At 43.2% G+C, this 62,052-nt stretch overlaps 1 protein-coding gene and 1 pseudogene across 1 annotated transcript; one reads left to right on the top strand and one right to left on the bottom strand.

The window, feature by feature from the left end:
• Positions 1-11,711: 11,711 nt before the first annotated feature.
• LOC122644935 lies at positions 11,712-40,588 on the bottom strand (annotated as a pseudogene).
• On the top strand, positions 33,110-34,852 carry LOC122644934. The gene is made up of 3 exons (XM_043838295.1): positions 33,110-33,276; positions 33,318-34,642; positions 34,761-34,852. Exons 1-3 carry the CDS (start codon positions 33,110-33,112, stop codon positions 34,850-34,852), a joined length of 1,584 nt encoding a protein of 527 aa, XP_043694230.1.
• Positions 40,589-62,052: the final 21,464 nt, after the last annotated feature.

The raw sequence follows: 62,052 nt of genomic DNA, 5'->3' as shown, positions 1-62,052 counted from the left end.
TCTGGCACTCCTCTGTCCATGCAAAGTCTTTAGGACTTCAGAGGTTCTTTAATGTCTTGAAGAACGGCAGACACTTATCTCCTGACCACGACACAAACCTTGAGAGAGCAGCGATCCTTCCATTTAACCTTTGTACTTCTCTGACTGTCCGAGGTGGTGCCATCTCTTGGATGGCCTTGATCTTGGATGGGTTGGCTTCGATTCCCCGCATAGAGACTATGAACCCCAGGAATTTTCCTGATGTTACTCCGAAGGCACACTTTGCAGGGTTGAGTTTCATCTGGTTCCTTCTCAGCACCGTGAACACTTCTTCTAGGTCAGCCAAATGTTGGTGGGCTTGGACGCTTTTCACTAGCATGTCATCCACGTACACTTCCATGTTGCGCCTGATCTGTTTCTCAAACATCCTATTGACCATCCTTTGGTAGGTGGCCCCTGCATTCTTCAGCCCGAACGGCATGACGCTATAGCAATAGTTCTCCTTGTCCGTTCGGAAGGCAGTGTAAGACTCATTATCCTCATGCATAAGAATTTGGTTGTAACCTGAGTAGGCATTCATGAAACTCAGCATCTCATGTCCTGCGGTGGCATCATCAATAAGTCGATCCTGGGTAGTGGGTACTCGTCCTTTAGGCATGCTTTGTTCAAGTCGGTGTAGTCGACGCACATTTGCCACTTCCCATTAGGGTCTATGTGCAGTCTGTGCTCTGCTATGGACGTAGGTATGCCGGGCATGTCTGCAGTCGACCATGCGAAGACATCCATGTTGGCTTGGAGGAGGTGCCCCAACTCTTCTTTCTACTCATTGCTCAACAATGAGCCAACCTGCACGACCTTAGAGCGGTCGTCCTTGCTGAGTGGCCATGGGATCAGGTCCTCTACTGGCCTTCCTCTCTTCTCTGTTAGCTTGTCTCTCTGGTCACTAACTAGGTTCTCCATGCATAGTGTCATCCCTCGTGTGTTTCCATGGTTCTTCTTCAAGAAGGTGGCATAGTATTCTCTGGCCTTCTTCTGATCACCTCAGACTTCACCCACTCCATTGTCTGTGGGGAACTTCATCTCCAGGTGGAGTCGAGATACGACACCTCTAAGGGCTATCAGAGATGGTCGCCCTAGGAGGCCGTTGAATGACACCACGGACTTGACGACCATGAAGTTCACCATAATGGTTACTTGTCGAGGATGTTCTCCAAAGGTGACAGGTAGCTCTATGGTGCCTCTGATGGAGACTGTAGCACTCGAGAACCCATGGAGATAGGTGGGCTCCAGCTTGAGTCGGTCATCGCCAAATCCGAATTGGCGGTAGGCTTCCAGTGAGAGCACGTCTACGAACGCCCCAGTATCTATCAGCACCCTGTGCACTGGCCGATTGGCTACCTCCACCTGTACTACTAGGGCATCTTTATGTGGAAAGCTTACACCTTCCAAGTCTACCTCCGAGAAGGAGATCACCGTCTCGGTCCTTGCCATCTTGTTTGGCATCTCTATTAGTCCCACGAATCGGGCATGGGCTTTGGCTTTCCTGGTTGATTCTTTCCCACAGACGGCGCCAATCTATTACGTCGAGAAATCTTCTGGGTCCCTTCGAGTGCCGCTTGGTTCAGGTACATCTCTCCTCTCTCTTGTGCGGTCTCTCTCCCTATCTCGATCCGTTCTCCTTCTCTTACAAGGTTCTCTATCTCCCTCTTCAGTTGGTAGCAATCCTCTGTGTCATGCCCATTGTCCTTGTGGAAGAGATAGTACTTGTTGGGGTTACGCTTCTCAGGTCCTACCAGCATGGGTTGTGGCCATCGAATTAGGTCACGGTCTTGGATCTGCATCAGGATTTGGGACCTGGTAGTGTTTAGGGGTGTGAACTCTAGACTGCTTGCTCGTTCACTCCTTTCTGGGCGACGGTCTCCCCTTCCTGAGGTGCGGTCACCCTTGTCTTGTCGACGCTCGGTCTTTGACCTCTTGCTCTCCTTATGATCGTCCATCACCGACCTCTTGTTGTCTTGGGGCTTGGCTTCAATCACCTTCTTCCGTGCTTGCACTATCTCTGCCATATTGGCGAATTGGTTGCATCGCTCTAGGAGTTCCTTCATAGTCTTAGTTTCATGGAGTGCTAGGTCTTTGATCAATTCAAGGTCCTTAATACCCCCAGCCAAGGCTGCATGTTGGGTTTGATCATCTAGGTCTCGAACCTCCAGTGATTCCTTGGTGAACCTGCTGACATACTCCCTGAGGGATTCCCCAGGGTTTTGTATAACGTTTAGTAGGTTGACCGTGGTCTTCTTCTACTTGACGATGTTTTGGAAGCGGGTCACAAATTGCTCGCATAACTCTGCGAACGACCCTATCGACCTAGGTTGCAGTCTGGAGAACCCTGAAGTGGTTGCGCCTTTAAAGGATGCAGGGAATGCTCGACAGGAGACCACGTCCAATCCCCCATATAGGGTCATCATCCCATTGAAGTAGTTGATATGGTCATTGGGGTCCGTGGTTCCACTGTAAAGTTCAAAGGTGGGTAACCTGAACCTGGATGGGAGCGTGGCTGACATGATCTTCTCTGTGAATGGATGTTGTCTAGGGATCGAGTGTGTCTCACCCTTGGTCTGCTTCTTCAACCCTTCCAGCTTCTCATCCAACTCCCAGAGTCTCTTATCCAGCTCCTCGTCTTGCGATGGTCTCTCACACCTGGGTGGTCGCTCACTGTGACCTCGTTCTCTTCCTCTCCTTGAAGTCTCCTCCCGCCTTAAGTGTTGGCGGGATGGTGAAGGGTCACGTCGCAACGAGCCTTGACGTGAACATGAGGGGCTATCATCCCCACCAGAGTGGCTCTGCCTTGGCATATAACTCCCCTCTAGCCGACCTTGGAATACTAATCTCCTGATCGAGTCCTCTGGACTTGGTGCCACAGTCTGGTGTGAGGGTGTTCTCCCACGATCTGACCGCACTGGGAGGTCTGTCGTTCTCCTTGGGAGTTGGGATGGCTCTCTCTGCTGTCAGTGTGCCTCTCAGACCTGTTACCCCGGGGAGGTGACCTCCCGGGGTTCTCCTCCCGCCTACGATGGTGGTTCATCGCTCTCTGCCTTAGGTACTCGCAGAAGAGCCGTTGGTCATCGAGGATCTGACACTACAGGTCATTGATCTGACCCACAGTCGCTGGTGCATTGGGGTCAGGTACTACCTCCACCACCACTTCGTTGTTGGGTTCGACTGCTACAACTTGATCGTCGATTGGGATCCCCCTCTCTAGAGAGACATGGTCTATGGCTCTACGACGTGAACTCTCTGGAGGAGGCAATCCATTCCCCTCCCTCGCAGCATTGTTGGTGGAGGGAGCAGTCTTCTTGCCTCGCGGTGCCATGATTGAATAAGTATGGAAACAAGCTAGTAGAGGTTATGGCTAGCATCGTTCCCACAGACGGCGCCAATCTATTGCGTCAAGAAATCTTCTGGGTCCCTTCGAGTGTCGTTACCTGCAAAAGGACTAAGAGGTGACAAAGGAGAACCGGTGTGGTTTCGGCCTAGGAATCTCCGATGCCAAAGTCAGATCTCTCTGAGCAAACAGATGAGTGCATAAAACTCAAGATAGATGATGAGATAGAATACCTTCTCTTTTATAGCAGGGGGTGGCGATGTGGAGAGTCCCAGTTGATGTGAGATGCCTTTGATAGCTGATAGAGTCCCTGAATAGCAGGGTTTGCTCTTGGTAGGTCATCTTCCAGATAGACGTTGTGTCTTGATGGACTTGGTGTCTTGGATGGGTAGACTGTGGATAGGTTCTGGGTGTTTGAGTCAGTTGTGGGTACGTTGACTGATAGGCGGTGGCCTAGAGTCCTGGGGGTAGTGCACGTCTTGCAGATGGAGGCAACGGTGCTCTGATCTTGTCTACGATGTTTCAGCGCGCGTCTGTCCACGTGCATAGCGGTCCGCGCCAAAAGGGGAGCTCGCCCAAGAGGAGCTTGCCCAAGGGGGAGCTCATCCAAGGGGGAGTTTGCCCAAATGGGGGAGCTCACCCAAGGGGGTGTTCACCCTGCCATGTCTGGTCTTGCCACATGGCAGTCTCCGATTGATTAGCTTTATTTGGGGTTCATCATCCGGAAACCATGGCTGTATAAAATCCCTTTCGTAGCCTCTCACCCAGCATATTGTGTTTTCCCCACTAGGCTCCAGAATGAAGGAAGATTGCAAAAGTGATTCAAGTTCAAGAATGATACGTACAATCTATATATATATGTATCCTATAAAACTACATACTTATCTCTTTTTGTCAAATTTTTAAGTTCCCCAAAATAACCCCCAGCTCCCCTCTCAATCTCTCTAACCCATGCCAATCACCCTGGGTACCCATTAAAATTCTCTTTCAAAACACAACCAAATCCCCTTTCAAACCCTCTTTCCCACGTGAACCGACACATCCCGACTCTTCGCACTACCCCTTTCAAACACAGAAATAAAACCTCACAACTGGCTTCCTCCAACCATCAACTCAACCGTCGCACAATAAAAATCTTGGCTCTTGGCCCCGAGAATGGACACCTCCCATCGGCGCTTTCCATGGCTGTATAAAATTGACTTGCCACCCTCTCACCCAGCAGATTGCATTCTGTTCAAGCTCCAAGAAACAAGGGAAGATTGCTATTTAAGTTTGGTACGTATAGAATTTGGGCATAAGGATTCTTACTGTATTTGATTTGATTTGATTGTTGTTCAGTGACAAATTTCTTTTTGTGATGTTATATTTTATTTATTATGGGATTTGTTCTGTGCTAAACTTGCAAATCAGTTGGATTATGTTTCTGTGCAATAAAACCAAAATAGGAACTAAACATCTGTTTATAGAGAGAGAGACCAGTAAAAGAAGCGATATTCAAACATACCCTTCAAACAGTGACGACAATAAAGAAGTTTATCTGAAGTAAGATGATCGTTAGGAGCATTCGATTTCAAGTCTGTTGGGTTCACATGCAAGGTAGTTGCAGAACCCGTTTCAATTAGAGATTCCGTTATCGGCCAAATAACCGGGAAAGCAATATAAAAAGGGGAATCAAGATTCAAGAACGACTTGGGAGATGGAAATGACCGAGATTGTAAATTGTATTATTCCTTTGCATATTTTAATTTTTTCCTGATTGTATAAGATAATGGGTTGTCCTATTCCTATTTTCTATGGTTATAGATTGGTTCTTATTAAATTGAATTTGTTTTTTTATATGTTTTTGGAATCTGGGTATGCCCATTTCTTTGTAGGATTTTGGTTCTTCGAAACTTTTGCTGTTCAATGAAGTGTAAACCTTTTTTTTGGGGTTTAGCAGAGTAAGTAATCGATTCTCTATCCTGCAAGTATTTCTTGTTTTTTAGTCCACTAAGCAACAAAGCGATCACTAGGAAGTCTGGAATAACAGCAAACATCCAGAACTTTGGGCTCCCTGAAAAAACCAAAACCCCGAAATTTGGGGTCTCATAGCGATCACTACAAACTCTTTCCAAACTCACCGGGATAGAAGCCGTAAAAACTGATGGGTCGTAGTCGTATTATTAGATGTAATGTTGGACCAACTTCTGTAGACGCAGTCCCTGGAGGTGACTGCCCCAAACCAACTCCCCTAGCGTGAGATTGAATTTAGGAGTTTTTGCTGGTTTGTACTGATAGCCAGACCTGATTTCAGATCCCTTCAACTCCTTTGTTTTGTATTCATTCACTACAACTATTTAGTTTTTCCTTGTTAGTTTCTACTTTCTAGCACTAACTTGTAGGCCAGGTTCACTGCCTTTTATTGATTTACCCTTGCCACTTATTTGATCAAAATGCCACCTTCGAATGCTCCTAGGGCTTTCTCACAGTGACAATGTACAAAGACTAGCATCTGCCTTTGATGCATTGATTCGCTATTTGGTGTACGATTGGCAAGTCTTTAATCCTTTTACTTTTGGGTTCATTTTGTTCAAGTTCTAATTTGGATCAAAATCATCTAGGCTTAAAAACTATGTTGGGGTAGTTACCATAAATTCAGCTGCATTCACATATGTATTGGGTAGTGAGTCTTTCTGCTACAGGGTATTCTGTTACGGAAGTAAACTTAAAAAACCTCGTTGTCTATGATTGTGATTGTAACAATTACTTATTTATGAAATAAAATTAGGAGAGAGTTTTTCTTCACCCACTGGGAAGAGATTACTTGGAGAATCGATGGTCATAAGTATTCCTCCTGTAGTGTGAATCCGAAATGCCCTTAGACAGCCCAATAGCCCATCCAACCGTAATAAAGGTGATTGGTGAAGAGATTATTGGTTTACTGTGGATGAAAGAAAACTCAGTCCATAAAATTACTTCTGCCTACCAAAGAGAAATAAAAGGTGGGGAGGGAACCTCGCTGGGGAAATGCTATGGTATAGAACCCAGATAGAACTTACACCAGTATGACATTGAATGAATGCATCTTAATGAAGTATAAAAATATGGAGTAACATTATTCTTTCTAAATTACTTGGACTTCCTCTAATTAGTATTTTCAGATGCTGCAGCTTACTTTGGAAAACCTGCTGTAAGAGCTCAAATATTAGTTTATTCTTGATAGTTTAATCCTTGAGATTTAATTTAGGAGGGAAAATTTTTATAATCCACGAACATGTGCTTGGGTTTTGGAATTGGTCATTCAATCTGTACATTGGGGAGTTTATAAAGATATTAGTTAATAAGTCAATTCTTGGAAATCTTTTCCATGTTGTGGAACTTGTTTAAATCAAAATCTCTATTATAGTGAAGTAGTATGCATGTCCTTGAGTTCATTTTTAGTCACTCTTCGAATATAATGTTGCATTCCACCCCTAGATATTTTGTTTTAGTCTGTCTTCTCTAGAATTTGTTACATGTCTTAGGCTCAACTTGTTCCAATGGCAAATATTTTGTGGGCATTGCTTGAAAGCAAAAGGAAATTGTATTGATTTAAAATTCCAGACATTTTCTATTGAAATGCCATAAAAAAATTTGGCGACTGACTTACATTCTATAATCCTCGATATCATTTCCCGAAAAAAGGTGGTGACTTCTTGGTCCATGGTATAATTGCTACCCATGGAAAACACCAACCCCATCATGTGGATGGATGGATTCTTTTCCTTATTGAACCATGTCTATACATACTTCCTTGTCATGCATCATTGAAGGGGGGGGGGGAAGTGGCAAAGAAAAACAGAATGAATTTTACATAGGAAAATCAAGTTTCTGGTAAAAAATTTCCTGGGAAATAAACGCCAATATTGGCACAGTGCTTTCAACCCTGGAAAATTTACCATTCTATATACTGATCTCTTTCACCTGTATTCCCTGTATGTCAGGGTTCTGTTTTGAGGTAGAGATACAGCATATCATGTTTCTTCTATGGCCTTCGAGTGAAGAAAAATGTTTCTGATTTGGGATGAATTGAGAAAACCACAACCAACAAGTGATCAACCCTCAAAGGTCAATCCCTATTATTGTAGGATAGGTTCTTTTGATGTTGAGAGCTTCGTAAGAAAGGTAAGGATGTGAAAGAGTTGAGTAGATACTACAGGGGTTAAGGAGTTTATTTGTCTTGAAAATTAAGCATGCCATATAATGCAATGATCCACATTGAAATAGTGCTTCCCTGATCCTATAATGGGTGGTTGCTTTAATCGTACGATTTGTGTTCGGAACATTCCTCGTGATATGTTAGACCGTGAAACTAAAGACATATTTGGCAAGGTTTTAGTTTGATATTTTCTTGCATTCTTCTTGGAATGTGACATTAAACTTCATTATTATTGAGTGATATTTTGCAGAGGATAAGTTATGTAATATTTAGTTTCTGAATGAACTAATATAGACTTGTATGGTTTGTATGAAGTTCTATTTTTCATGGCATTTATATTGCTCAAAATTTCCTTGGTTGCATCTCACTACTTCCCCCCCCCCCCTTTGTGTTGCATTTAATGTGTCCCATTTATGTGTCTATATATATGGATAATGGATAATAGAAATATAAACCTCATCTGAATATGATTTACATGGTAGAGAATAAAAGGAAGCATAGTTGATAAGGAGAAGCAAACCTCATACCTGATCATTGTTCACTGTATATTAAATCAACTTTGTAGAAAGTTATATGCATCTGGATTTCTGGAAGCACAATCCACGGGCAATCAGGGACAGCCACGTTGATGGTGCTCACAGATGATAACTCCTTGACTGAGTAACACAAAGATTTTGAGTGAAGGAAGCAATCATTTATCCACGATAAGACAAAGACCCTTTCATCTAGAAGAACAGTCAGATTTAGGTGAGTTTAAAAAAAATTATAGTAATGGAAGATAGGGGGAACAGATGATCCTAACAAGGAGAAAGAACAATATCCTGCTACAGGGATCAATCTTAACATACTCTACAATTTTCCTGTGATGTCTCCCGTAGATTTCAGATCCTTGTATTGTTAAGATATGTAAGACGATAGGGGGGACTCCCCCCCTATCGTGTTACATATCTTAACATGTGTGAATTTGGTGCTTCTTATCTTAATTTCCATGGTTTTATGACTTTATCAGTTTAGACATTAGCAACAACACCTTCAGTGATGTGCTCTTCCGAAATCACTGGCCTAGAAAGTGAAACTTCCTAAGATTATCTTGATTAACCTAAGCATAATGTCCTCAATCATTTGAGAAAAACTTGTCACTCAGTGTAATGTCTTAACAGGAGATAATTGGGTTGAGTATTTTTGTTCAATTCACCTATTTGTGCAAATAATGAAAGGAACTTGAAGATGAATATGGCTCAAAACAGAGAATAACAAAGAACCCAATGGCTCACTTAACTCAGTACCTCTACTCCTTCTCCTATAACTGTTGTCACTCAGTACCTCTACTCCTTCTCCTATAACTGTTGTCTTTCGTTTCGACTGTTACTTATCTTGTTCCTACTTTTTAAAACCATATTTCAAATTCTTAAACCACGTGAAATATCTTTTGGAATGGATTGTCCCAAAAGAGTACAACTCTACCCACTGCCTACTAGACTTTAAGATAGAAGGATAAGTCTATATCCTGCAAGGCATTCATTTCTGATTCTATCCTTCCCAATCTACAGCTTACCTATATACACAACCACAACTCAGCTATCCTCATTCCATAGTATTAGAAAAAATATAGGAATGACAAAGCAAAAGAGGAAAGAGAGAATAGGATTGGAACAACGAAAACTGTGGCAGGAAAAAAAGGGATCAAAAGAAGACCCCCCCAGACCCGTTTCCATCACCCTCCTCTTCATATAACCCCTCTCATATGGCTGCTCTCTGAGAAAGGAGTGAAACGACTCAACCTCTGAGAAAATAGGAATGTACACCTCCTTACAGTTCTGTCCATCACTGTATAAATCCTTTTCCCACCTTCAGCCCCCAACATATTGTGTTTTGTACACCCTCTCATCCGTTGAAGAAGCGATTCAAATATTATGTAGGCTACTGATCTGTAGTGCTTCACATGTATGGTTGAGTTTGGGTCTTGGCTCCCCAATGTTACACCATACCAATGGTATCTGACTCCATAATGTACCCCTTGGAGCAGGCTCCTGACTGTATAGGATTCTTTTTGTGAGTCTGGAAGTTGATTTACAAGCATATTATAGGCAAAGAAGGCTCATTTGTACAATAATGACCCCCATAGGAAAATCCTGGAATAAGGTTGGATCCTTGGAAGGCAAAGTGGCTAACAGAGGTTTCTCATTATGGTCTCCTTTCAGTTCCTCCATATGGTAAGCAAACTTGCTATCGTAATTCATGTTTTGATGCCCGAGCCATCTGCACTCGATTAATTTTGACATATGACAATTGCTGAAACATGCTTCAAGATTCAATTCCTTTATATTAATTATATTAAATATATAATTAGTGTTTATTTTCTGTTTTGCAGCACAAAGATTCTTTGAAGTGTTGCATATCTAAAATATATAGTTTCTTCTTCAAAATTGATAATAGAAATTATTCAAGCAGAACATCAAAAAGAATTGTTGCAGAGAAACTCAAGGAAAGATATGCAGAAAAGAAGAGAGTCATTGATTTAGAAGACAACCAAGATCAGCAAAAGAAGAAGATAGGAATTGAGAAGGAATAGATAGGCGAAGCTAAAAGGCATAGCTAAAAACTCTGTATTTAGAAGTTATTTCAGAATTGATGTAAATGAACATTGTAACTATTATTGAAAGTAGCATTTTAGAGTTAATGAACATTGTAACTATTATTGAAAATAGCATTTTAAATTTATAACTCTAATAAAATGCTAATAATATGAGACTACACACCATGCTTTCTCTCACTCCAACATATGGCCATGCACGTGTGAGTTTACTAGTATCCTATAAAAGTACGTACTCAAAATTTTTGTCAAATTTTTCAGATACCCAAAATGACCCTGATACCCACCCATTCAAAGTCCAAAATACCCCTCCTCCCCTTTCAATCTCACTAACCGGTGTGTCTTCTTTCTAAGAGAAAAAAAAAAAAAAGGTGATCCCAACCATCTCTCTCTCTCGCTCTCTCCCCCCTTCCAAACAGGTGTTTCTCTTTCCAAGAAAAAAAACTACCAAATTCCTTTGATCCCACCCCTGCCCCAATCTCTCTCTCCCCTTCCTAACCGGTGTTCCTTTGTTTTTCAAGAAAAAAACTACTGAATCCCTGTAAGAATCCAAATTCAAATATTCTTCTTCCACGGGATATGATGCATCATCAGGTTAGTACCTTGACTTCTCTACTTCCATATGTATGTCTTATATTTTATTGTTGAGATCAAGTATCTGTTGGGTAATCTCTTACTCCAGTGAGATCTAAATTTCTGCTATTGTTCTGTTCATTAAAGATCGGGTCTTTTTTCCTGTTTCTTGTATCTTCCTTTTCCAAGTAGGAAATCTGAGTTTCTCTTAAATAAGAACTGATATTTGAAATTTGGTTTCAGAGAGAAACATCGGACTAGCACTTAATCTGTGTCTGTTTTCAAAATGTGAACATTCCGCCATTTTGAAAGAGTCCTGTTGCTACTCAACTTGCTGGAACTCTTATATTAGACTTCTATTTTCGGTTACAGTTTCTAGAACCTCAAAACTAACTGCCCTCCATGAAGGAAAGACTTTTGACTTACTTTCTACAATGGAAAAATGGTTGATCCATCTTCAAACGTCCCAATTCCTCTCATTATTCTACCTCTCTGAAAAGGTACATTGCTTCGGTCTTCTGTCTCTCTCCCCATCGTATGTCTACCCCTGCATACTTCCTCTTACGTTTTTTTACTTTTCGTCTCCTCTCTCTCTCTCTCACAACCTACGCTCCCTGATCTTCCTCTCTCTGATGGAACCCCTTCTGGAAACCTTATTTCCCCCCCCCTCTCTCTCTCTCTCTCTCTCTCTCTCTCTCTCTTATGAATTGTCCTACTCTACAATAGTCCCTCTGCAAAAGACAACTCTTCCCTCAGTGTCTTTGGGGCCTTCTCACACATACTCCTTCATTGTATGCACTATTCAGATGCGAACCTTGAAGAACAAGGATTTACACCTAATGGGATCGATCCCTTTTTTTAATTTTCAGATCTCCTATCTTCGTTTAGGGCTTCTGAAGTTCTGCTTGTTACCACACCGCTGCAAACCCTCGCAACATCGCCCTCACGGACTTCAATTTGGAACTTTTTCTTTGGAGTATGGAACCTTTTCCGTGTTAACTGTATTTTCATTCCCTCCAAATTTCTTTGAAAAATTTAACGTGTTCCGATATGTAGAATGGATTATTCTCATTTGTTGTTGTAATTGAATCATTTGGACTCGTTCAAGTCCAATGTAGATAAATTAAGTGAAAAATTGATTATTACGTCCATATTTCCCATCGATTTTAGTGTTTATTTTGAAATATTGATTAATGGCACTTTATGAATTTGATGGGTTTCTCCCCCTCTGTATATTTGCCCGCTCTGGGTAGTGTAAATATAAACTGTATTTTACTCATCCATTTCTTGTGATTTTGAGTTTGGATCGTTTTTGACCATCTTATTTATTTATTAAGGTTGCAACTTCGGGTTTGGTTTTATTTCCTTTGCTCATACGTTTCCCTTAGACACATCCCTATATGAAACATCATTTTGTGACTTCAATTTGGAGCTCTTTCTTTGGATTTTGGAACGTTTTCCTTGCCAATTGTATTTTTAATCTCTCCAAATTTCTTTGCCAAACTTTTACCAATTTTAATATGTAGAATGGATTTTTACCAAAAAAATATATATATATGTAGAATGGATCATCATTTATTTCTACAATTGAATCCTTTGGACACATTCAAGTCCAATGTTGTTAAATTAAGTGAAAAAATTGCACGAATAACACAAAATGATTATTCTGTTTATCTCTCTCATCGATTTTTGAGTGTATTTTGAAATCTTGAGTAATGTGCCTTTTATGAATTTGATGGTTTTCTCCCATTTGTAGTATATATGTGATGATCTGCTCTTGGTAGTGTTAGTATAAATTGTATTTCTCTCATCGACATTCTTATGATTTGGTGTTTGGAGCGTTTTGGATCATGTATTTATTTTTCCAGTTAGAGGAGAACCACGGATCCTTCAAAAGTAGGATATTTTGAGGACAGTGACTTCAATGATGAAGGCGATTAAGGGTCCGACTTTGAGTTTGGTTTCTGGGTCTATTTGTGGAACAGTTGTTGTAACTTGGTACAATGCGCCTCATGTTGAGAGAAGTATTGTGCTTCCTGGGCTGATAAGGACTTTAAACCTGTTGGCTAATTATGGTTTGACCTTTGCTTGAATTAGAGGGTTTATATAGGCATGGAGTAGTTGGTGCAGAAATAGTGAAACACAGGACCAAGAGAGACTTCGTTAATGAATCTGTGGGTGGATTTGTTGCTACAACCATTGATTTGGGTGTCAAAGATAAGGATTTGTGTCCATCTTAAATGGATATTTATCTATTGAGTTTGAGATTATAGGGGTAACCATGTGGGATTTATTACAGTCCAAACTTGAAGTTTCCTATCTGGATTGATGACTAAGAGAAGGTTGAGTAATAGTGCACATGTCCTAATGCCACCGCTAGCATTTCTTTATTCTCTAGCAATTCTTTATGTGTCATCTCCTCCTGCGTGTGCAGGTGTCAATGGTTGTACCTTAGATCATCCCTGCACCTTCGCTTCACATTGGGGACCTTCACCCTGACATCACCGGTGTGCAACTCTTCGCTTGCATCCTTCAGGTTTGCAGAGATTCAATGTCTGGGAGATTGCTTGGTTACGTTTATGCCAACTTCATCACTACCCAAGAAGGTACCCACTAAATTGACAAAACCCTATGCAGAATTTGATCTACTCATACCTTCAGAATTTTTGTTAAAATATCCATATATGATGCTGCTGCATATGCTCTGTTCTAGACATTAGGATTTCAAATGGATGATGTCAAACTTGGGCGTGTTGGATTGGATATTGCCTATTGGTTGTATCTGTAAGAAGTGCTCTCCCTATTGGTGTTTCTTTTTTCTGTCATTTATATTTCTCCACTCTTTTAATTTCAAGAATATGAATCCTAAGAAAGGAATCAAAGCTACAAAACTGATCTATGAATCTTCAAAAGTTACTTTTTTGTACCTCTTGATTGGTATTGCATGAAGGATTCTCAATTAAAGGGATTTCTTTTATGTACTGTAATTTTGAATAATTGTATCCTCTGTTTGATGTGATTGGTTTGACCATAATTTCACGTAATTAAACTCAGTCTACTGTTTTGAATGCCTAGCCAACTAAATTGTATATATACTTGTAAAAGTTTGTGGTTCCTGGGCAGAATACAAATATTATTTCAGGCAACAGGTTTTCTCACTATTCCGAAAATACCAATTCCTATCACTAAACATGGTAAGGATCCTCACTCTCCTCCTTTTAGTTCCTCATTTTCTGTAGATTGAAACATTGGCTGCTCTTTTACTTCCATTGGATTTTGGAACACCATGAATGTTCCAAAGGATGATACTAAAACAGCTCTGGAACAAGTTTCAATGGGAAACAAGACGGTAATAATTTCTATAGTAAACAAATCTTATGTAGAAGGAGAGCCCCGGTACACTTTTTTTCTCATTTGCCCATACAAATTAGGTATACATCTTTTTACTGTATATATTCTTCCCAAAACTTCATTTGCTTCTTTATCGTATATGTTCCTTCATAATTCAGCATTCGAGAGTTTTGCCCGAGCTATTTTATTAATAATTTAGAAATTGAATGTCTATGGTGTCATTTAAAAAGTTAATATCGAATAAGAGCCACTTGTTTAGTTCAATCTAGGTGTTTTCCTTCTTGTGGAGAAAAATGGTGCTTGATGTTGGGAAATTTACCATGATTGTGGGTTCTCATACGATGGATTTTGTCTAATTGGTACAATTGTAAGATTCCTCTCTCTCTCTCTCGTTATCTCTCCCTCCCCAAGTTCCTTCTGTCTCTCAAACTCTACCCCTTTCTCTCTTACTTACCTTACTTCTTTTTTTATTACAATAACTTTATTCCATTTATGGATGTTTATTACTATAGATATTAAAGGATATGATTTGGATTTGTTTTGAGTTTTTGTCTCTCTTTTCCTTGTTCTATTCCTCCTTACTGACACTGTACACGTCTGGTTTTTTTTTTCTCTTCTTCAATATTGCTTAGTCATACTGTATGAGTAATTATTTTCTACTCAATAACTTCTCCCATCATGCCTCATAGCTCCCAACAACTACCAGTTCAAATTACATACAAGTTCCCACTCCCATAACTACAACAAACACACAAATTGAAAAAGTACGAAGAGCAAAGACAAAAGCTTCCATTTCAAGAAATGTGAGTATCAACATAATTAGAGTCATACCAAAACTACTTATGGGAAAACCAGCGGAGGAGAGCATGGCTATCATTGCATATTGATCGTGATAATTTCAGCACCATTTAAACTTTTATGTGTACTACTAATGAGTGATGTTCAAATTGACATCCATGGCTAGGCAGGTTCTATGTGAATAATTGTCCTTGAAGGGTCCAAACAATTTGTCCAACTTGAAGCCCTGCAATGGCTACTGCTATTACGTGGGACCATCCTAGACATCAATATATGCCTCAAGCACTTAGAAGATATCAATATTGCTCCAAGGATGGATAAGAATTAACCAAAATCTAATAAGACAACCTCAAATACCACTTAGAACTATTCCAACAATGTGGCTGGAAGCCAGGAAGTGAAGCCCCTCTTGCTTTGCTTGAGAAATGGTTGTTTGTTGATGTTGCTGCTCAAGGGCATGTGAAAACCTGATTGAGGCTTCACTAGGGGACACTGCAAGTTGTTCTTGTGCTTCTTTTTTCGTGTAGCTCTATCTTGGAATTCTCTCTCTGTTTTCTTTTTTTTTTTTTGTTCCTTTGTCTAAGCTTTGTACATTTAATTATTCTTGTAGTAATTTATCTACCAAGGCCTGTTAGAGTGAAAAGATTCAGGGGTTCTAGCTGCCCTACTTGAAATTTCATTATTCATGTCCTTGGATTTCACAGCTTTGTAGGTGAGGAGAGCCTTTTGTACAATTTTATGGGTGTTGGTCCTTAAAAATTTTCACATTTCTATACATAGGCTCATTCCTTGCTGCCATGCTGAACACTGCAACTCAATAGCGGCTTAGCATGGCCAACTTCTTAACCCTGTGAATTCCACCTCTAAGGCCCTAAACCTAAACCCTACTGTCTCCCGCTCTCCATGATCTCCTTCTCATACCCTGCGAATTCCACCTCTAAACCTAAACCCTCCCGCCTACCTCTCGCCACGATCTCCTTTCTCATACCCTGCGAATACCACCTCTAAACCCTTCTTCCTATCTTCGGCAGGTTCAACTCTCTCTCTCTTTATAGCTATTGTTTTTTCTTAATTAAATGCATTTGTTAGTATTGACGTTTCAGCAAGGAGGTTCTCTACATGTACTGGTCCACTTATTTTTTTAGTATTAATGTTGTTGATGTAATGGACATATCTACCATTCTGCTTGTCTGCACTTTCAAAGATTCCAAACGAATAACTTCTACTAGGGAATAAGAATGCATCGACATGATCATCCAAGGGGACAGATTGGTAATTGATGTTGCCTTTCAGTCAGAATTCGAGATCGCTCGGTCACCAAAAAATTATGGATCGGTTCCCCAACCTCTCCCCCCAATATCTTCAACAGATTGTCTCCCTCATATCAGATGCCACAAAATAGTCTGAAGAAGGGAGGCTAGGATGTGCATCCCATCCTCAACATCCACCCAGCTTTGTGATCCCAAGCTCGGGCAGCAGCGGCAGTGACAGCGATAGCAAAGAGCAAACATGTGGACGGGTTAGCACATCCATTTGTTTCTTCTTTGCAACGAGAAAGACTGAACTGAACTCAAAATGCATTAGCATCTCACAGATGCTTTTATTTTGGATTCTCGTGCTATTTTCTCTTGATCTTTCTGGAAAGTGAATTACAGTTTTTGAAATTATTCGGGGATGTTTTGATGTTTATTTATTATATAGGTATGATGCATTTGTTTGTGGCAACAAAACAGTGGAGAAATTGGCTTCCGGTCTTCTAGAACAGCTTGTACTGCATCTACCAGAAGCAAAAGATGCCCATTCCAAAGGAATGGTTGACAACTTCAAACTTCAGTTGCCTAGAAATCTCAGGGGTTCAGCACGGTTCTCCAAATCTACTCTTTTGAGGTTTGTGAAACACAAATATTGATTGGATTTTCATTTTTTTTCGACTTGGGTTTTTTCTGGCAAGAGTTTCCTGTTAGGTTTATTTATTTAAAATTGACTACTTTCTTTCTTTTCAGGTTCATTCATATTGTTGGTGCACCTGAATTATTAGAAGCCACTAATGCAATTGAAGATGAGATGTCTCAGCTGGAGGAAGCTAGGAGGTTTCATCTTTCTCTGCACATGTTAGAGTCGGTAAATTGTATTTCATTCCATATCATTCATCTCTCAATTAGAGAGTATAAATAAGAGTACATTGTGAGATATTCACTATGGTTTTATATGGAAACAAATCACATGAAATATAGAAAGTGTAAGATAAAATATCCACTGAGGTGCCATTCAATATCACATGCAATACCGATTCTGACTTGCCATTCTTGGACTGATTTGATATCATACGTGGAGATACTGAGCTTCAGATGAGAAGGACAGTTATATCCTTGATACACCCCCTCAAGGTGGAGATTCCGGAACGCGAATCTTCAACTTGTCTCTAAGAAAATGAAACCTGGTCGTGCCTAGTGGTTTGGTGAACGTGTCCGCAAGCTGATCCTTAGTTGAAATGAACCTGTAGCTGCCTTTTTGCCACACAATCCCGCACGAAGTGAAAGTCAATTTCCACATGCTTCGTGCGAGCGTGGAAGACGGGGTTGGCTGAAAGATATGCCGCCCCTATATTGTCGCACCAAAGAATCGGAAGACCAGACAATGGGAAGCCAAGTTCACAAAACAACGACTCTAGCCAAATCAATTCAGCAGAAGCATCGGCCAAAGACTTGTACTCGGCCTCAGTAGATGACCGTGCAACAATCCGCTGCCTGCGAGAGGTCTAGGAGATCAAATTGGGCCCAAGAAAAATATCAAAGCCACCCGTGGATTTGTGATCAGTATTGTCCCCAGCCCAGTCTGCATCCAAAAATGCCTGAAGAGAATGGGTTGTGGACTTCTCAAATAGTAACCCATGGGTGCGTGTACTCTTCAAATAGCGCAAGATGTGCTTCACTAGCTGCCAGTGTTCAACCGTGGGTGAATGCACAAATTGACAAGCCTTGTTCACTGAGAAGGAGACATCGGGCCTAGTTAGGGTAACATATTGCAGCGCCCCAACTATCAACCTATAATCCGTTTTTGACATTGTCTACTCTTGTCGACCTCGTGAGCAGTAAATAGAGCCTACCACAGCTGTGCCAACTCTACCTAGTCAACCGTCACCTCCTGCAACAGATCCGGTTACATCCGGTAATGATCCTTCTGAGCCCATTATTTCAGATCCCAGTATTTCAGGTTCTCCTTCTCTTGATGCTTCCCTTGATCCCAGTATCTCTAAGGCTGTCTCGTATGGGTGTTTGTCTCCTTCTTTTCGTGCCTCTGTATCGACTTTGTCTTCTGTTTCCATTCCTCAGAATTGGCAGGAGGCTCTTAAAGACCCAAAGTGGAAAGCAGCAATAGAGGAAGAAATGCAAGCCTTGAAGAAGAACAATGCATTGGACTTGGTGAGTCTTCCTCCCCAAAAGAAGACTGTCAGTTGTAAATGGGTGTTCGTTGCTAAGCAAAAAGCATATGGATCCGTAGATCGTTACAAGGCTCGGCTAGTGGCTAGAGGATTTACATAGACCTATGGTCTAGTAATCAGGAGACCTTTGCACCGGTGGCAAAAATGAACACCATTCGAGTCATTCTCTCATGTGTCGTCAATCTTGGTTGGGCATTGCAACAACTCGATGTCAAGAATGCTTTTTTACATAGGGAGCTTGAAGAAGAGGTGTATCTTGACATTCCTCCTAGGTTTTTTAGTGAAGCAACTGTTGGCAAGGTGTACAAACTCAAGCGTGCACCATACGGACTAAAACAGTCCCCTCGGGCCTGGTTTGACAGATTTCATAGTGCTATGATCTCATTTGGCTACTCCCAGAGCAATGCTAACCATACTCTTTTTATCAAGCACATGGTTCAAAGATCGCAGTTTTGATTGTCTATGTCGATGACATAGTGGTAATCGGCGACGACACTGAGGAAATAACACGCCTCAAGGCGTATCTTGGTCGAGAATTTGAGATCAAAGACTTGGGACAGTTGCTCTACTTCTTGGGCATTGAAGCGTATTTCTCCCTCAACGAAAATACGTCTTGGATATTCTGACTGAGACTGGCATGTTGGGATGTAGACCAGCCAATACACCAATTGAAGCAAATGTTCGTTTATCTAGTCAAACAGGTGAACCTGTGGACAAAGGACAATACCAACGTCTAGTGGGAAAATTGATCTATCTATCCCACACACGACCTGATATCACCTCTGTTGTTAGCATGGTCAGCCAGTTTATGCAGTTAGATTTTAGGTTTAGGAATGTAAGTAAGAGAATGAGAGGATGTTGGAGAAGGAAGAAGAAGACAAGAGAGAGGATTCGGTTGTAATGTGTTAGAGTTTTAATGACTCTATACTTAACACCTATATTACTTCATTACTAGAAATAAAAATTTTACATACACCTCCCTAGGGAGGTAAAAGGTAAGAAAGGAGAAAATAGAAAAAAAAACATAATGGGGCAACTAGACAAAAGGCTAGTTCCCAAACTACCCTTACAAAACTTCTCACAACTCTAATACTCCCCCCTCAAGCTGGAGAATAAATGTCATGCATTCCCAGCTTGCATAGGAGAGTACCAAACTGAATAGAGGTAAAGAACCTTAATGAAGATATCCGCCAGTTGATCACCAGTCTTCACAAAAGGAGTACAGATGCATCCAGAGTTTATCTTTTCCTTGACAAAGTGTCGATCCACTTCAATGTGCTTGGTCCTGTCATGTTGCATAGGATTGTGAGCAATACTATTAGCCGCCTTGTTATCACAGTAGAGTCTCATAGGGCCTTTAGTGGCAAATCCCAGTTCCTGAACAAGTCTTTTCAACCATACAAGTTCACACACTCCATAAACCATAGCTCTAAATTCTACCTCGACACTGGATCTAGCTACAAGCGGTTATTTTTTGCTTCTCTATGTAACCAAGTTACCTCCCACAAAGGTACAATAGTCGGAGGTAGACCTCCTGTCTGTGATGGATCTAGCCCAATCAACATCAGTAAAACCTTCCACTCTCAGGTGGTTGTGCCTGGCATACAACAGTCCTTTCCCTGGGCATGACTTCAAACATCTAAGCATACGATACACAACATCTAAATGGCCACTCTTGGGGGCATGCATAAATTGGCTTACTACTCCCACTGCATAGGAAATATCTGGGACTGTCATAGAAAGGTAAATAAGCTTCCCAACTAGCCTCTGGTACTTTCCCGCATCAACAAGAGAAGGATGACAATCTTCTCATAGTTTGTGATTCTGCTCAATAAGAGAACATGTTGGTTTGCAACCTAACATCCCTGTCTCTATCAACAAATCAAGCACAAACTTTCGTTGACATATATTGATTCCTCTCTTGGTCCTTCATACTTCAATGCCTAAGAAATACTTCAAGGGACCCAGATCTTTTATGTTAAACTGTTTAGCCAAGTAGATAATTTTAGTTTATCTATCTTAGCCATATCATCTCCAGTGACTACAATATCATCAACATAAACAATGAAGGTTGTGATGGTACCATTGCCGCGCTTGGTAAAGAGAGTGTGGTCAGCTTGACTCTGGGAATATCCATTCTTCAGAATAGCCTGTCAAAAGCGCTCAAACTATGCCTTTGGTGACTGTTTGAGTCCATATAGTGCCTTCTTGAGGAGACATACTCAGCTGAAGGTAGTTTGAAGCCTGGTGGGGGTTGCATGTACACTTCCTCTTCCAAGTCACCATGAAGAAAGGCATTCTTTACATCTAACTGATATAATGGCAAATCTTTGTTGGCAACCAATGATAAAAGAACTCTTATAGAGTTGTGCTTAGCCACCGGAGCAAATAAACCTTGCTTTGTATCTCTCAACAGTACCATCCGATTTATACTTGATTGTATAGACCTATTTGCATCCAACTGGGACATGTCCCTTGGGAAGATCCACCAATTACCAAGTACCATTCTTTTCAAGGGCCAACATCTCCTCAGACATAGCTTGTCTCCACTTTGGGTCAGGCATAGCCTCAATACCATTTCTTGAAATAGAAGCTGTAGAGAGAGCAGCAATAAAGGCAAGACCTGTAGGAGAAAGAGCATCATAGTAAACAAACAATGCTATAGGATTAGTACAAGCTCTTTTCCCCTTTCTAACAGCAATAGGAAGGTCTAAATCAGATGGAGGAGAGGGGATATCACCTGATTGAGGAGAATAAATCTCATGTTATGGATCTGGATCCAAAGAGGACTCTTGGTAGGTCTTCTTTCCTTCATTATGCAAGCCTTCACCTCTCTTGTATTTAATTTTAATGTGGTAATCCTTCTCCTTACCAGAACCACTGTTAACCAAATATGTATTCAAATCCACATCCACAGCTCTGTGCTTTCCAATATTAAGCATAAAGGGAGAGATAGGTAGAGGATAATGAAGAAAATCAGCAACCTGTTCATTTCCACAATTCTCCCCCTGAAGAGGATGCTAAGATGGTGCAAAGAAAGGGACAGACTCAAGGAAAGTGACATCTTTAGAGATTAGGCACCTGCGAGAAGATGGGTGATAACAATTGTAACCTATGGTTGTAGAAGAGTACCCAAGAAAGAGACACTTGAGAGCTTTAGGATCAAGTTTAGTATGATGTGGTTTGTTAACATGCACATAACAAACACAGCCAAAGACTTTAGGAGGAAGAGAGAAAGCAGAAAAACCTGTGGAGATAAGATTTCGAAGGATGATTTGAAAACAAGAAGTTTGGTAGGCATGCGATTAATGAGAAAGGAAGCAGTGAGAAGAGCTGCAGACCAGAAGGCCTTGGGAACATGCATGCCAAACAAGAGACTACTGGTGACTTCCAATAAATGGCAATTTTTCCTCTTAGCAACCCCATTTTGTTGGGGTGTGTCAACACATGCGAGCTGATGGATAATGCCATTATTGGTAAAGAAGGCTTGGAGGCTACCAAACATGTATTCTCCTCTTTTATCAGACCGAACAATTTTGATATGAGTATCAAACTGAGTAAGAATCATCTGATAAAAAGTCTGAAATGCATCACAAACATCACTTTTATATTTCATAAGAACAGTCCAAGTAGCAGGGATAGTACCCTTACCAGATATGGAGGAAAGGGAGCCGTCAACTACCCTAAACTTATCCTTACCAGAGCAAATGGTATAAGAATCATAATAATGGGGCGTACCAGTCATGTGGTCAGTGGCTCCAGAGTCAATGACCCAAGACTGGGCTGCAGTAGAAGCGGAGGTGGAGACCTGCAAAGCTGAGGATGAAGAAGAACTGGCCACTGTGGGTGCAGGAGATATGCTCAGCTGTGACATGATCCTGCGAAACACTTCATCTGCCAATGTGGAGTCATCCTGTAGTCTCTGCCTCAATCATCACAGAGTGTGCTCTAGCTCCCCCTCTATGGCCTCCACGACCTCGTGTGCAATGAGGACGACCATGAAGAGACCAACACCTATCATTGGTGTGTCCAGTTCTCCCACAATGATCACATTTAAACTTGTCTCTCCCAACTCCACTGGCACTAACTGTCTCCACTGCTCTGTCTTCCTCACGGTTAGGCCGTTGGCCTCTACCACCTCCATGGGTGTCTCAGAAGGAACTAGAATTGAGAACTGACCTCTCAAGAGATGATGCTGGTGTGGGTTTCATAGCAACATGCCGAGTCTCCTCACTCTGTAAGTAACTACAGACCTCACTAAGAGATGGAAGGGGAGACCGACCTAAAATCTGGAGCCTGATTAGCTCATAGTCAGGGATCAGACCACCAAGTAAAGTGAAGACACGCTCCTTTTCAAGAGTCCGATACACATTTGCTTCATCCTCTGGGTTGGTCAAATGAAGATCCTTGTAGTGGTCATACTCCTCCAAAAGACTAAGAAAAGCATTGTAGTACACAGAAATGGTCCAGTCACCCTGCCTCATTGAGTTAATTTTTTGATGAAGCTGATAGACCTTGGCAGAGTCACCCACTCTATCAAAAGTCTGGGAGACACTGTCCCAGATTACCTTGGCAGTTTCTTTTCTTATAAACCTTCTCCCAATCTCGGGTGTCATGGAGAAAATTACCCATGTCATGACTGTAGAGTTTTCGGTCTCCCATTTGTCATAGGTAGGAGAACCAGGCTCTGAAGCTTTAATAGTACCAGAAATATACCCAAGTTTCCCTTTGCTCCTAAGGGAAAGCTTCACAAAGTGTGACCAGTCCAAGTAGTTAGTTCCATCAAGTTTCACAAAGGAAATCTGTGTCTGTGTGCTCTCATAAACCAACTGAGAAGCAGTTGGAGTGGGCTATGAATCAACCGAACCAAGTCCAGATGTACCCGAATCAACCATATTGTATGGGAAACAACACTTAACCATAAACCAGATTACCAACAGCAAGTGGGGAGTACACACTCAACCCAAATAGAGGATTCCAATACAAAACAGAAATTCCAGCAAGGAGAAGAAGACAGGTATAAGCTGGTCCTTAACACTTTCCAAAAGGTAATACTAACTTAAACAAGCTCCAATATCTCAAACAAGGTGTCCACTATCATTCTTCTACCAAGAGAGAAGCCCATTGTACACCAAAAAAGTAAGAGCAAGGAATAAAGGTAATCTCGGTTTTACCTGGGCAGAAAAAGGAGCACCACAAAAATGAGCTATGCTCAAATAGGGTTCTCATCCATCAAGGGAAAACACAAGAGCCATAAAGAGGACCCTTGTACGATCCTAGTGAGTTACTCCAAGCCCCCAAACACATGCCGAGAGAAGGAGAAGCAAAACCTGCAACTTATAGCTGGCGGTAACCCTAGCGGAGACTGGGTGAGCTTCAAAACATCATAAGAGCTTCAACACAGCTCAAATAACACTTGCAAACACTTGAATAGATTATATCAAACCTATTTCATGCTTCTTTAACAGCTTTCTTACATAAGAGTCTTCTCCTTGAAATTCTTTGTGAACTAGGATCTCAAAAAGAAGAAAAAGAACAGAAGAGAGGAGCAGAAAACGACTCTCAAACCTAAAGCTTTGATACCAAGTTAGATTTTAGGTTTAGGAATGTAAGTAAGAGAAGGAGAGGATGTTGGAGGAGGAAGAAGAAGAAGAAGAAGAAGAAGACAAGAGAGAGGATTCGGTTGTAATGTGTAGAATTTTAATGCCTCTACACTCAACACCTATATTACTTCATTACTAAAAATAAGAATATTACATACACCTCCCTAGGGAGGTAAAAGGTAAAAAAGGAGAAAATAGAAAAATACATAATGGGGCAACTAGACAAAAGGCTAGTTCCCAAACTACCCTTACATAACTTCTCACAACTCTAACATATGCATGACCCATACTCCTCTCATTGGGAAGTTGTCATTCGGATACTCTGATACTTGAAGGCAGCCCCAGGTAAAGAAGTCCTTTTCTCGCCTCATTCTCATCTTCGAATCGAGGCCTTGGTTGGAGATAACTTGGTCACATGGCGCAGCAAGAAGCAGGCCATGGTTGCTCGATCAAGTGTTGAAGCTGAATTCCGTGACATGTCTCATGGCATCTGCGAGCTGATGTGGATTAAAGGCCTATTACAGGATTTAGCTATCGCTGTACTTTTGCCTATGATGTTATATTGTGACAACAAGTCAACCATTAGTGTTTCCCATAACCCTGTTCTGCATGATTGCACAAAGCATGTGGAGATCAACAGGCACTTTATCAAAGAGAAGTTAGAAGAAAGGCTAATTTGTACTCCCTTCGTAAAATCTGAAGAACAGTTAGCTGATGTGCAGTTAGCTGATGTGTTTACAAAGGGTTAAGTAGTAAACTTTTTAGTCCTCTAGTGTGCAAGTTGGGCATGCTTGATATCTATGCTCCAACTTGAGGGGGAGTGTTGTAATCAAGGTTCGAAAACTCGGGTCTCGGTGCCAACTCGGACCCTTGAAAAACCGAGTCGAGTCGAGATCTCGCCGAGTTGTTGCATTTTATTTTTTCTCGACTCGAAGCCTCATCTGGTGGGTTTTAGACCTAGTTTGGGTCCGAAACTTGGTATTCAGCCTATTTTAGGCCATTTAAACACAATGGCACTATCGATTTTGCAAAAACTAAGTCCAAATAGGAGTTTCAGTTAGTAGGAAAGGAGACGACACTTACTTATGCTAGAAACGAGGACAGACACAGACAAATACACTTATTTATGCCTAATATCATTTAAGTAAATGATATTGCATTTACTTAAGATATTATTCATAAATAAGCAAATACCCCTATTTGAATCCAATAAAAATAGTTAAAAATCAAATTCCAAAAGAAAAAAATCAACCCCCCAAGAACAAAACTGAATTTTCGCGTAGGTGCAATTTTCAAACTTTCTAGCATGAATCGATTTTGACAAGATTGCAGATACGAATTAAGTTTGACGGTACATAACTCTTTCAATATAAATCAGATTTTAGCAATCTTGGACTTGTTGGAAAGCTTTGTTTTGAAAGCTTTCCAACAAGTCCAAGATTGCTAAAATCTGATTTATATTGAAAGAGTTATGTACCGGTCAAACTTAATTCAGTCTTGGAATGCGTCAAAATCGCTCGAATGGAAATAATTTTTTGGACATCAAAACAAATGAATATTTTACCGCACTTTTGGTTTTTAGCAATGTTTTACCATAATAAGAATTATGGAATTTTTAGATTTGAGAAAAACCCCAACATTAGGAAGTTGAAAATTGCACCTACCACCGAAAATCCAGTTTTTGTTCTTGAACTGGGGGGTTGACTTTTTTTCCTTTTGGAATTTGATTTTTTAACTATTTTTATTGGATTCAAATGGGGGTGTATTTTCTTATTTATGAATACTATCTTAAGTAAATGCTTAAATGAAATACAAATACAAAAGCATTTACTTAAATGATATTAGGCATAAATAAGTGTCTGTCTTGGTCCCTGCCATAGATAGGTGTCTGTATACCAAGAATTTCCAGCAAGATCTCGAGATCTGGCACTCATGTAAAGGACCTAGATGGGCATTTTCCTATGTCAAACCGAGAAACTCGGAGAGATCTCGCCGAGATCTCGATATCTCGCCGAGATCTCGCCGAGAAAATGCACTTTTAGAATGCGTATGTGATCTCAACTCGAGATTTTGAAAAACCGAGAAACTCGGCGAGATCTCGCGAGTTCTCAAACCTTGGTTGTAATTTGGGGCTTAAAGGGTAGAATTGTCCATAGAGGTATTTCTGTCCTATAACCTCTCTAGAATGTTCCACTCCTCATTATAAATAAATATCGACTGTGTCTTATATGCATGGTACAAAATTTCGTGATATATCGCGAAATTTCGGTAATTTCGATAGGGCCGAGACGAGATGTGAAAGCGAAACCAAAAAAGACAAAATTTCGACAATATTTCGTAACATTTCGGGACATTTCAGCAATATACCGAAATGTTACAAAACACCTCACGTGACTCATTAAACCATGGTTATAAATACCATATTTCGCCAGCTAACAGTCGAAATATCGACCGAGAGCTGGGGCAGAAGCTGTTTTTGGCCAGCTACACTCGTTTCTTCTCCGAAACTATACCGTTGTGGCATGGTCCACATATGTCCTTCAAACAGAGAGCAATGGACGTCGACTCCAGTGGGCCATGAGTGGGGTTGATCCAGGAAGGCACAACAACTATTATTAGCACTTGTGAGTTGTAACTTGTGAGTCTTGTGAGTCTTGTGAGTCTTGTCTCTTGTAACTTGTAACTTGTAAGTTGTAAGTTGTCATTTCACTGATTTGTGATCTTATGAGTTGTGACTTGTGACTTTGTGTATTGCCTATTAAAGTATTGACTATTAAGCTATTGAGTCATTGACTATTACGGAGTTTATGAGAATATGATTTATGAATTATGTCTAATGAGTTTTAATTAGTTTGTTTAAATTTCTTTTATGACTTTAACTGCCTAATCAATGTGTATTTAACTATTTATATACATTAGGGTCGGCGACAGTATACTGTCAATCAAGGGTGCAAGCCCAAAACACCATTTTGAGTTCATTTTTTTGCAATTTTATGGTTTAAATGTGTTTATTCAGCTTAAATAAGGGTGTCCATAACGTATCAAGCCTAGATATGGCCAAATACCCACCGAGATGGACCCTCGAAATATTGCAGAAAAAATACAATATTTCGGCGAAATTTGACGAAATTTCGGATATTTCGGGTATCTCGGTAGGCCCGAGATACCGATATATCGCAAGATATAGTACTATGCTCATATGACACAAGTCCTATTTTCCCAAATCATCATAAAACCATCAGGCTCTGAACGCAAACCTTGCAACCTTGAAAACAATAACAAGGCCTCCTTGGAGCTACTGTTATGGATGTATCCAGTTATCATCAAGTTGAATGAGATTATATCTTGATCATCCATCTGGTCAAAAGGGGATGAGCAATATCCAGCTTGCGCAATTTGCAGCAACCATCGATTATAGCATTCCAAGCCACAAGAGTCTTGTCCATGCTATCAAATACTTGCTGAATGTCTCCATATTTTCCATACATAAATCAAAGCAACAATCAAATTTATATTCATCCCGATCTGCTCTCTAACGATGAACTGATGACTCCATTTCTGTAAGTCCGAATCCCTTAAACGAGAACAAACTGAGAAAACCAAAATCACGGCAACAACATTTTGCTTAATATTAGCAGAAACCACCTTCCTGAAATATTGGATAGACATTTCAGGTTCATCTGTGCACATAACCTGCAACCATGCTAGTCCAAGATACAACATTCCGTTCATGCATCTGATCATACAACCTCCGAGCCTAACCCATATACCCATTTCTGGCATAAACACCAACCATCATCGTCCATGATACCACTTCTTTAAGATCCATTTGACCAAAAACTCTCTTGGCTAAATCAACATGACCTAGCTCAGAATAGATGTGCATCAAATCAGAGTTGCTAGCAAAAACATCGGACTTGTCACAGAGCTTGAGGAAGTTACAATGGATTATCTGCCCCACATAGGTGGATAAGCACCGAACGCAAGACTCAACAAGAATTGGAACTTGTGAACGTTAGGAACGACATCCTCTCGACACATTTTCATATAGAGGGTAATTGGTTCCTGCAGGACATGCTTTCTCAAGAAGGCCATGATGACCATATTCCATAAAAAAGTGGAGGGTTTGAGATTTGACAAAATTGGAAAGGAGATAGGCAGTATCACCATGATCCTGACTGTGTATTGCAGAAGGGAAAGTTGTTCCCATTATGATCATATGAGCATGGATTTGGGTGCATTGCTTTAGAGTGGTGAAGGTTGCCCATTTCATTAAATTGTGTTTGGAACGCGAGAGCATTCAAAGCTTTCACATCCAGCAAGTCTCCTTGCGATTCCAAGATTTCTACAGGACTACTTTGTGACTTGCTGCATATCGACTTCTAACGGACTGGTTAAAGGAAAATAAAGAGGTTTTGAAGAAGATACTGAATATAGAGATGAAAAACAACATGATACTAAATCCAGGTGTGTTTTCCTTCTACATTTGAGCTATGATTGGATTGAGAGAATTAAATACTCCCGACCTGATCATGTTGCCACCATACTTGAGCCTCAGGGCTCAGGCATTTCAGATCATCAACGACCTCAGTGGCCTCATCCACAAGCAGTGCGAGGGAGGGCATGGTCATATATCTACACCATAAATTGAAAAGTTGAATAAAACCAAAAATTTACGGCCACATATTTCTTGTTTTTTAAAGCCAAAAATATTTGTTACTTCCAAATATCCAAACACCCCCTTAATTAATAATAATAATAATAAATAAAAATAGTTGCAACTAATAGAAATCAGCAATTTCATATTTCTTTCAGCATTGATAGTTCATAATTTCATGTAGACATGTATTTATCTCTCATCCAACAATGGGCCCAACTCACATCCTTCGAAATGAGCACAAGGCATATGCAGCTACCAAAAAAATGTATCCCAATTAACAGGGTCACATACATCTGGTAATCAGGCAACGGGTATTCATGGACACCTCTAACTAAATTTGTTAAATATAATAATGAAAATAAACAACCTCCCTCACACAAATTCTTTTCAAAAATAAATACAGATTAGAGATGATGTATTGTCCCTTTTGCCACGGCAAAGAACAATGAAATTGTAAAAAGCAGATGATTTATAAAGTGCACTTTACATTAGCTCTGTGTCTAGCTAGCTTTTTAGGCTGGGTATTTCTTTCCTACATAGTTTTTATGCAAACTACAGCTCCCCTGTATTTTGATTATTTTAACGCCTTCTATTTAGCAAAATAGAGAAATTATCTTTGTCTTTTTATTGGCATACTCTCACTTCATGATTTTGAGGAAGAAGATGCACAAAACAAACAGAGGTCACTGACAACAGGCTTTAGCCAATGTCCTGCTCTAAGACACTAGTTCATCCCATTTACCAAGACAAAGAGCTTTACCAGTAGACAGGCTAAAATAATCAAAATTACAAAAATCTAAAACATACCCGTCTGACTCATCAGATAGAAAGGCAACCAATATAGGAATGTGTATGCCACAAGCTTTGAGAAGAAAAGACACATTGCAAATGGTATCACTCCTGGTATGAACAAAGCTTCAATGAGCCCAATGGCATTGCTTCTAGTCATTGATCCACCTCGACTGAGAGACTACTCGTTTCAGCTTCAACCACATGTCCTTTTGGCATCTGAGCTTCCTCATCTTTACACCCTGTCTCTACCTTACTAGCTATGTGAGTGCAACCCAAAAGCGGAAGGAAATCCTACATCCTCAGGGTAAGCAGCCAGGAACAAGTAAACCATTATCCCTCCCAAAATGATCAATGCACCAGATAGAATAAATGACCAGCCCCAGCCATACTGCAGGACACTAGCAGCAAGTAAGGACCCACAGATATTCCCAACAGATGTATGAGCATTCCAGATACCCATTATCAAACCCCTCTTTCTCTTTCCAAACCAATTACCAATAACAGCAACAACAGAAGGCCACCCAGTGGCCTGAAACAATCCTCCAGCAATCATCTGCATTACCAGATAAAACCAGAACACATGGATACCCCAAAAGTAACCCATACCAAAAAGCCCAACAAAGATTCCACTCCCAATCATTCCAATAGTCAAGAACAGACGACGTAAGTCCAGTCTATCTCCAAGGTACCCCGCTAGATACATCCCCGGCCCATAGAGTAACAAACAAGAAATGCAACATCAATCTCATCCAATTTCACAGTCCCATCATCTCCATTAAAGGGAGCCCATCCTTTGTCTGATAATCCAGAGCCTTTACCTGTCAACCCTTTCTCCTTGACGAAAACCTCACCAAGAGGCCAAGGATAAGAACTGCCAACCGTGACAGGCTCTGGATCCAAAACACTCTTAACAATACTGGTAGGTTTTCTAGAAGCGTGGTAGCAAGCATATGCTATAAAAGTAAGAAGAAAAACGACATATCTGTATGTATTAAGGTTCCATTCCTTGCCTCTAAGGCGCTTCTAATAAGCCAAATTCCAGGTGGGGGAGCTTGCATTGTATCCATCTTGATAATTAAAACCCCTACGTCTGGTCAGATTCTACTTCTCACCAGATATCCACAAGCAACGAATTGGAAAGACCCGGTCTTGCGGACGAACGACCTTACCAAACAAAAAATTGTTAAGAGCTATCGATCCGCACACCGGGCCAAAATAATGACTCCTTACAGCTTCATCCTTTCAAGAACAAAATCAAAACCAAACCTTCTTCAGATTAACTTTTAGATAATTAACCATTCCAAACGCTACAAAAAATAGGTAGCGGCCTCCACTAAACTCCTAGACGGGCAATGACACAGGCAATAAGAGCAAAAACATAAATCCGATCATCAAACTCGAAACCCGATCTGTTCCAGCAAAAGAAGTTGTTCATATTAATCAAAATTGGCAGATATGAAAGAAAGAAGCCCAGAAATTAAAATTTGACGGAATCATAGAGCAAAAGACTGCGGGATAAATAGCTAACTGGGGGTGGGAGAGGCATACCGGACTCCACGATCTTCGTAATAAGCCAACCTCATTCGCTGCAACGTACGAACATCTGCAAGAGATACAAAGACCCAAACGGATCGAAGTATGACGAAATTCTTTTACGGTTTCATTGGTCCATATTTGAGATGACTTTAGGGTATGCTTGAGAGAGAGAAAAAGAGAAAGGTTACTGGTAGAAGAAGCGTTGAGACCTTAGAGGATGACCGATGATGGCGGAAGTCAAGAAGTCGGAATGAGCGTTCTGGATGGGTATATACGAAATGAGAGGACTATACCATACAGAAAATATCGCTAGAGAGAGAGATGAGTTCTCCACCTTTGAGGAAATGCGAGCCTGACGTGGCAGTTTCGTTGCAGTTGTGAATATTCTCCTTCTGTTAAGAGGGAAGAAGAGGGTACATTTAGCGTAGTTGTCGGCACCCATTAGGTTCTGGAGGATCCAATCAAATCTCATGCTTCACGGCAGGATCTGAATTTTGGGGATTTAAATATGAGCGGGTGGTAGCGGTACGACGATGAAATTCCTTAAACTCACCACTAAACGCGACACTCGAATCTGAGCCATTTATTTTTTGATCTTTTAATCATAACCGTTGAATAAAAAAAGCTTATAACCTATTGACCGTGTGATACAGCATAAAATCACCTCACCAGTCAGAAACTGCCACGTGGCAGAGTCAAGGTCAGTCCAAGAACCAAGTCGAGCTCAGCGGAAGACCGGGCCGACCCAATCCTCGATAAATCTTACTGCTTGGCCGGGCTGGCCAAGCACCACCCAAGTCAGCCGCAGACACCGAGCCGAACTCACAAGGGTAAGACGAGGTCAAGCTCTTAGGCCGATCTCTGAGGCCGAGCCCTCCGTCAAAGCCATCGTAGTGGCTCGCCGAGAACTCAACCCAGCATTGAGTGCACGGCACGACAACAGATCAATGCTGACCCAAAGATCTCCCCATCACGGCTGAGCTGCACGCTCGCTGACCCCATGGTTCGAGCCTACACAGGTCGGCCGCGATTGGAGCATCATAGCGCGGCCGAGCTCACACAACAAATGATGACCGTCAGGTCATACAGGCCGAGGCCGAGCTCCAAAGCCTAGCTCTCCACGAAGGCTACCATAACGCCCCACCGGAGATCACGGCGCCACGTCAGCACCACCCGAGAATCACGGGATAAGAATCGAGTCACGATCTCATCACGATACCGAATCACACTCCCATTAGGACTCTTACCTTAACAAGAGTCCGACCCCGAAAGAAACTCTCCACTCCACTGGAGAGCCTTACCAAACAAGGAATCTTACCATATTAGGACTCCTCCAACCACCTCATCTCCCTCTATAAATACCAAGGTATAGAGCTCTATTGCTCATCTTACTTTCACTAGCTGTTACGCTATCGCATTGGAGACCTAACTTGAGCGTCGGAGATTCCTAGGCCGGAGCCACACCAGCTCTCTTGCGCTCACTCGGTTTTTTGCAGGCTCATCCGTGGGCGAACCGGGCACCAGAGGTTTCCACACGCAACAGATTTGCCGCCGTCTGTGGGAACAACATCAGCAAATCGTCGTCGTTTCTACCAACCTCAAGAGAAGCAACAATGGTGCACACGAGATCAGGTCAACATGGCTCAACTTCCCGTGGGGATGAGCTGCAGCCTGATAGGCAGACGAGACATTCGCCACCTCCTGAGACGTCACGGCAAGGCGCGACTGGAAGACCTCCTCGAGGGGGAGCAGCGCAGCGAAATGCAGGAGCCGCGGCTAATCCGATCCCACCGCCGATGGATGAGAATAGAGGAAGGGGGATAGCCACGGCTGCAGGAGAAGGGCGGCCTCAAGATGAGCATATCCCGGATGGGCTGACCTTGCCACTACCGCAGCCTTTGCCGGACAACTTGGACCCCGAGGCACCGGCAAATAACCGGCAAGTTATGGACTTGCAGCTGCAGATGCTCCACACCAACGAGATGTTGCGCACCTTCATGACTCAGATGGCTCAGGGCGGGCAAATGGGTCAACCCCCGGTCAAGCCTCCGCGGGCACCCGCGCATGTCATAGAAGATCAACAGCAGCAAGGTGGTCGGCCCTCGCTAAGCAGTGTCGTCCCATCCCCAGGGCCAAAGAACTCCCCCTCCACGGCTAAGTGGGAGTAATAAGCGAGATGAGCGAGGACATCGTCGAAGCCCGAGGGCCGCAAAGGACTCGGTGATGGCGAAGGACCGAGGAGGCACCAAGACCGACATGAAGAGCCCCGAGGGCAACGCGTTGCAAGGGAAGGAGAGGATTCTCGTCGCAGCCCCCGGCGACGAAGTCCACTTCGTCGGAGAGATGGACGAAGGAGCCCACATGAGTCTGACTACAGAAATGACGGGCGAGTAAGGAGAAGTGATGCTGGCCGAGCTGAACATAATGGCAGGCCTCATCAGCACGAGCAAGAGGATCAAGTTAGCCGACCTCATCAGGATGAGCTGGCCGACCAGAACGACCAACTTCAGCAAGAAAAAGTGCAAGACCCCATCCGAGCTGAGGAGCAAAATGGCCGAGCTCCAGATTTTGAAATGGAGAAAAAGCTAAGGGAGCTGGCCGAGCAAGTTGAAGGGCTTAAGAAACAAGCAACCCTGGATGCTTACTCACTGGTCGGGCGTCACCCCTATCCCCCTGAGATCATGACAGCACCGCTTCCAGTAGGGTTCAAACCACCTCCTTTTGATCGGTATGATGGGACCATCGACCCGACCGACCACATCAACTACTTCAACACAATGATGACCATGTACGACGGGACCGAGATTGTATCTTGTCGAGTTTTCCCCTCATCCCTAAAAGGTGCGGCAACTTCTTGGTTCTCTTGGCTACCGCCGAACTCTAGCACAAGCTTTGCCCAACTTTGTCGAGCCTTCGTCACGCATTTCCAAAGTAGCATGAAGCATAAGAAGACGACAGTGAACCTCCTCAGCGTGAAGCAGAGGTCGGATAAGTCGATCCGGTCGTACGTCTCCCGGTTCAGCAAAGAATCCCTGGATGTTAGGGACCTATATGAGGCCATAGCTCACACCACGATGAGCAATGGACTTGCACATGAGGACCTGATCAAGGATCTGGCTCAAAAACCGACCAAAAGTATGGTCGAGCTCCTTGACAGGTGTAACGAGTTCTCAAACATGGAAGATGTTCTCCAAGCACGCAAAGGGAATGAGAGCAAAAGTGAGACGAAGAGGTCATCCACTGGCGACCGAAAAGATGAGAAGAGGACCCGTACTGATCGCCGAGCTGAGAGGACTGACCGAGCTCGAAGTCCCGACTACACTCCCTTGAATACGTCGCGGAAGGAGATCCTGATGCAAATTCAAGACGGTGGATACATCCGCCGACCTCGCCCAATGCAAGCCGGCTCGTCTCGAAACCCGAACAAGTATTGCCTGTTCCATAAGGATAATGGTCACGACACTGAAGACTGCTATCAGCTAAAACGAGAAATTGAAGAGCTGATCAAAGTAGGGCATTTGAAGAAGTATATTAAAGGCAACCGGGAGGAAAGGGGCAGTCGTCGAGGCGACGACCGCGACCAGAGGAAAACCGAACCTAGGTCAGATGGTCGTCGAGCTGACCGAGACGAGGGTAAAGCCCGAGTCAACAAAAAAGATGAGGAGGCCGGGCCGAGCACTGACAAAGGAGCTCCCATTTACACCATCCTTGGAGGACCTGGACAAGAATCTACCCGAAGGCCAAGGCAAACGCGCGGTTCGTCGGAGTCACCGAGATGCCCACCAAGAAGCTCAAGCCGGCAGCGACGATCTCCTTCACCGAGGCCGACCTAGAAGGTATAAGTTTGCCTCATGATGATGCTTTGGTGGTACAGGTGGAAATTACGAGGAGACCCGTTCATCGGGTATTGGTCGACACGGACGCGTCGGTAGACCTCATGTTACTCGCTGCGTATCTACAGTTTGACTGCGGAGATGAGGCGCCCAAGCTAGAGGGCACCTCACTTCACGGGTTCTCGGGAGCCGTCGCCACCATCAAAGGCTCAATCGACCTTCTGGTCACGATCGGATAAGCTTCATGTCAAGCGACGATCCAAGTCAAATTCATGATAGTACGGTCGGTTGTGGCTTTCAACGCCATACTCGGTCGCCCATCATTGATCGCTCTCCAAGCCATCATCTCGCCGACGCACTTGAAGATGAAGTTCCCTACTGAGAACGATATCGGCGAGGTCCGAGGCGACCAGAAGAAAGCGCGGGAGTGCTATGCTGCTTTTGTCAAGCAAAACAATGGCAATGTCTGAGGAATGACAATATGCGTCGAGCGCCTCCCTGAGGATCGGTGGGATGAGCACACCGAAAGGAGAGGACGACCTGTGGAAGACCAGACACCCTTCCCCCTTAGCGAGGAAGACCCAACAAAAGTGGTCCAGCTCGGATCATTGCTGAGCGAGGATCAAAGGAATCAGCTCGAAAGCTTCTTAAAGGCGAATGCCGATGTCTTCGCCTGGTCGACCGCCGACATGCCCGGCATACCTTGACATATTGCTGAGCACCGACTCCATGTGGATCCGAGCCGAAAGCCGATCCAGCAGAAGAGAAGGAACTACACCCTTGATCGGCAAGCCGCGAACAAAGAGTAGGTGGAGAAGCTCCGCCGATCAGGGTTCATCCGAGAAAAAAATTTCCCGACCTGGTTGGCTAACGTCATCATGGTCCCTAAGCCGAACAGGAAGTGGAGAACGTGTGTCGACTACACCAACCTCAACAAGGCTTGTCCGAAAGACGAGTACCCGCTACCTAGGATCGACTTCTTGATCGACGCCACGACAGGGCACGAGATGCTGAGCTTCATGGACGCATATTCTGGTTACAACCAAATCATGATGCATGAGGAGGATGAGCCATACACGGCATTCTGAACTGACCAAAAAAATTTTTGTTACAAGGTCATGTCGTTTGGATTGAAAAACGCCGGAGCAACATACCAGCGGCTCGTGAACTATATATTTCGCGAGCAGATCGAAAGAAACATGGAAGTCTACGTGAACGACATGTTAGTAAAGAGCTTGAAGGCCAAGCACCACTTGGCAGACCTGGAAGAAGCCTTTGGCGTGTTGAGGAAGAACCAAATGAAGTTGAACCCCGCCAAGTGTGCATTAAGTGCGACCTCAGGAAAGTTCCTCGGCTTCATGGTCTCTGTCAGAGGCATCGAAGCCAATCCGACAAAAATCAAGGCCATCCAAGAGATGAGCCCTCCAAGGACGATCCGATAAGTACAAAGGCTAAACGGGCAAGTGGCGACATTGGCACGATTCATGTCGAGGTCGAGCGACAAGTGTCTGTCGTTCTTCAAGGCCCTCAAGAACATCCGAAACCCGAAGGACTTCGTCTGATCGGACGAGTGCCAACAAGTTTTTGAAGAGCTGAAGAAATATTGGGAGAACCCACCTCTTCTCAGTCGACCCGAGCCAAAAGAGGAGCTTCAAGTTTACTTAGCCGCTACCCCAGTGGCGACAGTGCGATGTTGGTTAGGGAAGAAGGCCGAGCTCAGAAACCCATATACTACATCAACCATGTTCTTGTCGATGCCGAGACAAGATACTCCAAGTTTGAGAATGTAGCATTCGCTCTTGTCACAGCCGCAAGAAAGTTAAGGCCATACTTTCAAGCTCATCCGATCGCGGTGCTGATCGACCAGCCTCTCAAGAAAATATTATGCAAACCCGACGTATCAGGTCAGTTGATCACCTGGGCGGTCAAGCTGAGTGAGTACGATATAAGCTATAGCTCGAGGACCGCGATAAAAGGACAAGCCATTGCCGACTTTATTGTCGAGTGGATAGCGCCCGACCTCGAAGTCGAGGAAGAAAAAACAGCAGAAGAGGTTGGGCCTAAGGCCGACCCGACCTGGACCATGAATGTCGACGGCTAGAGCAACTCCGGAGGAAGCAGAGCTGGGCTGATCCTGGTGAGCCCCAAGGGGTTTCGGATTCAATATGTTCTAAGGTTCAAATTCCCCGCCTCGAACAATGAGGCCGAGTATGAAGCCCTCCTAGCCGGACTTCGAGTCAGCAAGGCAATTGGCATAAAGCGGTTGAAGGTGCGAGGAGACTCCCAACTCGTGGTCAACCAGGTCAACGGAGACTATGAGGCAAAAGATGAAAGGATGATAGCTTACCTGAGCCGAGCACGAGATCTGATCTCCGAGCTCGAGCACTTTGAGATGACCCAAATACCGAGAATAGAGAATATCGCGGCTGACTCCCTGTCAAAGTTGGCCGAGGCCGACCTCCAATATCTGAGCCGATCAGTGTACATAGAGATCTTGGAGAAGCCATCCATACAAGAAGAAAGCGTAAAGCACATTGAAGAGGACGGGCCGACCTGGATGGACCCCATTGTCAACTACTTGGAGAATGACCAGCTTCCGGAGAACCAAGACGAAGCAAGAAAAGTCAAGATCCGAGCTACCAAGTACACCATGATCGACGGAGTGCTCTACAAAAGAGCAATCTCAGCACCCCTTCTCCGATGCCTCAGACCGAAGGCAGCCGAGTACACCTTGGCCGAGGTGCATGAAGGAATATGTGGGAGTTACATGGGTGGCCGAACTCTGGCATACAAGATACTTCGGCAAGGATTCTATTGGCCAAGAATGCAAGAAGAGGCCATGAGGTATGTGAAGACATGCAAGAAGTGCCAGCTGTTTGCACCGATTCCGAGCCGACCAGCAACAAAGCTGACCACAATGCTGAGCCCAGTCCCTTTCGCTATGTGGGGGATGGATATTCTCGGAAATTTCACACCGGCGTTGGGAAACAAAAAGTACGTGGTGGTGGCGATCGATTACTTCACTAAGTGGGTCGAGGCCGAGCCCCTGTCAACTATCACCGAGAAGAACATGGAGAAGTTCTTCCGAGATAAGGTCATCTACCGGTTTGGACTACCAAAAGTGCTCATCACAGATAATGGCACGTAATTCAACAACCCAACCTTCCGAGAGTTCTGCGAGCACTTCTATATTGACTTCCGACCAGTCTTAGTAGCTCATCCACAAGCAAATAGACAAGTAGAAGTGTCCAATCGAACACTACTCGTCGGCATCAAGAGATGGTTGGATGAGGCCAAAGGAAGATGGGTGGAAGAGCTCCCAAGTGTCCTATGGGCATATAGGACCACTGTAAGAACACCCATCGGGGAGAGCCCTTTTCGGCTAGCATACGGGACCGAGGCCCTCACCCCAGTCGATGTCATGGCATCGTCATACCGAGTGCTCAATTTTGAGGAGAAGACCTATGAAGATGGGCTGAGAGCCAACCTTGATTTCCTCGACGAAGTTCGAGAAAATGCCTTACTTCGAAACACAACATACCAACAGAGGACGACGAAGTACTATGACTCAAGGGTAAAAGATCGGCACTTCCGTCAAGGGGACCTCGTCCTCAAAAAGCTTAGCGCATCCCAGCCAAGGCAGTAAGGAAAGTTAGCACCAAATTGGGAAGGCCCGTACATAGTCTCCAAGCAAATTCGCCCAGGGACGTATCGCTTGCAGACTCCGGGTGGCAAGAAGGTACCGAGACCTTGGAACTCGAAAAATTTGAAGAAATTTTTTTAGTAATTTTCTTAAGTATCCTGCTCGGCAAGGTTTATGACGAGCATATTTGTATTTGGCTTCGGCCCCGACGTTTGATTCAATAAAACAAAGTCTTTTTCCACTACTTGGCGTATTTGCAAGCTACAAAATCAAAGTCATAAGACCGGTCCTCATAGACCTAGCAGACCTTAAAGACCGACCCTCATAGGTCGGCAACCAAGTCGTAAAACCGGTCCTCATCGACCTGGCCGACCTCAAAGATCGACCGTCATTGGTCGGCAACGAAGTCGTAAGACCTGTCCTCATAGACTTGGCCGACCTCAAAGACTGACCCTCATAGGTCACAACCAAGTCGTAAGACCGACCCTCGTAGGTCGGCAATCAAGTCATAAGACCAGCCCGCAAAGACTGGCCGACGTCTGAACCAACAAGAGCAAACTCTCCTTATGGCCTAGTTGAACAAAGTCTAAAACTAAGCTAAGGCATTACGCTCAGCCATGGAGGTTGCTCGGCCACACAGCCACTTATGTGGTAGCCGACCTGAGCTGACCGCTGGGGAAAGCAAGTTAATTAACCAAGGCGAAAGTCATCCTGACCTCAGACATGGCGTGGCCGAACCGACGATCCGGTAAAGCATAGCTAAAAATAGCGAAGTCCATAAGCTCGGCTAATAGAACGGGTCGTCAGCTCGGCCACAACATCAAATGAAACAACATACACAAGGAAAAGAAGGCTAAAATTGTCGAGCTAAAACACTTAGACAAATTTTGAAAAAAAGATATTTTCATTCATTACAAGCCGACTGCTCGGCCAGGTTACAAAAGTGGGCAGTTCGGCCCAGCAAAAAAAAATAATTACATTTCACTCCCCTCGGCCGCGGTCTTAGAAGCGACCTCGGCGACCTCCACGGTAGTGTGCTCGGCAAGGAGGTCTTGGGGCTCAGCGCCAAGGGCGAGGGGGTCGGCCTGCGTGGGTCCTCAGTTGGCAGAGCCTACGTGACCTCGGCGCCCTCCTCATCTCCCAAATCCTCAGCCAAAGTGGTCGCATCATCGTCAAAGCACGAGAAATTGAGATTGGGATAGGCGGCCTTGATCTCGGCCAAGAGTTCAGCCCGGCCTGCCTCAAAACCATCAGCATAAAGTGGTTTCCTGATCTCATGGCATATGTCAGCATACTCCTTGGATAGGAGGTAGTCGTTGATCACCTCGTCCCGAGCCAGAGCCAGGTCCTCCTTAGCCTTCTCCCTCGCCTCGTCGAGCTGAGCCTGCAGAGCCTTAACTTTCTCCTTCTGCCTGGTCACCGAGGCCTTAGAGCTCTTCACCTCAGCCTCGGCGGTAGTGAGCTTCTCTTGAGTCTCCCGACGCCTCTGAATGGCCTCCTGAGCATCCTGGTTGGCCTTTTTACACTGGACGCCCAGGGAGTGGTTCTCGGTCAAGAGCCGCTCAAAACGGAGCATAGTCTCCACTGCCTTGGCGAAGCCCTGCAAGAAAGCATCTGAACAAAGGTCAGGTCGAACTCCACAGGTCGGATCTAGTCACAAGAGCCGAACAGAAAACTCACCATGTTAAAGTCCTGAAACGGAGTGGAGAGGAGGTCGGGGTCGGACAGCGCCTCGAGCTTCTCCCTGTCGGTCGGGAGCCGACCCGCGTCCAACCATTCCTTGGCATGCGCAGTCGATGTCAGAGCTGAGTCCCCTGGGAATAGGCGCCAGGTCGGCCTCAGCGGAATATTGTTGGCCGAGGCCCTCCCCAAGACGTATCGGGAGATGTCGGGAGGTGAGGCCACAGGCGGAAGACCACCACTCGTCAGATTGAGCGAGAGCTTCTAGCGTTTGATGTCCCTCAGCGGACTCCTCTCGCCTTTCTGACCTTTTTCCTTCCTTGGAGACCCCGCTGGGTCCATACTCTTATCAGCCTCAAGGCCAACCACGGCGTCTGACGGGCTCGGCATCGCAGCCTTGCCTTTGGGGGCCTTGGAGGACTCACCCCAGGACTTCTTCTCGACGTTTTTTCTCCTCCTCTCCACAATTGTCTCGGCCCTGAGCCGAGCCGTGTCCATTGGTGGAATGTGGCCGACCACTGCAAGAAAGACAGAACGTTAGAAGCATATCAAAAAAGAAAGAAAACTAAATAAAGGGGTCAGCTCGGGCAACAGAAACTGGCTCAGCTCGGGCTCCTACCAGGGGTCATATGCCACCTTTGGAGGAACCCCTCGTCCTGAAGCTGGAGGACGTTGAAGGGCTGACGCTGGGGGATCAGGTCAGGGGCAATACCCTGTTGACGTAGTTCAAGTGGATCTCCTTCCACGGCTCGGAGAGGGCTGGCTGTTTGGAATGGAAGCAAAGAAAAAACGAGGCTTCCAAAATTTATTGAAGCTCGGCGTGCCGACCAAAAACTTGTGGCCGCCCAGGGCCGCACTCTTCCCAGTTCGGCGGGTGAAATAGTATCACTCCTTCTCTGGCGACTTCTTCAAGAAAAAGAGTCGAGAGAAAAGCGCTACGCTTGCACCTCGACCCATCTCGCAAAACAGGGCGTAGAAGCCATACACGGTCAGCCAGGAGTTCGGCACCAGCTGACCTGGAGATAGGTGGAAGTGGTCCAAGATCTGGTCCACCAAGTCGAGCACGGGGAGCCTAAACGCGTACTTCAAGGGCAGCTCGTACAAAGCCACCTCGCCGGGCCTAGTATAGCAGGCCATCTCCCCTGGGTTGGGAGCTTGGAGCTGGATGTTCTCGGGGATGGCGTAGATCGTCCTGAGGCGGTTGAGGTCGGCATCCGTGATCGTGCTCGGGACGGTGCCGACACTCCCTTCTTCGGGTTCAGGGGCGTCAGCGAACGAGCTGACGGAACCGACCCCCACTTTTGAAGAACTGTCCTCACTTGACTCCTCATCATCGGACGAGGACGACCCGGAGCTCTCAGCTCGGTCTTCGAGAATTGGTTGGGCCTCGAGGCCGGACTCCAGAGGCAACGGAAGCTCGGCAACATTGGCCTAACAAGGCTCCCCTACACCGGGCTCATCCGAAGTCGAGCCCAAGAAGTCTATTGTGGGAGAACGAGTTGGGAGCTCTCGGCTTGGACTCGCGCCCTCTGCCGCCTCGGCGAACAGCTCGCCCATATGACTACTACCAACTGACATACTGGGCGGAGAGGACTTACTGGTTGAAGAATAGCTGAAGACAGGCTGTACACGAACGAAGCAAAAGCCGAGCTGAGCACGAATTGGAAAGCAATGAACACTGTGCAGTTGAGAAATCCGAGCTAGCCGAGCAGTCAACAACTTGAAACAGTGAAAAATGAAGGAGGAAGGGTCGCCTATTTATAACCTCAGGGCCTAAGCGATCCAACGATCGAGGAGAGTTTAGCAAAAATCAACGGTCCAGATCAAAGGACGATTCAAATTCCCGAGCCTGCCATAATGACTCTGCTGACGTGGCACTGACGCCCAACTGTCAGACCGTACAATGTCAAATCACCGACCAAATGAGCTCGGCTCGGCCACAAGAAGGTTTCAGACGAGCGGACCAAGAAACTTCACTCATCAGTACCGAGCCGATCACTGATGAGTGGGGGGCCTGTGATACAACATAAAATCACCTCACCAGTCAGAAACTGCCACGTGGCCGAGCCGAGGTCAGTCCAAGAACCGAGCCGAGCTCAGCGGAAGACCGGGCCAACCCGATCCTCGATAAATCTTGCTGCTTGGCCGGGCTCACCAAGCACCACCCAAGTCAACCGCAGACACCGAGCCGAACTCACATGGGTAAGATGAGGTCGAGCTCTTAGGCCGAGCTCTGAGGCCGATCTCTTAGGTCGAGCCCTCTGCCAAAGCCATCGTAGCGGCTCGCCGAGAACTCAACCGAGCATTGAGTGCACAGCACGACGACAGATCAATGCTGACCCAAAGATCTCCCCATCACGGCTGAGCTGCACACCCGCCGACCCCATGGTCCGAGCCTACATAGGTCGACCCCGATTGGAGCACCATAGCGCGGTCGAGCTCACACAACTAAATGATGACCCTCAGGTCATACAAGCCGAGGCCGAGCTCTCCACGAAGGCTACCATAACACCCCACCGGAGATCACGGTGCCACGTCAGCACCACCCGAGAATCATGGGATAATAATCGAGTCACGATCTCATCACGATACCGAAGCACACTCACATTAGGACTCTTACCTTAACAAGAGTTCGACCCTGAAAGAAACTCTCCACTCCACTCCGCTCTGCGGGGAAGAGCCTTACCAAACAAGGACTCTTATCATACTAGGACTCCTCCAACCGCCTCATCTCCCTCTATAAATACTAAGGTACGGAGCTCTATTGCTCATCTTACTTTCACTAGCTGTTACGCTGTCGCATTGGAAACCTGACTTGAGCGTCGGAGATTCCTAGGCCGGAGCCACACCAGTTCTCTTACGCTCACTCAATTTTTTGCAGGTTCATCCGTGGGCGAACCGGGCACCAGAGATTTCCACATGCAACACCTTGACAACAGGTTTCTTCTCTGTCCAACTCCTCCTTCCTTCGCCGGTCAGAAAACAAACATCCTCTCCGACAGTGGTTAGGTTAGGTCTGCAAATCTCTTTTGAAACCTTGAGAGAGAGAAATCATCGACAGCGGTGAAAGGGAAAATAAAAGAAAATCAAGGTGAAATCGAATTTCTCTTGAGATTTTATAATCCAAGAAAACCCATCGAGGCTCCGATGAGAAAGAAGATGGAGGTTTTTTTTTTTTTTTTTTTAATGAAACCTGCAAAAGAGGTTCCAAATAGTTTCGATGCGTTTGAGATCAAAACGGTACGTTTATACCGACTTGGGTTCTTAATCGTTTTCTTGTAATGATTTTTATTTGGGTTTTAAATCTAAAACTGTAGATCTGAGTTTTCCATTTTTTTATATTCGCCCTCCTTCGTTCTTCGCCGAGGGTTTCAGGGGTGGAGTTGGGAGGACGAACATGGGATGGAGAGAGAAAGGGATGGGAAAGAGAGAAAGGGATGGGAAAGGGATGGGAAAGCATCGTTTGGGGCGAAGATTGTGTGAGAACTACCATAACAGCAGAGGGGAAAAAATTGCAGCGGCTGATTAGCCTGATTAGCCACGGCGATGGAGTGGGGGTGGGGGAAAAAATTGCAGTGGTGGTGAGTTGCGGGAAAACAGAGGAGGTGGGTTTGCAGCTTGTAGGGGAGGGAGATTGAACAGGGGGCAGGGGTGACAGGGAAGTTTGCAGCGGTGTTTGAGAGAGAGAAAGAGAAACAGAGTGTGTGTGAGAGAGAGAATTATCCATCGCCACCTCCGCCAGTGAGGTTTCGGAACTCGGCGAGGCACAATTGGTTCCGGCGGCAGCACGATCTCAGCACCACCTCCATCAGCGAGGTTTAGTATAGGTTTTTCCCCGTTCGCTCCTCCCATCTCCGCCGTCCCTGTGTATTGTCGGTGGAGATTGAGTTTTTTTTTTCCGTTTAGTTGGAAGATGGAATTTAGGTTAGCCAGTTACAGGTAAAATATTAAACGGGTAGGATTTTACATTAGAAATCAACGGATGAGATTTCAGGTGTTGCGTTTATTGTTGCGTTTAAGCTACTTTACCAGACGCGCTGCGACTTTGTCTCTTTTAAATATTATAAATCTTTCTTCTTAAAGGGCAAAAAGTCCCAGCGCGAATGGGAAAGTAGGATAAACGCACCGTTAAAACGCAACTGTTAAATCTTAACCGTTGAATAAGTAAACTTAAATCTAAACCATCGATTAAATAACCGGCAACCGGCTCTCTAACCAATTAGCGTTCCATTCTCTCTCCTCTCACAACGCTGCAAACCATCAGTCCGACAATTCTCCGATGGCTTTCTATCTCTCCGACAATCAGCTCAAGATTACAGGCGAAGGGCGATGACTCGATTCTCCACTGATTGCAGGCCTTAACATCACCAAGCATCAACAACCGAGTGAGATTTGAAGTTTCTAAACTCAAACTCCATTATCCCTCTCATATAAAATAAAAAAAAACAACTCCATCTTCCCACCGACAATACACAGGGAGCGTGGAGGTGGGAGGAGCGAAGGGAGCGTTGTTGCAGATGGGTTGGGGGAGTTGCAGAGGGTGGGCGATGGTATTCTGTGAAGAAGAAGGGTCCTTCATTACCGGCCCTTCACCGTTCCTCTCCTCTGCGACGGCGATTTCCTCTCTTCTGGTTGCAATCGCTCATGCCTTCGATAAAAACCTCTGATTTGGGGGTTTTAATCTTCTCGGTTCCATTTCTTAGGCTGCTAACCTGCGATTTGTACCCTGGTGTTGATAAGTTTGGTACCATTTTTAGGCTGCTAACCTGGATATGAAGTATAAACAGGAGGATATAAGACCTGGGTTTGTGGTAGTAATTTACCATGGGATCCGATATCCGAGGATTTGATTCGAGTGTTTCTCACAGAAGTTGAAGAAAGAGACAGTCCCCAATTTTTTCATTCTCGCTTCCAAAATCATTCTCTTTGATTTTCAATCCAGAGAAATCAAAGAAGAAATAAAAGAGGAAAAAGAAGTCAAAGAAGAAAATCAATCCATCCTCTGCTGAAATGGCTGAAGCTCAATCGATCCTAGTTCAAGTGTGTCTACATATGCTTCTCATTCTTGAATTAATGCTTGCTCAAGGTTTACCACCCACCACAGATGTACTCTCTTATGGTCACTTTACTGGCTTCTCAACGACTTTTGGCATTGGAGGTAGGTATTCTCAGCTCAAGACACAGGCGCTTGTTGGGTTTTCTTTGTTACTATGATTGCGTTGTTGAAGGTAGAAAAATTGCAGAGGGCGACAAAATAGAACAAGAAGAAGAAGCAACATAATTAATTGATTCAGCTCCCCCACCCCTCCCCTTTCTATTTTTCTGTTTTGTCTCTGAAACTTAGCTCGAGACTCTATTTCATTTTCCACCATTTCTCGTTATCTTTCCAGTACAAAAGAGAAAATAATGACGGAGGTTCCGATGTTAACATGGACGACTCGAGAAAGAAGAAAGAGATTGAGAGAGAGGATTTTGAAGATTTGCAAGTGCCGCCGGCGCGGAGTCGTCTCCGAGAGTTGCAGTAAGAGGAAAAAAAGACGAAACCTGCTCTTACGGTTACCGGGTTGATGGTTTTATTTATTCAACGGTTACGATTAAAAGGTTAAAAAATAAATGGCTCAGATTAAGCTGTTGCGCTTAACGTTGAGTTTAAGAAACACCCACTTAGCGCTACGTAGGGGTGTCAATTCCAGGCCCGGCCCAGTAGGCCTGATCGAGCCCGCCCGGTTAAAGTCCGGTCCGGCCCGGCCCGATTACTAAGCATGTCGGGCTTAAGCCCGACATGTTTAATAATTGGGCGATCCCAGTGTGGGGTCCTAGCCCGTCCGACGCCCGATTGGACCAATCGATTCCAGGCCCGACCTAGATCAATCGGTTACAGCCCGACCCTTTAACTTATAAACTTCCCCCCCTCTTCCTTCCAAAATTTTTGTTTTTGTTTGTTTATTTGTTGGTCTTTGCCATTTATTGGTAAGATACACTAACGTAGGTGAAATGAGACTTAGTTTTTAGTTTTAAATCTTACTTTCGGTGTTGTGCTGCAAATTTTTTTCCCTCTACTTTGTTAGATGTGCCTTCTATTCGGTGTTGAGCTGCTATTTTTTTCTTCTCTACTTACTTTATTAGATGTGTTTCTATTCGGTGTTGTGTTACTATTTTAGTTGGGATAAACTTTATTTGACTTTAAGTTGAGGTGTACCATGACTGTCCAACGGTGTGATGGTTTGAACTTAAAATTCTGGTTGCCTGTCAATTAGTAAACCCACACCGTTTAGAGACCGTTTAGAGTTAAAAGGCTCATTATTCCGTTTTGGGCCCAGTTTAGGTCCTTTTACCCCGAATAAGGCTGCCCTGATTAAAGACCGAACATCGATCGATCGAAATGAAACCGTACCATGTCCGCCTAAGGTAAACTCGAATGCCTAAACGGTCGGACACGGTGCAGCTTGTAAAATTGGTGAGGCTCGGCTAGGCCGGATCAAAATCGACTGAGCCCAACCGGTTGACACCCCTAGCACTACGACTGCGCACTCATCTTTAAAAACAAAAATTTGCTTTCACTAATTGAAAAGCTGACGTGGTAGCCTCCTGTTTAACGTACGAATTCGTTGCTAAACAACATAGTATTGCCACGTGGCAAGAAATTGCTTTTACTAATTGAGCCAACGTGGTAGCCTCCTGTTTTACGTACGAATTCGTTGCAAAACACCTTAGTATTACCATGTGGCCTCTTTTACCAAAAAACAAAACCACGTGGCTTAATGGACCATCATTCCGACCAAATTATCATTTAGTCCTGAGATCGTGGTGATTAACGTCATTGGAGAGGTTTTACCAAAAAAAAAACGTCATTGGGGAGGAACTGTACTCAATTATAATTACATAACATTGTGGCCATGTAGCTTTGATAATACTCTTATATTGTTTTTTAATATTCATTTTGGAAAGCAGTTTTTTGTCCGAGAATATGGTTTACGCCAGCATTTTCATGTGTCTGTCTTTCTCCTCCTTAAAACAAGGGATAGAGCTGTCTTTTCATATAGGGATAAGGGTGTCAAACGGTTTGGTTTCGGTTCTGTTCCATGACTTGAGGGTGTGACCCGAAACCAAATCGAAAATCGAGTTGGTTCTGGGATCACCAACCGAATCCGAACCTGCTCGGTTCGGTTCGATTACGGTTCTAATTTGGTTTTCAAATACGGTTTCAATTCGGGTCTAATTCGGTTTCGGGTTATGGTTCTAATTCGGTTGCACACTTGAAGAGTTGAAGTTGAAGAGTTGAAAAAAGAAATTGAGAAAAGGAAATAGAGAAAACCTGGAAAGTGGAATATGAAAAGTCGTTAGGTTAGATGGTTACCAAAAATATAAATAAAATTCATAGAGTTTTTTATTTAACTCTATGAAAAGTGGCATATAAATTTCATCCCATTGGATAGTTACCTAAAAAACAATGAAAACATAAGAAAGTGAAATATTTAAAGTCATTTGGTTAGATATGGTCACCAAAAAATTTAAAAGATATATGGCTTTGGATTAAGTGGTTTATTCGGTTTAGTTTCAGTTAAAATCGACGGGTCTTGGCATGAAATCGAAATCGAACCGAACCGAATTAGAATACCATATATCATAACCGAAACCAAATCGAACTAATTCGGTTCGGCTCGGCTCGGTTTAGGATTCGATTCTTGGTTTTGGTTTGGTTTTGACACCCTTATATAGGGACGAGAGAGATAGACTCATGGGAGTGCTGGCGTAGGCCACACTTTCATTGAGAGGGATACACGTTACAGACTTGTATTGATATTTTACATGTGAAACTAATAATAGGTTGCAAAACAATATATTTAATGAGGAGAGAGAAAATAAAGGTCCATATGTTTAATGAAGAAAGAGGGAGAGAGGCTATGAGAGGGAAGTACATACTAACGTTTCAATACTGAACTGTTAACAAAAAAAACATGATTAACAAGTCATTACTAGACTATACTCCATTTTTTTCGTTTTGCAAAAATTCGTACTTTTATTATGACAAGTAGAAAAGTTTTAAGTCTTGCATTTTCATCCTGCTATTTTTTATAAGAGAAATTAAAAAAGCTCATATCACTTCAAACATCAACCAAAATCTATTAAAAACAAACTAATTAGGAATAACTTAGATTAAAAAAAATGACAGCCAAACTCATCTAAAGGTAACCTCCTTAAACTAATTATCAATAGCTTAATTTGCAAAAGCATAAAAAAGACCAACTATTCTTTTGTATACCTTCCTAAAAGAAGAAGATTCCTTCTTCTTTGAAATGAGGAATCTTTAGAGTTGAGACTTGACTAATATAAATTATAAATATTATTAAATAAGAGAAGTGAGTAAGGCATTGGTGTTTGGTTCACGAGGTATTGTTTTTTTGTTTACAAGGAATCTAACATATTCTTGTCATCTATAGCTTATATGGTACAATGTACATGCTTTAGTAAATGCTACCTTTAATGCCCATCTTAGTCTTCAACGATTAGTTTTATCGTACATATTAAAATAAATATATTGAAAATGATATATGACTCGTTCATGACTAGGTTCGACTTGTTCAACTCATCAAGTTTTGTGAAAGACGAATCGAGTCACAAAACCTGGTTTTCCAGTAATGGCTAGGAGAGCTTTTGGCCAGATTTTTGAGGCTCTCTTTTTTTAATAGGTAAAATAGACTCCCTTTGACTATTGTTTAAAGCACTTGTGGGAACCACTAACCTAACTTTTGCACTTGAAATTGGATATCGTTATTGAGACTTGGTGTCCAAGTTATTGAGAATCATTATTTCATTTGTATACAAACCTTCAAAGAGACTTTAGTTGAGTTTTCAATTTGTTCGTTTTGGCTTTTGAACCATGTAACTGTATCATCTCAAATCTAGAGTGTAGTAAAGTTGTTAGTGGCGAGCCTATGAAACCACTAGGTTTGACTGTGAGCGCAAACACTTGAGTTATTGTTAAACTTAGAAAAACAATTATGAAGGTTTAATCAATACCATTGAGAAACTAATCGATCAGTGAAATATCCAAGAGTGAGATCTCTTGATAGTAGATGTAGGGAAGTTGCCAAATCACTCTAACTATGAGTCATCTTGTCTCTTTCCATCCTCAGTCATACCCAATCCACCGCTCTCCTGGGCTGCTCGATCCAAAGTGCAACCACTAGTGGAGCTGAAGGTTCAAAGAGAAAGAGGGAAGAGGTTTAAGTTTAGTATCTCATATTGTTACAATCAAGTTACCCAAGCGTCAAACATCTTCTGAATGCTTTCTCTGTGATCAAATTGGACGTTGAAGATGATAAAGTGGACACGAGTTTTAATGATATTGTCAAAGATAGAGGAAGTTCAACTTAAAGCAGGTTAGGCAAATTAAATTTTGGGGGTTTGCCATTGATTTCTTTAACCATGTCTTTTTGAGTGAATGGTAGAAGGAAACATGTGTCATATTTGGTTTGATTTTGGGTGATACCGATCTGATCCCGATACCGAGATTATGAACCACACTTTTTGATGCTTCCGTGCATATTTCCATTGGCTCTGCATTGGCACAGGGACCACGCTGCCTTTCAGTGAACTCTTTAGTATTCTCGCTTTTATAGGGGCAGGACATTCATTTTGCCCCATGTGTCATGCGACACTCTGTTTCACTGCTCTTTTCTGGTCCTTCTGAAGCGAACCAGGCAGACAGGCACACAGACACCAAAAAAACATAAATACAAATGGAAAAAAAAAACAGGAAGAGTGACAAACAAGAAATCGTCCAAAGACTCAAGCAAAGACTCTCTCTACCCAAACTCTCCAAACCAAGAGTCTGAGTCTCCCAAACCCAACCTAACAGAACACACTCTTCTTGGACTCCCGACTCACCATTGAAGGAGGACATCTTTCGAGCAGTCTATGCCTTCCTTTGGTATGTACATATTTAATTCCTCTCTATCTCTTGTGTTCCTGATCTGAGGTTGGGGTTTCAAAAGGGAAGCGTCTTCCCTCATTTATCTTGTCGGAATCAGTACCAGAGGAGCTCTCGTTACATAAGCTCAAAGATTTAGTTTTGTAGGAAGGATGACCTTATGTATCCTTATATAGACATGAGCATATTTTGGCTTGTTCCCCAATTTTGCTTGCTACGGTTTATCGAAGGACTTAACCAAGTTTGTGCACAGGAAAGTCAACTGCAATTGACCTGTAGGGTGTAAGTTTAAGGCATTCATTAGGCCTGTCATGAGGATTGCCTTTAATATGTTTTCAGGAGCTCATATGTCTTCAACTATGTAGTAATAGTTTTCTAGTTCTTACAAAATAAAGTACTTTAATTTCCTGAGTTAAAGTACTTGTTAGAACTTTTATCATACTTGTTAGGCAAATTAGCATTCCATTAATCACAGAGGTTTAGGGATTACCTGAACCAAATGGAATCGCAGCAGAAGGGATGATTGAATGCGGCTTGCAGTTACAAGCAGATCACAAACATGAACAATCTCGAAAGGTTTCTCCACGAAGAAGAACTCCACACTACAAAACCCTAGGCAACGATGGAAACCCTAGGATAACACAGAACTTCAAAGAGAGGGAGAGAGTTTCAAATTGTGTTCATCTCCTAGGGTTTGAGCCAAATAACATATTTATAGGCTAAACCCCTAGAGCTCCCTCCACTAATCCGATTCCCTCTGGGAATCTAAAACCAAGGGATAAGAAGGGGGGAAGGAATCGATCACTTAAGTGATCGTTCCTCCCTCTCTCAACTTGGGCCTGCAATCAGCCCCCACATGTGGGCGATCAAGTTGGGCCCAAAGCCCATATTTTATTACATCTCCCACTCGCCCACATAGGGCGCATAAATTTAATTATGCATTCAAGTTTCTCTTATTCCGTGTTTATCCTTCATACATTCAATGGGGCGTGCGACCTGACGAGATGGTACAAGGTAGGAGTACTATATCAAACTTCCATCTAGCCAACATAGTACATCACTCTCAAAAGTCCCGAAATACCCCAAACCATCACTTACACCCGATCTAACACTCTCGACCCCTCATGATGAGCAGTGTTAATCCTTGGTATGTAATGTACTCATGACTGCGTCGATCACAAATACGACGCGTCGCCCGGGCAATGAGTCACATAACAAAGGTGTAACTTCCATTGGTTTTCCTTGAGCCCCTCATGTCAATCCAAATATCCCCAACAGCTTTCCCAATCGCTTCCCGCTGGACCGCATCATCCATGGTCCTAAGGAGAACGTCAAAGTAGCGTCATTGGGTGTCTTTTTCATGACATCGTCTCAGGTAATAAGGGTATTGTGGGATCAATATAATCCACGTGGCTCACATAGTGATGAAGCAGGGATCCATTCGGTCACTCTCATAATCGGTCGATATAAGCATATGCAGTATGATGTGCATGCTATGGCGTAACTCCCACTAGGGTGGGCATGTCACTCGCAATAAATAAACGCCATACAGATCTTAGTCTAGTCGCTTCTCTAAGCGCCTAACCTGAGTCTCTAGCGCAGTCACCAGAACCTCACATCTGGCTTCTAACAGGCTACTTGGAAGTGTGGTGTCTTCTAAGTTGGACCAAGTAAAGGTCTCATCTTAGCTCTAACTAAGGCGCCATAGAGCACACATGCTCATGGGCTCATCTCGCTTGCTACACCCCAACGTCGAGGCAAATCACCCATGTGAGTGGGTCGATTCTAAGCCTGGTGACATCTTTACAAACAATGAATGTATACACACAAGATTACTCAAACAAATATATGCTCATCAATAAATGTAAGAGAAATACAGATAAATGTCCATCACAAATAAAGTGTTCTCAAAGCAAATACATATCAGATCCGCCTGAGTCCCAAGTTTCTAACGTTAGCTAGGAAAACATCTCTGGCAATGGGCTTAGTCAATGGATCAGCCAACATATTGCCAGTGGAGATATGCTGTAGAACCACTTCACCTCGTGCTACCATGTCTCGAATGTAGTGATACAATATGTCAATGTGCTTGGCTCTACCATGGAACTTGGGGTCCTTCGCAAATGCAAGCGCTACCGTGCTGTCACAGTGTATAAGCACAGCGTCGTCTGAGTGAGCAGAAACACTAAGTCTCTGCAAGAACCTCCTGAGCCAAACTGCCTCCTGTACTATTACCGAACATGCGACGTATTCTGACTCCATCGTGGATAGGGCGATGCAGGTCTGCTTCTTGCTACTCCAAGTGACAGCCCCGCCTCCCAGGACAAACGCATACCCCGAAGTAGACTTGCGCTCGTCTCTATCACTAGCCCAATTAGCATCACTATAGCCTCTCAGTCTCAAGTCTGAACCACTGAAGGTGAGCGAGAGGTCTGCAGTGCCACGTAGGTATCGAAGTATCCTCTTTATTGCCTGCCAATGAGCTAGCCCTGGGTTACTCTGGTAATGGCTCACCATGCCAACGACAAAGCAAATATTTGGACGCATGCACATCATCGCATACATCAGACTGGCTATTGCCGCTGCATAGGGTATTTTGGACATTTGGTTTCTCTCTTCATCACTCTTAGGGCAGTGGTATTGGAGTGTCAATGGGTTTCGAGTTGCTCATATGGAACCGCTCCAGGACTTTTTTTATGTAAGTCTCTTAAGATAAATTAAGAAGTCTTCTAGTGCGATCCCTCATAATCTTCATGCCCAACACAAAGTTGGCCTCACCCATGTCTTTCATCTCATAAGTAGAGGACAACCACTCTTTAGTAGCGACAATCATTCCAATGTCATTCCCAGCCAATAAGATGTCGTCAACATACAATGATAGGATAAGAAACCCTGCCTTGGACCGTTTAACATACACACAGTGGTCCTCTTCAATCATGTCAAAACCCGCAGTGGTAATGGCATGGTGAAATCTAATGTACCACTGCCTGGACGATTGCTTAAGGCCATAGATGAAACGTTTGAGACGGCATACTTTGCGCTCATGTCCCTTCTTCTCAAAGCCCACAAGCTGAGCCATAAAGATCTCCTTGTCCAGTTCTCCATTGAGAAAAGCAGTTTTAACGTCCATTTGGTAGAGTTACAAATCCAACTTTGTGACAATGGCTAGAATGAGGCGTATTGAGGCCATTCTCACCACAGGGGAGAACGTCTCATCATAGTCTATACCCTCCTTTTGAGTATATCCTTTCGCCACAAGACGTGCCTTATACTTGTCAATTGATCCATCTGCCTTTCGCTTGACCTTTAGATCGACTTGTTCCCGATGGCCTTGCGCCTAGGTGGAAGATCAACTAACTCCCAGACTTGGTTCTTACTCATAGAACTCAACTCATCTTTCATAGCAGCTTGCCACATTTCCTTAGCTGGAGAAGAGAGCGCCTCACTCACTGAGGCTGGCTCATCCTCATCCCTCGGGACACAAACGAGGACAGCGTCCCCTTCAATCTCAAAATGATGTCAGGGAACTTGTCCACGTGCGCTCTTATGCCCAAAGTGTTCTTGACCTGCGGGTTGTGCGCTTTCATTAGGTAGCGCACTCCCACTGAGCTGATGATCACTCTCACCCTCTCTAGCGATCTCATGATGAGTGTTTAATTCCTCACCCTCGCCAAGAGTAGGTGAGACGCTTTCATCAGTCTCTATCTCAATGAGATCAAGGTATCTGCATGCGTCACTGATGCTAGGGAAATCGGTCTCAAGAAAATCCACATCGCGGGACTCACTCTCTGTCATTCCTCCATCCTGATGTTCACCGTACACTACATAGCCTTTTGAGGTATCAGAATATCTTATAAAGGTACTCTTTTTATCTCTAGGGCCAAGTTTCCCAAACTTATGGGAGGTACTATGAACATATCCTGCACATCCCCATGGTCGCATATGCCCCAAAGTGGGCTTTGTGCCTTTCCACAATTCATAGGGAGTGGAGGGAACTGACTGTAATGGCACGTAGTTAAGGACGTAGGCGACGGTCAACATAGCATCCCCCCAGAAAGATATTGGGAGGTTGGTCTGTGCCATCATCGATCTAACCATATCTAAAAGCGTTCTATTCCTCCGCTCTGCTACACCAGTTTGCTGTGGAGTGTGGAGAATAGTCAACTGCCTAGTGATTCCTTTTTCCTTACACATCTCTTTAAATTGATCAGACAAATACTCGCGTCCTTGGTCAATGCGCAGAGTTTTTAACCTCTTGCCTTGCTGATTCTCAACCTCTGCTACAAAGCGTTTGAAGCAATCTAGCACTTCGTAGTGGTGAGCGATCAGATACACATAACCATATCGCGAATAATCATCGATAAAGGTGAGGGACGCCCCTTTCACTTGGTCGACTTCCACTAGAAGTCTAGACCGAATAGAAAAGGGGAGGGGTCGATCACTTAAGTGACTTAAGTGACTGACTCCTCCGGAGCTCGGGTCTCGCGCGGCCAGCCCCTTGTGGGCGCACAAATTGGGCCCAACCCATTTACGTTTACATCTCACAGGGCACATAATTTTAATTATGCATGCAAGCTTTAAACAAGGCTGTACCGCAATGGGGGAATCACATGTTTCTTTATTAACAAAGTAGCCTTGGGCGATCTCCAATACACATGGGAAAAATATGGGACAATTTGGGGCAAAACCCTATCTCCCATTTTTCTCCCATGGATCTCACAAAATGGTTTCACACTAATAGGGGGTTACACATGACATAAATAAAATACCCCCAAAACGAAAAACCCTACAGGGGAGATCCATTTGATGGGGTCCACAAGAACAAATCATAAACAATACATATATCAAATTACATGAATAATAAACATATGATTTATCCTTAGATCAAGAAACCATATAATAATCAACTCAATAACAATCCCCAAAAACGGCCCACAACCATACATATAATTCCATTAAGGAAAAATGGTAAGGGGGTGGGTGAAAGGATTCCCACTTCACCCATCTCCTTCCCCCAAAAACCCTAAAAAATAAATCCTTAAAAAAAATATCTGAAATTGCCTTTCTTTTTTTTTTTTTTAAATATCCGTAGAGCTGGCCGCTATGCCAACAGCAATGTGGCACACAACTGCGGCAGCCGCAGGCCACGGCATGCTGCTGCCGCTGCTATGAGCACAAACCGACAAATGCAAAAAAGGGAAAACAAAAGAATTGCAGTTTTTAAAAAACTTTTTAAAAAAGACTTGTCATCATTATTGTAATCATGTATTTTTTTTTATAAAAAAACCATGACATCATCATGTTAATGATTTCGTTTTTTTTTTTTACTCTGTTTCTTTCTTCTTTCTTTCCTCTTCCTCTTCACTTTCAGATCGATTGCAGCAACCACACTTGGCCACTGCCAAGCATGGCTGCTGCCACCTTTCATCGTTTTTTTTTTTTTTTTTTTTTTTTTTTTTAACACCCACCTACTGCCAAAAAAAAAAACAAGCACAATTGGAACGATTGCAGCGGCCGTGCTTGGCCATTGCCGAGCATGGCCGCTGCCCATTCAACGTTCCCCTTTTTTTTTTTAATTAAAAGAAATTGCAGCTGGGTGCAGCACGCCAAGGTTGCTGCCAAGGAGGGACGATCGATAGGCGAAGGGGAAGAAGAAAAAAACTTGCGAACAACAAGCCCTAATCGGCTCTGATGCCACTGTTAGGAAAATTAGCATTCCATTAATCACAGAGGTTTAGGGATTACCTGAACCGAATGGAATCGTAGCGGAAGGGATGATCGAATGCGGCTTGCAGTTACGAGCAAATCACGAACACAAACAATCTCGAAAGGTTTCTCCATGAAGAAGAACTCCACACCACAAAACCCTAGGCAACGATGGAAATCCTAGGATAACACAGAACTGCAAAGAGAGGGAGAGAGTTTCAAATTGTGTTCATCTCTTAGGGTTTGAGTCAAATAACTTATTTATAGGCTAAACCCCTAGGGCTCCCCCACTAATCTGATTCCCTCTGGGAATCTAAAACAAGGGATAAGAAGGGAGGAAGGAATCGACCACTTAAGTGATCATTCCTCCCTCTCTCAACTTGGGCTTGCAGTCAGCCCCCACATGTGGGCGATCAAGTTGGGCCCAAAGCCCATATTTTATTACAATACTGAACCTGAACCTTTGCAATCAAGGATTGACCCATGCATAGGACACCCCAATGTAATGCCTCGCTTTTTTATGTTCTCAACATCATCAATAAACATAAGACATTGTAATCAATAATCATATGGTGATACAGTCTAAAATTGTCTTTAATGAGTCCATGTTCATGATCAAATTAAAGTAGTATTGTTTAGTTTCATAACAGAACTGAGGAGACCAGAAACCATTCCTAGAAAGTGAACACTTCAAAAAGACTGGTAGTGAGTACTTACACAGGAGCCAAACTTTAAAGATCCACAAACAACAATAGCTGTGCTCAACATAACCATCTCTAAGGTACCCATGTTGCACAGGTCATGTGTCTGGTAGTCAAGGGGGATAGAAACTATGTTCCATCTTATTGAAGTATGAATGTTGGTGTTACTGATCTATGTTCAAAACCCATCTTGCCTACTGACTTGCTCTAAGGTTATCTGCTAGGGCTGGGTGGGAGGGGGGGGGGGGGGAGGGCAATAGGAGAAGAAACCGATTAGAGGTCACATTTGTTTTGGCCTGGATTCTATTTGATGGTGCATATATGCAACATCAATTACCCTGTTTCTAAGACTTTGTTGAACTTTGTTTGTCTTGAATTTGTAAAGGATTTTATTCCTACTTTTCTTATAGTGTAATCATGTGTCCTTAAGCATTTCCTAAAGTTTCCCCTATCTTGGATGTTGCAATGTTAAGATATTGAATTCTGGACAGCAAATGTTAGGTTCTGTTAATTAATCAAACAATAAATTAGATGTCCTTGGAAGATTTATTCACAACTTTAGAGTATCTGTTGGATTTCAATTGAATCCAATCTATTTAATGAATGTTTTGTTTTAGTTATTTTTTGGTAATTGCAAATAGGACTGTGAATCCTTCTTATTGATTCTTTCCTTCTAATGGCACTCTAAAGGCTCTTCTCCTCTCCCATAAGCTACCCTATTAACTACCACATTAGAAAATTTATAATTGCAACACCAATAGAGCAGATCTCAGGATGTATGACTGCTGACTAGTCTCAACAACATTGGGGAGTGATTCAGCTACAATGGTTGTGGTTTTAGGTACTCCTCCAAAAATTTTAAAAAAAAAGTTCATCCAACTTATGTCATTCCATGATACAATTCTCATTACATATCTTTGAATGATTATGAGTCATAAACTATAATTTGTAGCATTGGTCCAAGATGACAACCATCGACTATATTGGGCTATATTTAGACTAGTGCTCAAAATTTACCATCATATTTGGTTCCATAGTTTGCATAAATATATCTGGACTTCCCATCTCCTCATTTAAAGTCTTATGGATCTTCTATTCCTAATAGAAATATAAATTTGAAGTGGGTTTTTTAGTTCCTTAGAAAATGTTAGTGGCATCAGTGAAGATAGTGAAAATCACAGCAGCATTTGCTGCTTTCTCCCATTCTTCATCTATTAGATAATCTTTATTATTTTATTAAATAAATGCAATGACAATACAATTCCAGGAAAAAGAACACTGTCAATTATGAGAAATGTAGGACTCGACTTAGTTGACACATCTAGACACATGCACACACATACTCTTTGGACTAGCTTGTTATTTCATAGACATACAGTGATAAATCCTATCACTATCATGTCCATATGAAATCTTAGAACACAACGATAATGGAAATAGAAGGGGAGAGATTGTACCTTTCACCTTTGTATGCTGATGAAGAATAATATTAGAATACCCAAAGAAATCTCCTCTTTAATCTGCAGCCTTAGACCAATAAACTTGAAGGGATCTTCTGCAGTCTCCCGTTCTTACTATGAACACCCTTTTCTTGTGGGAGAAATAGGGAAGTGAAGTAACGTGACTACAGGGACCCTCCTTATTAGTATTTATAAAATACTGTCCTAAACCCCTAACCCACTTCCACAATGGGCTAGGGCTGACCCATCCCAATTAAAATCGGGTGACATGCTTGAACCAGCTGCAGTAGTAGGATCCCCATCAATTGATCGGTCCAAATAATTAATTAAGCCCACAATGAGTTAGAAATTTCTTACAATCTCTCACTTGGGCTATATTAATTACTGAGACCATACCAATAAATGTGGCCATGGAATCCCTCTACCTTTATATGTCACAATGTTGATTTACTCAACAACATACCATGTTGAATAACAGCAGAAGATATACCTCAATATATGGTATACAACTTTCTGTCATCACGAACATGGCATATTTGTCAAATAAATCGCTTTGAGATGTGTAACCATGAAGCTGAAACTTTATTTAGGTCCTATATCTGATTACAAAATTAGAGTGCCTTGAACAACCTTGTAGGCGCATACTTTGATATTAACCAATACTTGGGCAAACCGCAATAACCTTGGGTTAATATCGAACTTTGGCAAACCGCCTGTAACTTTGGCAAACCTCCTATAACTTTGGCAAACCGCCTATAACTGATATATCAGATTAATGAATCAAAATAAGTCACACATGTGCAAATGAGCAAGATAACACATATATAAAATAAATAACCATGCTCATATAGACGTCTAAAAGATAAAAGTAAGGACAAACCAATACAGGACTCCCACTAGATAACCATGTCAAAAGACTCAACAACACCCATACAAGAAATATGTTTCCTGAACACTCTCACTGGCAACGCCTTTGTCAAAGGATCTGCCAACATGTTGTCAATCACAATGTGCTCTACAATAATCTGCCTCTCATTGACTTTTTCTCTCACCATGAGATATTTTATCTCAATGTGCTTGGAACCTACAGACTTCTTGTTGTTCTTGGAGAAGCAAACTGCTAAGGTGTTGTCACAATACAATATCGTGGGTCTAGCTATGGAATCTACGACCCTCAACTCTCAGATGAAGCCCCTGAGCCAGATAACTTCCTTTATAGCTTCGAAAAGAGCAATAAACTCTGCCTGCATAGTAGAGGATGCCAAGATGGACTGCTTGGCACTCTTCCAAGAGATGGCACCACCCGCCATCTTGAAGATGTAACCAGAAGTAGATTTCAAGTCATCAGTGCAACCTCCATAGTCAGCATCAGAACACCCCACAACCTCTAGAGTGTCACCCCTGCTGTAGACTAGCATATGATCCTTGGTCTTCTGCAAGTACCTCATGACCTTCTTTGCTGCCGTCCAATGTGCTAAACCAGGACCAGACTGGAATCGCCCTAAAACACTGACTGTAAAGGCTATATCCGGGCGAGTACAAACCTGCGCATACATCAGACTCCCTACTACAGACTACTGCAGAAGCATAGGGTTTGTCAGCCATGGAACTCCTCTCAATGTCATTTCTAGGGCACTGCTGCTTGTTCAGTCTGTCTCCCTTGCTGATTGGCACATCACCAGCTGAACAAGTAGACATATTAAACCTTTTGAGAACCCTCTCAATATAAGCCTTTTGAGACAGCCCTAAAAAACCCTGCTTCTTGTCATGCTTGATCTCAACACCAAGGACAAAACTGGCCTCACCCATGTCCTTCATTTCAAAACTTGCCGACAGAAAACTCTTCGTCTCAAGTAACAACGTAATGTCACTACATGCCAGTAAGATATCATCAACATAAAACACCAGAATGATGAACTTACTCCCACTGACCTTCAGGTAGATACAATGATCTACAGGGTTTTCAGAAAAGCCAAAAGAGACTACCACCTCATGAAATTTGAGGTACCACTGTCTTGAGGCTTGTTTCAAACCATATAGAGACTTCTTCAGCTTGCAAACTTTCCTCTCATTCCCTGCAATCTCAAAACCTTCTGGCTGAACCATGTAAACATCCTCTGTAAGATCTCCATTCAGGAATGCCGGTTTAACATCCATCTGGTGTAACTCTAGGTCATAATGAGCTACAAGTGCCATGATAATTCTAAAAGAATCTTTTGTTGACACTGGGGAAAAGGTCTCATGGAAGTCTACACCTTCCTTCTGTGTGAATCCTTTTGCTACCAACCTGGCCTTGTAGCGCTCAACTCTACCACGAGAATCAGTCTTAGTTTTGTATACCCATTTGGAGCCTATAGGTGCACAACCTTCTGGAAGATCAACTAATTCCCAAACCTTATTGTTATCCATAGACAATAACTCATCCTGCATAGCCTCTAACCACTTCTGAGAATTTCCACTACTGACAGCTTGCTTATAACTGGTCGGATCCTCTTCTTGTCCAATGTCAAAATCACCCTCTGTCAGGTACAACATGTAATCGGATCCGATAGCAGATCTACGAGGTCTAGCAGATCTTCTCAAAACCTCCTCTGGCTGAATGGGATCAGCTACTATCACTGGTTCAACCGGTGTCATTGGCTCAAGCATCACCTCTCCAACAGGTCCAGGTGCAGCCTAATCAACAATAATAGGAAGTTGGAGACTAGTACTAAGTACAACATCAAAAGCAACAGTGTCCTCTTCATCAAAAACAAGATTCCTTGGCATAGGAAATCCACCACCATCCTCAATGAACTTGGCATGATTGGTTTCCACAATCCTGTTAACCGAATTAGGCCAGTAGAATCTGTAACCTTTGGACCTCTCAGGATATCCCACAAAGAAGCAGTTGACCGTCCTAGAGTCCAATACCCTTTCATGTGGATTAAATAACCTCGCTTCAACTCTACAACCCCAGACATGCAAGTGATTGAGACTAGGCTTTCTTCCAGTCCAAAGTTCAAAAGACGTCTTTGGAACTGATTTACTAGGCACTCTGTTTAGAATATATACAGCTGTCTTGATTGCTTCTCCCCAAAGGGACTCTGAAAGACTGGTGTTACTATGCATGCTTCTCATCATGTCTTCAGTGTACGGTTTATTCTTTCTGCCATTCCATTCTGCTACGATGTGCCTGGCATAGAATACTGGGCAATAATGCCTTGCTCCTGTAAGTACTTGGCAAAGGGACCAAGTAGTTGGTAGAATCTCCATGCCTGCCATAATACTCTCTTCCTCTGTCAGACCTCACTGTCTTAATTCTCCTTGAATGGAAATTTTTCACTTCAGCTTTGTAGATCATGAAGGCATCCAAAGAATTTGACTTCTTAGAAATGAGATAGAGGTACCCATAACGTGAGAAATCATCAATAAAGGTAATGAAGTATCGCTGACCACCCAGTGAAGGAATAGGAAATGGGCCACTAATATCTGTATGTATTAGCTCTAGTAAACCATTACTATGAGCTGCCTTCATCCTCCTTGTTTTAGTCATCTTCCCCTTCATACAATCCACACAATCATGTAGATCATGGAAGTCTAAAGGTCTAAGAATCTTATCTCTGACTAGTCTCTCCATCCTCTGCACAGATATATGACCCAGGCGCCTATGCCACAACATGGAAGATCGCTCATCTAACATAGAGCGCTTGGAACCAACATTTAGAACTACTGGAGAATCCTAGTTTAATTTGTAAAGCCCATCAATAAGACTACCATTGCCAACCACAATAGAGTTATGTAATAAATTGAAGCCATCTTTATTAAAATTGAAAAAATATCCCATTCTTAAAAGTTTTGAAATAGAAATCCAATTCCTCCTCATGGAGGGAACATACACAATGTCTTCTAAATCCAAAAATAAATCACCAGATAATAAAATTCTAACTACTCCAATGGCTTCAACAGCAACCTCTACTCCATTTTCGACGAACACCGCCACTTCATCCTTGCTTGGTGTCCTCCTTCTGATGAACCCCTACAAGGAATGAGTGACATGAATAGAGGATCCAGAATCAATCCACCATGAATCCATAGAGGCATTAACATTAAAGGAATCAAAGCAAACAAGGGACAAGTGAGTACCAGAATCCTTCTTCTTTGCCCACCAGGACTGCCTAGCCCTGCAGTCCTTCTTCATATGCCCCTTCTTTTGACACCACAAACACT

Source organism: Telopea speciosissima, chromosome 11 (genome assembly GCF_018873765.1).
Source record: "Telopea speciosissima isolate NSW1024214 ecotype Mountain lineage chromosome 11, Tspe_v1, whole genome shotgun sequence".
In the NCBI taxonomy this organism is placed as follows: domain Eukaryota; kingdom Viridiplantae; phylum Streptophyta; class Magnoliopsida; order Proteales; family Proteaceae; genus Telopea; species Telopea speciosissima.
The sequence above is the reverse complement of the archived record's forward strand: the minus strand, read 5'-3'. Positions and strand labels throughout refer to the sequence as shown.

Coding starts and splice junctions, on each gene's coding strand:
- LOC122644934 (XM_043838295.1), top strand. CDS start 33,110: ATGGCGAAGGACCGAGGAGGCACCAAGACCGACATGAAGAGCCCCGAG. Junction 33,277..33,317: donor ACTACAGAAATGACGGGCGA/GTAAGGAGAAGT, acceptor ACATAATGGCAG/GCCTCATCAGCACGAGCAAG. Junction 34,643..34,760: donor AAGGCCAAGGCAAACGCGCG/GTTCGTCGGAGT, acceptor TTGGTGGTACAG/GTGGAAATTACGAGGAGACC.